The sequence below is a fragment of the Chionomys nivalis genome, chromosome X (genome assembly GCF_950005125.1).
Source record: "Chionomys nivalis chromosome X, mChiNiv1.1, whole genome shotgun sequence".
Taxonomy (NCBI): domain Eukaryota; kingdom Metazoa; phylum Chordata; class Mammalia; order Rodentia; family Cricetidae; genus Chionomys; species Chionomys nivalis.
In genome coordinates, this window is record NC_080112.1 from 2,651,686 (window position 1) to 2,723,325 (window position 71,640).

At 43.0% G+C, this 71,640-nt stretch overlaps 2 protein-coding genes and 1 pseudogene across 5 annotated transcripts; 1 reads left to right on the plus strand and 2 right to left on the minus strand.

Moving 5' to 3' along the window:
* Positions 1–13,218: 13,218 nt before the first annotated feature.
* On the minus strand, positions 13,219–40,031 carry Nsdhl (NAD(P) dependent steroid dehydrogenase-like). 2 transcript variants are annotated; one of them, XM_057760803.1, is made up of 10 exons: positions 39,903–40,031; positions 38,648–38,742; positions 37,176–37,219; positions 35,199–35,299; positions 30,455–30,613; positions 25,653–25,799; positions 21,371–21,499; positions 19,717–19,859; positions 15,539–15,641; positions 13,219–14,704 (listed from the first exon to the last, which is right to left on the minus strand). In XM_057760803.1, the coding sequence occupies exons 4-10, from the start codon at positions 35,253–35,255 to the stop codon at positions 14,372–14,374; spliced, it is 1,071 nt and encodes a 356-aa protein (XP_057616786.1). In that variant the 5' UTR covers positions 35,256–35,299; positions 37,176–37,219; positions 38,648–38,742; positions 39,903–40,031; the 3' UTR covers positions 13,219–14,371. The 2 variants fall into 2 exon arrangements, with proteins under 2 accessions (XP_057616786.1, XP_057616785.1); XM_057760802.1 differs by lacking the exon at positions 38,648–38,742 and having other exon boundaries at positions 39,903–40,023.
* Positions 40,032–40,173: 142 nt separating this feature from the next.
* Cetn2 (centrin 2) lies at positions 40,174–45,326 on the plus strand. Of its 3 annotated transcripts, none has more exons than XM_057759869.1 (5): positions 40,174–40,287; positions 41,835–41,993; positions 42,282–42,410; positions 44,261–44,398; positions 44,742–45,326. In XM_057759869.1, the coding sequence occupies exons 1-5, from the start codon at positions 40,285–40,287 to the stop codon at positions 44,829–44,831; spliced, it is 519 nt and encodes a 172-aa protein (XP_057615852.1). In that variant the 5' UTR covers positions 40,174–40,284; the 3' UTR covers positions 44,832–45,326. The 3 variants fall into 3 exon arrangements, with proteins under 3 accessions (XP_057615852.1, XP_057615851.1, XP_057615853.1); XM_057759868.1 differs by lacking the exon at positions 40,174–40,287 and adding an exon at positions 40,299–40,733; XM_057759870.1 differs by lacking the exon at positions 40,174–40,287 and adding an exon at positions 40,302–40,635.
* Positions 45,327–60,373: 15,047 nt separating this feature from the next.
* Positions 60,374–61,940, minus strand: LOC130867800 (histone-binding protein RBBP4-like; annotated as a pseudogene).
* Positions 61,941–71,640: the final 9,700 nt, after the last annotated feature.

The following is a 71,640-nucleotide window of genomic DNA, read 5'->3' on the forward strand; positions in this document are numbered from 1 at the left end:
GGTAGGCCCCTCCCTCCCTATAAAGTCTAGATTCCACATAAAGGGCAGTAAATGTAGAGTCACATTCATCAATCTTCTATTAGCTCACCCTGTGGTCACTTTGATGTAGGTTTCCTGCAGCAGCAGAAATAATTCCTGTGTGGCTGGTACACACTTTCATCTGCCCTTTCCCTGATCCCACTCCCAGCTTTGAGCAGGGAGGCTTGGAGGTTCAACAGTGAGCTAAAATCCACACAGAAGGACTGGTGTTTGGTGTGCATCACATGGATGAGTATGCTTAACTCAAAAGGCATTGAGCCCAGTGAGAGGACAGCCTGCTTGCACCAGCTGCTCCCATCAATCACCTTTACTTAGGAGTCAGAACTTCCACTTGACACATCTTAGGGAAACTGTGTGATCTTCAGGACTGGCTGGCTGAGTGGCTTGTATGACAACCCAGAGTTGACACCCTGCAATGACATGAGCTGGGGCTCAGAGAGGCCTAATTATGTATGGTTAAAGGCAGCTTGTCTTGGCCCCTTGAGGCTTCGGGTTGACATGGTGTCATGTAGGTAGCATAAGAAAGAGTATGTCAAGATGATCAGAGAAGGACAGAGAGGAACCACAGTTCCATGATAGGCAATTCCCACAAGGAAAGAGTTGGAGAAAAGGTCTCAGATGTCACCTTGATTGAGATTTACCTGGATGCCAAGAATAGACTGTAAATATAAGTTTCTGTCTCACTTAGTCCTACAGCCGTTCAGTCCCAAAGAAACACACAGAGACTTATATTAATTATAAACTGTTTGACCTACTAGCTCAGGCTTATCATGAACTAGCTCTTATGACTTATTAGCCCGTAATTCTCACTTTTGTTTAGCCATGTGGCTTGGTACCTTTTCTCAGCAAAGCATTCTCTCTTGCTTCCTCCACATCTGACTAGTGACTGGGTCTCTGCCTTTCCTCTTCTCGGAATTCTTAGTTTGATTGCCCTGCCTATATTTCCTGCCTGGCTACTGGCCAATCAGCATTTTATTAAACCAACACAAGTGACAAATCTTTACAAGAGCATTCTCCCACAGCAGACCTCCTCTTCCAGGAGGTTGCTCTGCCTAGAGAACAGTGAGCACAAGCCCACAATTGACATCTAATCTGATCTGAATTTCTGTAACCACAAGAGACCAGAGACTTCTGAATCCTGCTTGACATGACATTGTGGGGTCAACAAGGCCACCTCTACAAAGCTGGATCAAGGCAAGTGATTCCAGGGTGCAGAGTTAGTTGATATTCACTTAACACTTTTTATGTCAGGGATAATTTCTTTCCAACCTCAAACCACTGTATGGTGTACACAGATAATTATTTACATTTTACACAAGGTGTTGTGATCCTACAGTTGGCGAGTAGTGGTGCTCCTAATATAAAAAATGAAGCTAATCTTTACTGCAGCCTTAACTATGTGTTAGGAATGGTACTAAGCAGCCCTGTTAGGTGTCTGTCCTGAGAAATCTATCTTTGAGACTTTGGTCCCTTCTTTTTGCTGCTCCATAAGGAGGCTTCTTTTCCTTTGATAAAAATTAAATTATTGGCAGGGTACAGTGGCTCTGTAGTCTCAGCACTTGGAAGGCTGAGGCAGAATTGATCTGAGTGTGAAACCACCCCGCGGGGTGCACAGTGAGTTTGAGGCCACCCAGAGTTACACACTAAGAGCCTGTCTCAAAAATGAACTTAAGAAACAGATGCAAGTGTCTCTATGCTAAAGTAAAAATGTGTGCAAAATGCCACACTTGACAGAAAGCACATGATTGGCTTTTTAGTATGCTATTTCTAGAAAGATCAGGAGGTAACTTGTACATGGAAGCTCTACCCTAAATGTTTGGCTACTTGTAATGGGGGTGAAGGCCTCATCAGACGATGATGTGGGATTCCCCTCTATATGATATGAATATATATTTTTATTATTGGTAAATAAAGAAGCTTCTTTGGCCTATGGCAGGGCAGAATATAGGCAGGCTAGAAGAGATATATAGAGAGAATAGGCAGAGTCAAGGAGATACCTTGTAACTTCCAAAGGAGAAAGATGCCAGAACCTTACCAGTAGGCCACTGCATCATGGTAATACACAGATTAATAGAAATGGCTTAATTTGAGATATAAGAGCTAGCTAGGAATATGACTAAGCCATTAGCCAAGAAGTGTTGTAATTAATATAGTTTCTGTGTGATTATTCAGGTCTGGGCAGTCAGGAAAGGAATGCACAATCTCCAGTTACAAGACTCTAGCAGGGCACAGTCCTTAACTGGCTTTCTTTCTGGGGTCTATGACCTTAGGTACCTGTTGCTGTGTCCCTTACTGAGAGTCCAGGCAGACAGACCCGATGTAGGACATGTGCCTGTGTTTCCTGCTAACTGCTTCCACTGGGGCAGGCAGCACCCTGAACAGTTGGGGTATGGTCGACAGGAGGATACTGAGGCTCAGAGTACTGAGGGCATATAGCTATATAGCTTTGAAGTGGCCAAGCCCAGACAGCAATCCAAGGCATTTGGAGCCCTTGAGAAAAGTGATTGTGCTGGGTTAAATAACTTGCCCCAAGGACACAATTCACTTTTGTAGCAACTGCTCCTGTACCCAGATTAATGTTTGACTGAATAACTGGGCTCTCAACCACTTTGACTCATTCTGACCCACCTAGCCCAAATGTGCAGGTGTTTTCCTCAGTCTAACAACTGATTCTCTGACTCTCCAGATACCAACCGCATGTTCTGTAATGAGATTACCTCTGACATGAGTTACCTAGAGATAGCCCACCTAACACGTCAAATGCCGGTTCATGTCCTAGGTTGCCGCCTGCCCTTCCAGACAACTGGCTACAAAATTCAGAGCTCTTATCATCCCCTTCTGAAGTTTAACAGTTTACTTGAGTGACTCACAGAATTCTGGGAATCACTTTACTTGCTATCACTGTTTATTATAAAGAATGTAACTCAGGAACAGCCCAAAGAAAGAGCTGCACAGGAGGAAAAGTTGATGAGTTTCCATGCACTCTTGGGCAAACTAAGGTTGGTTTTGATGCTGAGTGCTCCCCAGAGGCCCATGTGTTAAAGGCTTGCCCCCTGGGGTGGTACTGCTGGGAGGGAATGACAGTCTGGGTTTTTACGAAAGGTTCTCTGTTATAGTGGGGAGGACCCCTGGCAAGGATGATTTATCAGCCTCTTTCCCTTTTTCTTTTGTATACTAGTGACAAAATGAATGGTTTTGCTTTTCTTTATCACACACTCCCATCATGATGGCTGCTTCACCATAGACCCAAAGCAATAGAGTCAAACATTCATGGTCTGAAATCCCTGAAAACACAATGAAAAAGCAAAGCGTTTCCATGTCTGGGTGCTTTTCCATGGCCACGTTTGTGTGCACTCATCAAGATGAAAACTCATGCATGGCTGAGCTCTCCTTTCCTGTGCTGTGCTTTAATACAGAGTGGAAAACAAGAGAGTACACGGTTTTGAGGTTTGAGTTGTAAAAGTTTTTCTTTCCCTTCATAATATGGAGGACTGGAAGAGAATCCAGCAAGGATGGACTTCCTTTTTTTTTTTTGCTTACGAACAAAGACAGTCTTTGCATCACCAATGATGTTCAGGTCTATCTGTTGGGACACACAAGTGAAGCTTCAGTAGTTGGGGCCAAGAGTGAATCTGCCTGGTACAAAGTGATTCAGGTTGATGCATGGGGCATAAAGGGGAAATGGCCTGGAGTCTGGACATCCTGGGATTGGGCTGTTGCTGCCATCAGGTTAATTAGTGGCAGAGTTAAAGGCAGTACTCTAACCCCAGTTTTCTGTCCATGGCATGCCCACTGTCTGATCGCCAAGGATTATGGCACAGTGGGGAGAGCCCTAGCCCTGGCACACTCCTCAACAGGACCTGTGGGCTTTAATCTAAGTATCCCCTAATTGTGGATTATGGCCCAGACTGCCTCTGGCTTCCAGCAGAGTCCTGCCTCCAGGCTTTGCAAGCAGCTACTTACCCACTTCAAGTAATTCTTGCCTGCTGGGATTCTGAACAGAAACACCTTCTTCTCCTTTTGGTTCTATTAGGCAGGAGCCACACAGGTCCTTGGGGTCTCAGTGCTTGGGCTCACCGTACAGAATAAATTAAAGGACATGTGTTTTTGTAGATGTTTAAACCACTAGTAAAAGCATTTTGATGATGTATGGACAAGTTTAGTACATGTGGTTAACATCCCTGCACTCCCTCCCTATCATCCTCAGTCCTAGAAACCACTTGTGTGCCCATAGCTGGCCATTTTTAAGTCTGGGGAACTGAGCTGAGTGGAGGGCCCTCCCCAGCCATGTTTTGTGGGACAGCTGGGAAGGGCTCAACATGTTACCACAAGACAAGGCTCAGAGCCTAGCAGTCACCAGACTGTGCTTGTGGCTAGATCTGGGCACAGAATGAAGATGATGTCAGTAGAGCTTCACATTATTTCACCCAATTAACTGAGAGTTAATTAGTATTTCCAGGGTGCTGTTTCTTCACTGCCGGAGTGGCATCGAGAGGATCACTCACTTAGAAGACATGTTAACACTTAGACCCCTAAAGACATGTGGGAAAGCTTAGTTTGCCAGGGCTGCTGGAACAAAAAAACCATAGAACTGGGGGCTTAAAAGAAGAGAAGTAGATTCTTTTTCAGTTCTGAAGGCCAGAAGTCTCAAATCAAAGTGTTGGGAGCGCTATCCTCCTTAGTGAACCTCTAAGGATTGTCCTTCTTTGTGTCTTCCAGCCTAAGTAGCCCTAGGTGTTCCGTGGCTTGTGACTACATGACTCCCATCAGTTTCTTTCTCCAAATGGCCATCTTCAGTCCTGTATGTGTCTCTAGTCTCTTCTTCTGAGGATACCATCATATTTGAATTCAGGCTCCTATAATCTTGATTTTATCTACAAAGACTCGTTACTAAAAAGGTCACAATGCAGGGGTTTGGACTTGGACAGGGAACTGAGGTCATGAAATCAGCTTGACAGTGTCTATCTGTCTATTTTCCTGACTCACCTCCTTCCTTCATTTGAACATCCTCCGGTGACATTTGGCATCTTGGGCCCTACTGCTATCACTGGTACTGGGGCTACCCTTTGCAGCCTTGCCCTTGGGGGTCACATCTATGTTGGAAGCCCCTTCAGTTAAAATATGCAGATGGCTGCCAGCTGAAATCCTTTCTAGCTCAGACTCTCAGCTTCCTTTCCCTACATGCTAATCACAATCCCAAATAAGGTACAAAGGGGTATTCCCAAGTCTCTTGAGTCCCATCCTTGCTGGAGGAAGATCCAGACCCAGTAGCAGATGTTCCAGCTCAGAGCCTGAAGCAGTGCTGAACAAACACTTGCACCCTGGGCCCCAGGATTCTCAGAGAGGAGGATCCACCCACATTTCTCAACACCATCTTCTTGGTGACCTCTACACAGGTTTCCACTAACCAGCTCGTGCCAAATGAACCCAGGGAATGATCTGAATAGTTCTGGTAGACAGGGCTGAACATATCTAACAGTTTCCTCAAGGTCCCAGGCCCTAGAGGAAGCCAAGCAGAGGCCCTTGTGGGGCAAAAAGAAGGTAGGCAGTCCTTAGCACTTTCCTCTCTGAGCCAACTTGCCTGGCTGCCCCACCCCAGATTTGGAGCAACTGAACCTGTTAGGACTTGCCTGCACTTTGACCTCTCTTCCAGGTAGAACTTAGCTTCAAAACTGAGCTCCAGCCGGGCGGTGGTGGCGCACGCCTTTAATCCCAGCACTCGGGAGGCAGAGGCAGGTGAATCTCTGTGAGTTCGAGACCAGCCTGGTCTACAAGAGCTAGTTCCAGGACAGGCTCCAAAACCACAGAGAAACCCTGTCTCGAAAAACAAAAACAAACAAAAAAAAATAATAAAATAAAACTGAGCTCCAGTGTATTTCATGCCTCAGCAGGTGGCTTGGTACCCTCTTCTGCTGCTGCTTCTCCATGGTTTTGGGGCTTTAGACTCAAGGCTGCCTGGCCCCACCCACTTGAGCTACCTTTGGAGAATCAAATGCTTGCCTGGTTTTGTTATGCAATGTTCGGAGGACCAGAATACTTCTGCCTTGCAGTCCCACCAGCCAGAGGAGCCCTTTCTAGGTCCCAGTCGTTATGGTACCTTGAATAATATTCCCCCCAATGATGTCCATCTTCTAAGCCTCACAGCTTCCTGTTTCTGTTATATGAGCAACAAAGACTGCAGATGTGATCAAGAATGATAATCCTGGATCACCACGCTGGGCTTAAGAAGGATCATTAAGTGTCTTATCAGAATAAGTGAGAAAGGAATAGCATAGTATAAATAGATTGGAGTAATATGCTTTGAAGACAGAGGAAGGGGCCACGAGTCAACAAAACAGGTGATCACTAGATGCTGAAAACAAAATGGCAAAATGGATTGATACCCGAGGCTCCAGAAGTACTAACCAGTCCTGACAGCAACTTGACTTGAGCCCTCCAAAATAAAATGAGTATCTTACCTATATCCCCAGAACAAGAAAGTCTTTTTTTTTCCCCCCGAGACACGGCTTCTCTGTAGCTTTGGAGCCTGTCCTGGAACTAGCTCTTGTAAACCAGGCTAGCCTCGAATTCACAGAGATCTGCCTGCCTCTGCCTCCCAAGGGCTGGGATTAAAGGCGTGGGTCAATACTGTCTGGCTAAGAAAGTCTTTTTTTAAAATATTGTTTTAAGACACTGAAATGGTGGTAATCTGGTAGAGCAACCACAGGAAATAAATTCAACCAGGGCTCTCATCCCATGCTGATGTGGGATTCCCATCTGTATGCTGTGAATATGTTTTATTACCATTGGTTAATAAAGAAGCTGCTTTGGCCAATGGCAGGGCAGAATAGAGGTAGGTGGGAAAACTAAACTGAATGCTGGGAGAAAGAAGGCAGAATCAGGTAGATGCCATGTAGCTTCTGAAGGAGAAAGAACCTTACCAGTAAGTCACAACCTCATGGTAATATATAGATGAATATAAATGGGATAATTTAAGATGTAAGAGTTAGTTAATAAGAAGCCTGAACTAATAGGCCAGTGTTGTAATTAATATAGTTTCTGTGTGATTATTCGGGTCTGGGTGGCCAAGAAATGAAACGTCATCTCTGATTACACCATGTTGTGTGTCCCAGCATACAGACCCGAACATCAGTGGTGATTCAGAGACTGTCTTTGTTTCATTTGAGAGAACAGGAATTCATTGGGCAAGAGATTATGGTCATTTGCTCATATATATAGGACAAATCACTTATAACTTTACTTATATTATATTGTAACTCAGCAGTGTACAAAAATTCCACAAGCTCACTAACATCTTGTGCTTCTGCACATGTATGTGTGTACATGTATGTGTGTGCACACACGCATACAGGTACACATGTATGTAGGAGTACACATGTATGTCCTCTAGTTTGTACAAGCATATATATGATGTACATTGTATGATTACTCTATTGCTGTCCACCTGTTTTTTGAGAAGGGGGGTCTCTCATTGGTCTGATAGTTAGGATCCTTCTGTCTTTACCTCACCAGTTCTAGAATATTAAGAGTATGTATCCTGACATTCGAACTCACATCTTCATGCTTGTAACACTGTAAGGTGGGTTGTAGGTGGAGCGGCAGGGCTGCGTCCCCGGCACCCGGCTGCCCACATGGCTTTACCCGAAATAATTACACGGAAACTGTATTCTTTTAAACACTGCTTGGCCCATTAGCTCCAGCCTCTTATTGGCTAGCTCTTACATATTGATCTAACCCATTTATAATATTCTGTGTAGCACCACGAGCTGGCTTACCAGGAAAGATCTTAACCTGCGTCTGTCTGGAGTGGGAGAATCATGGAGACTCACTGGCTCGGCTTCTTCCTCCCAGCATTCTGTTCTGTTTACTCCACCCACCTAAGGGTTGGCCTATCAAATGGGCCTAGGCAGTTTCTTTATCAATTAACCAATGAAAGCAACAGATTAGAAAGAAATCACTCCCACATCAGTGGGTCTTCTCTCTCTCTGTTGCTTTCATTGGTTAATTAATAAAGAAAACTGCTTTGCCTGATAGGTCAGGACATAGGTAGGCGGGGCAGACAGAACAGAATTGTGGGAGAAAGAAAGCAGAGTCAGGCAGACGCCATGGCTCTCCTCTCCGAGATGGACACTGGTTAAACTCATGCCGGTAAGCCACAGTCAAGTGGCGATACAGATTATTAAAAATGGGTTAAAAGAATATCTAAGAGTTAGCCAATAAGAGATTAGAACTAATGGGCTAGGCAGTGTTTAAATGAATACAGTGTCCGTTTAATTATTCTGGGGCTAAGCTAGCCATAAGGAAGCCGGGTGGGATGAAAAGCAGGCCTGCTTACCTTATCACCACAGTAACACAAATGCTGAGCTATCACTCTTGTCCACTTAAAAAATACCAGCAGTCCTGATATGTGTAATCTGATGTTGATTAAAACAATGAAGTATTTTTTTTGGTTAAATTCTTTTCATATAATATATTTTCATCATGTTTTCACCTTCCCCCATTCCTCCCAGATCCTTCCAAAGTTCCCTCCCCCACTGACTATATTTTCGAGTGTCTTTTGTCCTATCAGTCTTAATTAAGCAGCAGTTCATACATCTTTATAGTGAAAGGCAGACCATAAATATTTTAGGTTTTGGGGGCCAGAATTAATTCTCTCATTGTAGCAAAAGATGCCTATATAAGTGAATAACTATGGCTGTGTACCAATAAAATGCTATAAAAGCAGTGTCAAGCAATATTTGAGCCCAGGTTCATAGTTGGCCTATCCTTGCCCTTAAGAGGAGGAATACTTAGGCTAACTTTGGCATTTCGTCTCTTTGATGGGAATGTAAATTCCTTGAGGGCAAGGGCTGTATTGTTACTTCTAGTTTCCTTTGACTATAGCTAATGATTTCTCTCCTCCTCTAATGAAGAACAAAGCTGGTGGTGTGTTTCTTAGTACCTGCTACAGAAAGCATCTCAACAGAGTCACTGACATACAGATTGCCTTCACCTTTTTCTTTCCTTTCTATCCCTACAGAAATTTTCAGAACCCAGTGAGCTGATGTGAACCATCTTTCTGAGCATGAGCACGTGAGAGGCAGACCTGGCAAAGAGAAATCTCTACTTTGGCCATTATCATGAGGAACCTTCCATAGTCAATGGCTAAAAAATGTTGAAGAGAGGAGCATACAGGAATGGGAGAGTCTAGTCTCCCATAGTGCTTTTCTTTCTCACAGTTCCCATCTGTGCTTATGTGTTACAGACATGTGCATGCAGGTGCACACTCCTGTGAGTACATGTGTGGAGGCCATGAGGATATCAGGTATCTTCCTTTATTGTGTATCTTCCTCAATAGATTTCTACCTTATTCTCTTGAGAGAACCTGAAGCTCATTGTTTTTTGCTAGGCTAGCAGCCAGCAAGCTCCAGCAATCCTTCTACCTGTTCTCCACCCCAGGCACTAGGATAACAGGTATGTACAGCCCTGCCCAGCTTTGTATGTGGGTGCTGGAGATTTGAATACAGGTCCTGATGCTTGTACAAGCAATTACTTTTATTCACTGAGCCGTGTCCCCAGGCCCTATTTGTTCTTTTTGAACCCTTCAGGTTAGAACATTTCCAACTGAAGCCTGCTATCCTGTTGGCTTAGGAACTCTTAGCTAGATTAGACCGCCTAAATGCGAATGTGAAAGGTGGGGTTTACTGGCTTTGAGAGATCCAAAGCAAGTGGTTCCCTCCTGGTTCTGAGAAGGATCTTTGGGGGCTCCCTCAGGTGGCTAATGCGGGAACTGCTGGCTTTCTTTTTGAAGGTCCTCAAGTCTTAGCACACTTTGTGGCTACGTTCCCTGGAATAAGTAAGGAATAGAAAGCCCCTGGGCTCTGAGGAGTAAGGAAGTCTATATGGGATGGGGGGCAGTTGGGCCAATGGCTATTATATGATTGAGGACATAATTAGATGGACATGCAGGAAGAAATTATGTTGGAGATGGAGTTTGAAAGAATCGGCTGCTGCTTCTCCCACCCCACCGAGAGCAGTATGATGGGCGCAGGAGAATGCTGCTGAGGAACTGCATGCAAGTTGGCATAAGCTGCGCTCCTGGGGATGGAGAGGGGAGTTGGGAGGGAAAGAGGGTCAGTATATGCCTTCACACAGCAAACCTGGAACCTCTGAAGGGCAGGAGGTCACTGCTGTCCTTTGCACGGGTTCCATGACTTCTGTTTTGGAGTCATGGATCCCATAGTGGAATAGTTAGTTCAGAGATTTGCAGACAGGAGTGCCCACTGCTCCTTAGTTTCTGTCTACTGGATCCCTCTCCAAAGCAGGTTTCCCACAGCTGCTGAGCCCCAGTTCCCTGGCCTGTAATTTATTTGGTCTCTGTCTTGTCTGACACGCTGCTGAAAAGACACAGTTGAAGGGCTAAATATGGTGCTCCGAGGCTGCAGACCCCACGCACGTATACTGGGACTGTGGCTCTGCACTGCCCTAGCCTGCCTGGTCATTCCCTTTTGTGGTTGCTGTTGTTCCTCTAGGACGCCAAGTCAGGAAAGATGACCACCTGTGCTTACTGGACACCCACTCTGTGCTGGCAGGGAAAACTAGTTGGCTCTGCCCCTCAAAGAACTTCTGGCCTGGGAAGTAGGAGAAAGTAAAGGTAGGAAATACATGAAATGAGGTAAAGGTCAAGAGCCATGGGCTAAGGAAACATAGAGGAGACAGAGAAAGCTAAGATTCTGGGAAGGAAAGAACTGGTCACTCTAGATCTGTACACAGGGCCTGCAAATACACCGAGAGCAAGGACAAGCGGAGAAAGTGTGGATGGCAGGCCGTGAGTCAGTCAAGGTGCAGCTCTGCTGGAATACAGCACATGCTAGCCTGGTGGGAGACGTGGGAAGAGAGGCTGTGAGAACACAGAACCCTGCTAAAGTACTGCTGGTAGTGAAGCGGAAGCTAGAACTGTTTTAGGTCTGACATGGCAGGTGTAGAGACTGGGCTGGGAGAGGGAGAGATCACTCTGCTGTCACAGCACACCTGACTTGGGTGTAGATGGTCCAGGAAGAACTAGGTCAGCAACCACAGAGGAGGGAAGAAGTGCTGAAATAGGAGCTCATCCCAACAGACATACCGGGAGCGAACTGCTTTCCTTTGGCCCCGTTTCTCCAGAGAGAAAGTATCACACAGACAGGCAGAGGCTAAGCTCCATGCTCTAGGCAGCCACTGGAGGCCATCAGTCATCAGGAGTGGAACAGGAGGGGTAGCCCCTAGGCCTTGGGCCTGTGATGAGAGCAAGTTGTGTCTTGTAGTGGCTGCGGAGAGGCTCTAGCTGCACTCAATGATCTGGGGCAAGCTACTTTAGTGGTTGAAACCATCAGCAGGGCTTGTGGGGACAGTGTCAGGCCCACCCCTAGGCTCAGTTCAGCATGGTCGGGGTGTGGCCTCAGGATGAAATTTCTTGGCAGTTGTACTTCCTCCAAATGGAAACAGGGGGTGAATGGGTCTGAGTGAGGAATGTAGGGAGAGTGATCAGCTGGGAAGTTAGGGTCTGTCTGGAGGACATGCATGCAGATATGTTTGTGCATCAGATGCATACTTGGTGCCTATGGAAGTCAGAGCAGGCACTGGACCCCAGGAACTAGAGCTACAGACAACTTGTGAGTCTCCCTATGGGTACTGGAAACTCAACTGGGTCCTATATAAGCAACACGTGCTCTTTACCACTGGGCCATATTCTTACCCCAATTTTTCCTTTTTGGAATTTGCAAGTTTTCTGTTATATATTAGATGGGTGGCCCTGCTACAATAACCATGCCAGACAGGCAGATGTATGCCTGCTGTACTTACTGCAGGAACTCAGAGCAGCACCCAGTCAGAGTGTGTGGACGGCACAAGTGAACAATAGCCACAGCTTGAGCCTTGACTATCTCCTACAGGATGATGTGCTGAAGGCTTGGACTCCATCTTCTGCTGCAACTGGGAAGTGGTGGATCCATTAACAGGTGTGGCCTACTGGGAGGAAGTTAGGCTTTGAGGCATGAGCTTGAATGGGATAGGGCACCACAGTCCCAAAAGCAACAGAGCCAACCAACCATAGAGTAAGTCCTTTAAAACAGTTCCTGTTTTCAAGTCGTTTTTGTCAGGTATTTGGTCACAGGGACAGAAGGAAGAATGCACTGGACAACTGAGTTTGACAAGGGACATCTTTGGTCCAACAGCTGTTAACATTTTGAGGGAGTTTTAAGGCATTTGGTTTTGTCTGTTAGCTAGGTCTATTAGCTTCTCATCTAGCAGTTCTGACCAATTACTAAGCTTTGTTCCCATCTAAGGTGCATCTTTCCTTTCTGTGCTGAATTCTAATTTCTTTCAAAGTACATCCATTAAATGTTCAGCTCTAACTCATGTGGAGCAGTCAGGAGGATTTTCTTGATCCTTGCCCTCTACTGAGTAAATTGTATGAACCACCACAGGCTGTCCAGACCTACAGAATAAAAGTTATTCCCTGCCTTCCTCTTTAGCCTGACCAATGTCCTACTGCTTCCCAAAGCAGCCTTCCACTTGTGTCCTCTACTGAACTGAAGTTACACCAGTAAGTGCAACATACACTATTATTTCATATATGGTTAAGAAACACAGCACTCTGCTCAAAGTGGTTGGCTATGAGACTGATCTCTTTAGTTTGAAATGCCAATTGGTGGGTCTGCATCAGCGATTATTTCTCCCTCCTTCATGTCCAAACTCAGTGCATCACCTGCTCTGCAGAAACCATGTCACTTCACGTTGTCTTACATAAGTACATAAAATACATCAAATTTTATCATACTTCAGGATATTATGAATGGAACTCCATTACTGTAAGCCTCATGAGCAAACCTGGCATCTTATTCACTTTTATATCTGAATGCCCTGGCTGCTCAGCATGGTCTCTTCCCAGGCAGAGCTAATAAGCCAGCAACACAAACTGTATGGCTTTTATACCTTTATTATAGTTTCCCCCAATTGCCTTCCTACCCTTAAACAGTGATGAAGAAGAACTTAGAATTCTTCAAGAGCCAGGTGGTGGTGGTTTAATTCCAGCACTCAGGAGGAAGAGGCAGGTGAGTTTGAGGCCAACCTCGTCTACAGAGTTGAGTTCCAGGACAGGCTCCAAAGCTACACAGAGAACCTGTCTTGAAAAACCAAAAAACAAACAAACAAAAGTTCTTCAGGAATACATTTTAATGAGTTCAGAGAACAAAAACACACTGTATTAGATGGGCTGTACTCTTTGGAAGATGAATGGCCTGATATGTTCTGTGAGGTGAGCTACAACGATGTCTGTAGGCCATTCTGCAATATCTCATGAAGGAGTTTCTTGTAGTGATATTTCATTTGTATTTTAATAAATAAAGCTTGTCAGAAGGCCAGAAAAACAAAACAGCCAGCTACTGGCTCTTACCTCTACCTCAGTCTGAAATGGAGATCCTGCCTCCAGGAATCTCAGAATGAGACTGTGACTGAGAGCTGTCTCCTCCCCTCTTATAATCCTCTCTAGGGCTGGGATTAAGGACGTGCACCACTAGTGCCCAGTTTCTATTGTAAACTAGTGTGTCTACTGGGATTAAGGGTGTGTGTCACCACTGCGTGGTCTGTAAGGCTGACCAGTGTGGCTGTTTTACTCTCTGACCTTCAGGCAAGTTTTATTTATTAAAATACAAATGAACTATCAGTACAGTTTCTACTCAAACATCCTGGGGATGAAGAAGGCCACTCTCTCCAGCTTATTACCAACCATGTTTTTAGGAGCTGACCAACTAACATAGCACACAATGTACACATCGCACTGACAACTAAAGACTGCCAACAGTTTCTGTGGATAGAGAGATGTTTTATGGTAAAACAAGGCAGCCAGACACTGTACTCATTTTTGAAAGAAACCCTGACATCATGCAAGACAGCAGGGAACCAGGAACGGATTTATTCTTAGGGATTGGGGGCTGGGGTTACAGTCATCAACACTTCTAACTGTTCTACTAGGAACATATGAAATGTATGTCTAAGTCTTACTCTGTGTCAACAATTCTGGTTTTGCTTCAGTTTTTAAGACCTCGATCAAAGTCTTGTGGTTTTCACTTTATGTTGGTATACTCAGGGTTACCTTTCTGATAATGAACACAGAAGAGAGAAGTAGGGGGAGGGAGAGAGAAAGACCAAAACAGTAGATTATGCATCTTCCTGCTTTAGGAAGTCCAATGCTACCCTGGGAAGAGACATCTGCTCTTGTTACCAGCAAGGGGCACAATTAAGAAGAAACTCAATTAAGGATATTGGCTCATCAGAACAGAGAGGAAAAAATTATTGGGGAAGGCTCTGGGGCACATCACTTGTTCTTCCGCAGGTGGTGGAAACTCTGCACAGTCCTTTCCACGGCGTCATCCATGGTGACCAGTGGTCGGTATCCAATGAGCTTTTTGGCTTTCTCACAACTGTAGTAGTGGAATGTGCCAGCCAATGCCACCCGCATTGGTGTAAAAGTCGGCTTGATTTGGATGAGAGGACTGACCACCAGCACCAGCAGAGATAGCAGGAAAGCAAGGTAGTAGGCCACCCAGTAGGGGATGTGGTACTTGGGGGCCTCATAATTGAGGCCTGTCAGAATGCGGGACAGGAACGTCCAGAAAGGAATTGGTTCATCGTTGGTAATGTGAAATGCCTGGTAAAGGAACACGAAATTAGAGAGCCCTGCACGGCTGCTGGGGTGAGCAGGCCACACATGGGTCTCTAAGCTCAACTAGCTGCTGGCTCCACTTGCAACTGTTACTGTGGGAAAGCAGAGGCACACTGTCCTGCCTGTCCTGTCTCTCTGGCAAGGCACCATGAGCGTTATCAGGTCTTACATGCCTAGCTGCTTCAATGTATCACAGTCTGTCTCAGACTCTCAGAATGGGCCCTGTAGAAGGGCAGAGAGTGAAGGTGATAACAAAATCTACAAAGAATCCAGGACTAAAAGTGAAGTTTAGCTTGCACTCAGGAAGTTACAATTGGTAATTATTGCCATGGTAAAACTCAGTTTTACATCTGCATGTAACAAATGGCCAATATTAAATCTTTCAGACATATTGTTTGTTCTAAACCATATGTTACAAGTGGGAAAATAGAAAATGTTCACAGGGGAGAAAAGAGCACTCAGAGATAACAGTGAAAAACGAGGAAGATATTGAGCCTGAGAGATAACAGGCAAGGTGGGGTAACAGAGTAGGCCCTCTCAACTTTGATGATTTCTGAATGACTATATGCAGATCACTTGCTAGGAGTGCAGCAGTGTCAGGTCTGAACAATATAAGTCATGTGTGGGTGGTGAGAGAGGATGGAAATCTGAAATCTGAAACATGAGAAGAAAAGTGACAAGTATCTGCTTAACACAGATGTGACCAGGCTTCGAGTGAACATGGGACTCCCTGGATTTTGGCTTTCCAAAGTAACGATGCCTCACTGATGTACAACTTCCCAGTGGGTCCTAAGGTGCTGGGAGAAGCAAGTGCCTTACCTTCCCACCCAGAGCTACATCTTGGGAGAGGTGCTCGGCTGCCAAGATATGTCCATGAACCACATTCTCCACGAAGGTGAAGTCCACCAGGTTCTCCCCATTTCTGGAGGTAGATAAGAAATATTTCAGCTGTGCCACACAAAGACATTTGAGAGACTAACATACTTCTTTCTTATCAGTGCCTGTCTCTGACACACTTGTGTGATTGCAACAGGTAATGAAATATGACTATGCAGAACGACCTTTGGGGCAGTGAGATATTGAAGGATCAACCAATGAATGGGAGACTGTGGTGTCTTGCATGCCCCAGCATGACCAGTACTAGTGTCTTCTTGACCTTTGATTTCAGGTATAGACCTTGAACATTTTCCAAGGATACACCACGCCAATGGACTTCCAGTTTTCTCTCACTGCCTCTGTAATCCCTCAAAGCCTTAGATCAGAACATCAGTGAGATTTAATAAGTACAGGAAAACAACACACGCGGATAAAGAAGAAAAAAGAAATGTAAAAGGCACCAGGTGCAGTGAGGGGCTCATGCCTTGAATCCCAGTACTTTGGAGAAATCGCCCTTCACAATAGCCACAAATAACAAAATATCTTGGGGGTAACACTAACCAAAGAAGTCAAAGACCTATTTAACAAGAACTTTAAGTCTTTGAAGAAAGAAATTGAAGAAGATACTAGAAAATGGAAAGATCTCCCATGTTCTTGGAGAAGTAGGATCAACATAATAAAAATGGCAATCCTACCAAAAGCAATCTATAGATTCAATGCAATCCCCATCAAAATCCCAACACAATTCTCCACATATCTTGAAAGAACAATAATCAACTTCATATGGAAAAACAAAAAACCCAGGCTATCCAAAACAATCCTGTAAATAAAGGAACTTTCTGAGTCATCACCATCCCTGACTTCAAACTCTACTACAGAGCTACAGTAATGAAAACAGCTTGGTCTTGGAATAAAAACAGAGTGGTTGACCAATAGAATCTAATCGAAGACCCGGATATTAATCCACACACCTATGAACACCTGATTTTTGACAAAAAAGCTAAAATAATGGAAAAAAGAAAGCATCTCCAACAAATGGTGCTGGCATAACTGGATGTCAACACGTGAATGAAATTAGATCCATATCTATCACCATGCACAAAACTATAGTCCAAATGGATTAAAGACCTCAATATGAATCCGACCACACTGAACCTGATAGAAGAGAAAGTGGGAAGTAGCCTTCAGTGCATGGGCACAGGAGACCACTTCCTAAATATAACCCCAGTAGCACAGACACTGAGAGCAAAAATAAATAAATGGAAACTCCTGAAACCGAGAAGCTTCTGTAAAGCAAAGGACATAGTCAATAAGACAAAAAAGGCAGCCTACTGAATGGGAGAAGATCTTCACCAACCGCATATCAGACAAAGGACTGATCTCCAAAATACATAAAGAACTTAAGAAATTAGACATCAAACTACCAAATAATCCAATTAAAAAATAGGGTATAGAACTAAACAGAGAATTATCAACAGAAGAATCTTAAATGGCTAAAAGACACTTCAGGAAATGTTCACCATCCTTAGGCACCAGGGAAATGCAAATCACAACAATGCTGAGATACCATCTTACACCTGTCAGAATGGCTAAGATCAAAACCACCAATGATAGCCTATGCTGGAGAGGATGTGGAGTAAGGGGAACACTCCTCCACTGCTGGTGAGAATGCAAACTTGTATAACCACTTTGGAAATCAGTGTGGCGATTTCTCAGGAAATTGGGAATCAACCTACCACTCTTGAGCATATACCCAGAAGATGTTCAATTATTCTACAAAGACATTTGTTCAACTATGTTCATAGCAGCATTATTTGTAATAGCCAGAACCTGGAAACAACCTAGATGCCTCTCAATGGAAGAATGGATAAAGAAAATACAGCACATTTACACATTAGAGTACTACTCGGCGGCAAAACAAAACAAAACAAAAAAAAAACCAATGACATCTTGAATTTTGCATGCAAAGGGATTGAATTAGAAAACACTATCGTGAGGTAATCCAGACCCAAAAAGATGAATATGGTATGTACTCACTCATAAGTCGATACTAGCTATAAATAAAGGATATAGAGCCTATAGTTCATGATCCTAGAGAAGCTACGTAACAAGGTGAACCCTAAGAAAAACATAGAGATCCACCTGCAAAGTCGAAATAGACAAGATTGCCTAACCAAATTGGGAGTATGGAAACAAGGGGAGAAGAGAGGAAGGAAGGGGAAGAGGAGGAGAGAAGGGAATGGAGGAGGAGAATGTGAGGGAACAGAATGGTTGAGATGGAGGAAGGACAGAGAAGAGAGCAAGGAAAGAGATAGCTTGATTTAGGCATCCAGTATGTGGTTAGCAAGACACTTGGCTCTAGAGAAATTCCCAGAAATCCACAAGGATGAGCACAGCTAAGACCCTAAGTAATAGAGGAAAGGAAATCTTGACTTGTCCTGTAGTCAGACTGATGAATATCTTAAATATCACCATAGAACCTTTATCCATCAACTGATGGAAGCAGAGGCAGAGACCCACATTGCAGCACTGGACTGAGCTCCCAAGGTCCAGTTGAAGAATGGAAGGAGTGAGAATATGAGCAAAGAGGTCAAGACCATGAGGGGTTCACCCACTTAAACAGTCCACCTGAGCTAATGGGAGCTCATCAACTTCAGCTGGACTGGGAAGGAACAAGCATAGGACCAAACTAGTCCCTCTGAATGCGGTTGACAGTTGCATGGCTGCAGCAGACTGAGGGCCACTGGCAGTGGCACCAGGATTTATTCTTACTGCTTGTACTGGCTTTTTGGGAACCCATTCTCTTTGGATGGATACCTTGCTCAGTCTAGATATAGTAGGGAGGGCCTTGGACCTTTCCCAAAGCAATGTGCCTTACTCTCTCTGAGGAGTGGATGGGGGTGGCTTGGGAGGGAGGTAAGTGGAGGGAATGGGAGGAGGGGAGGGAGTGGGAACTTGGATTGGTATATAATGAAAAAAGTTTGTTTTCTTTTTATAAATAAATAAATATTTCAATCTAGGAAAAAAAAAGAACTGTTTCTGAATGTTTGTGTTCCTCAATATTCTTGTTAGAGCCCTGCTCTCATGAATGGGATCAATGCCCTTATAAAAGAGGCTTGAGAGAGCCTATTTGTCCCTTGGGTCACATAAAGATACATAGCAGGTAAGAGGATTAGATGCTTAGCAGACACCAATTTTGCTGATAGCTGATCTTGGACTCCTCTGCTGTGGAACATTTGTTTATGCTATGGAACATTTGTTTAATAATGCAAAGATGTGTTGCATTCTTTTATACTTCATTTGTTTAACTCTGTGAAGCTGTGATTATTTGCCTGTCTAAAACACAGGAACTGAATGGCCAAGAGCAAGACAGCATGAAGGATAGATGGGGCTGGTAGGTAGAGAGAATAAACAGAAGGAGAAAAAGGGAGATCTAGGAGCCAGAGAAGGAGAGGAGGACACCATGGACCAACCATCCAGCTACACAGTCAGCCATGGAGTAAGAGTGAAAGTAGGATATTGAGAAGAAACAGAAAAAGCCCACCAGGCAGTGGTGGCGCACGCCTTTAATCCCAGCACTCGGGAGGCAGAGGCAGGCGGATCTCTGTGAGTTCGAGACCAGCCTGGTCTACAAGAGCTAGTTCCGAGACAGGCTCCAAAAAAAGCTACAGAGAAACCCTATCTCAGAAAAAGAAAGAAAGAAAGAAAGAAAGAAAGAAAGAAAGAAAGAAAGAAAGAAAGAAAGAAAAGAAAAAGCCCAGAGGCAAAGGTAGATAGGATACTTAGTTAAGAAAAGCTAGCTAGAAACAAGTTAAGCTAAGGCCGGGCATTCATAGTCTCTGTGCATGATTATTTGGGAGATGGGTGAAGGGCCCCTCAAAGAGCAAAGAACAAGGAGTCAAAGAGTAAAAATCAACCAACAATACTTTTCAGTTTCCAGATCTGTGAGCTATGAGTTACTCGTTTGTGAAGTTATCTAAACTATAGCTTTTTGTTACTGAAGCCTGAACAGACTCAGACTATTACACGATGCTTCTTGGCACTCTCAATTATTATCTGCGTGTGCTGCACATGTGCTCACAGTCTGAAGGGAACAGAATGACCAATAGAAGCTGCCTTACCCAATCATGAACTTCATTTTGCCCTTTCTAGCCGCATCAATTAGGATGGGGACTAACTGGGGGTCCCTTGGGCCAAAAATGCCGTGAGGACGAATGGCTGTGGTTAAGAAATTCTTCTCAGGGTCGTTGGCATCCAGTACTGCCTGAAAGAAATCAACAGAGAAAGGGGCACTGTAAGACTTCTCCTGGCTAAGATGGTACCTTACTGTATGTGGAGACAGATGAATGACATACTCGGTGTATGTGCAGGCCACTGGGTAGTTGTCTGTCTTGGAACAACATCTCACATTATAATTCTTATCCCATCTATCTCTGAAAAATCAACAGTGAAGGAGAAAACTGGCTAATACCTGCTAGGATGAAATCTGAAAGCTCAGGTCGGGTTCAATGGCCATACACACATGCAGCCAGAAGGTGTATCTTGGCTTCAATTTATGGAAAAGGCCTGAGAGTTTTAGTTAATGAGGTAGACTTGAGCCTCCAGCAAGGCTACTATCAAACCAAAAGAGCTCCTGAATTCAGTGGCGTGTACAAGGCTTCAAACATACTCTTCACCATGTAATGAACAGTCTGCTCAACAACAGACAGATAGCTCGGGAGTTAGCTTGGCCAGCAGAGCACAAGGACACATACATATAAAGATTATAGTCCTAGCCACTTTAAGCTAGTTTTCAATTGAGTATATGGCAATCACAGCTTCCTGACCCCACTCCCCTCAAAGGCTGCTAAGTGTCTGTGGTGCTGAGGGGCATGGCCAAGCCTTCAGACAGCCTCTGACATGGTTATCTCTATGTTTGAAAAGTTGCTAAACAAATCCCAAAGAAGACTTATTATGAAGAGGGTTTTGGGTGATGTTGATCTTGAAAACAAGGTTAAGTTACTGCTGGAGTTTCCTCCAGTTTTTCTGACTTCTAGTTGAGTTCACGCCAGTGACATATTGATGGCTTGAGCTCAGGCTTCCATCTGGAGATCATGAGCCAACTGAGCTGTGGGCTGGAAGCCTAGCACCTTAGGTGACAGTGTACAGGGCCTCTGAGCTAACTAGTATTATCTGGAAGCCCATGGTAGGCTTTGGTCTCCCGTAAGCCTAGCTCCATAGAACAGGAGGGCATAGCCTGGGCATAGGACTTCTTAACTAGGTGAGAACAGGCTCTGTTGTGGTCTCCACGTGACTGTGTCCTGTTCTGAGATGGAAGTGAGCTTCAGTTTCCAAGTACTGGCCTGGAGAGCAAGCCTCAGTGTGTAATGTGCTGGAAAGGCCTAGGAAACAAGTCCACAGCTGCCCAAGTAACTGTAAGGGCCCAGGGCTGTCCCAGCATGTAGTACAGGGTTTCAAGTGTCCGGGCGACCTCAGTGCTCAGCCCACAATTACACCCTCTTTAATCAGTGTATTTTCCTGTCATCTGGTAAAAGTGCCTGTCGTATTAGATATTTCTGGAGGTTAAAGGAAGTAGTCCCCAGAAAATATTGAGAATAGTATTTGGTCACAGTATATCATTCTGTCCTTTTGAATTTAATTCTGCAAATGAATTTACATTTCATGTTGGGTACTTGGGTCTCAAAATACTAACTTTTCCATATTCACAGGCATTTTTTTCTTATGAATGGAGACACTTGAGGTATCTGTTCATTTAATTGGCTTTGAAGTACATACTTTCTCCTGCAAGATCTTGGTCTCTGTGTAGTAGTCAATGGGCTTCATGGCATAAGGGAGGTCCTCAGTTCCATTTTTTATGTCCGTACCCTCAAAGACGACACTAGCACTGCTGGTTAAAATCAGTTTCTGGCAGAGAAACATTTAAAGGAAAACAAAAGTCAGGAAGTTTTGCTATTCCAATTGCCTAAGTGTCATATATGAGCAAGCCCCATCCACAAGGCACTTCCAAGTTACTTGCTGGAGTACATTTTCTTTTTCAGTCTTCTAAGAAAACCTGTGTAGCCATAGGGACTTTAGACACATTATGGTATTACAATTTAAAAGTAATGGATCTCATTTTTCCCATCCTATCATATCTAAGGGAGAAAACAAAACTAACACTATTCATGATAGATCTCTATGGGAGAGCGCCTCCATGGAGGGAAGGATGGACTACCAACCAGTAGGGAAATTTCTGCCTGCAAAATTCCACTGGATACTCTGATACCAGTCTTGCCATGTAAACACAAGTATATGCATATGCACATAACTTAAGGCATGCTTTGCTAGTAGAGACAAGCACCTAGCATGTGTAAGGTTCAATTCACAGCAGCAGTATAAAAGGCAGGCAGGCAGGCAGGCAGGCAGGCAGGCAGGCAATATCTTGAAGGAGGATGCTCTCTTTTGCAGGTCTCCAGATTGCATTGTTCTGGTTAAGAGCAGTTCATCTGATACTGACATCATTGACTCTGTTAGTCATATTTTTTACTGCTTTTATTCTATATCATTCTATAAATCCTAGCTACAGTGGTAAACAAACACCAATTTATAATGTTTTAAAAAAACAAGACACCAAACTAATCTCATTGGTCCAGTGTTTCTCAACCTTCCTAATGCTGTGACCCTTTAATATACAGTTCCTCATGTGGTGACCACAACCATAAAATTATTTCATTGCTACTTCATAACTTTAATTTTGCTACTATTACTAACTGTAATGTAAACATGATATACAGGATATCTAATATGTCATATATGTAAGATATGTCCTATATTAATATATATCATATATTAGATATCCTGTATATCACATTTCTACATCTTTCGGTTATTTGATTCCCAAAGGGGTTGTGGCCCACGTGTTGAGAACTACTGCAATAGTAGATGATAGAAATAAAAAGATACAATACATATCAAGTTGAAACAGGACCAAAACCTCTCCCCGCTGTGTCGAGGCTGAGCAAGGTATCCCTCCATAGTTGACTCCCCATGGGAAGCCTTACCCTTTCTGAGGAGTGGATGGGTGATTGGGTGGTGGTGGGGGTGGTGAGGGAGGGAGAACTGTTGTTGGTATGTAAAATGAAGAAAAAACTTTTAAATAAAAGAAGATACAATACCTACATGGAGTGGGTAAGCCTACAGAAAATATTAAAAGTTCAGCAAACTAGCTGAATTCAAAATCAATATAAGGAAATTAGAAGCTGGAGAGATGGCTTAGTGGTTAAGAGTGTTTAGTCCTCTTGAAGAAAACCCGAGTTGGGTTCTCAGCACCTATATTATACGACGCACAACCACCTGTAACTCCAGTTCGAAGGGGATTTGATGCCTTTGGTTTGGCCTCTGAAAGTTCTGTACACACGTACACACACACACATTCACATTCTCTCTCTCTCTCTTACTCACTCACACAAACACAAATAAATACAAAACAAAACCCCCTAAAACCACTATAAAGCTATCTATTTCTATACCTATCTATGGAAATTTACTATATTCCTAAACATTAACAGTAACTGAAAATGTAGTATAAGTTGGTGATTAACAAATGATGGGGTTCACAGGAATAAGTATAATAAAAGATGTATAAAACCTCTGTGAAGTACAGTACAATTATCACTGAGTGGCATTACAGATTGGGGGATGTTTCATATTCATAAATAGGAACAGTCAATGTTAGAAAGACATCAGATCTTTTTAAAATTACTCAGAACATAAATGCAACTGCAGTAACAATCCTAGGCAGCTTCATCAAGGAACTTGACAAGCTGATTCTACAGTGGAGGGGAAAACTTGAACAAAAGGCTCAGAGTAGCTAAGGGATCTTGGAAGAAGTTGGTCAGATACTGATATGTATGCTAAGGTAGAGCTTATACCCATGAGATCAGACAGAGGTCAGTGCAGTAGACAGAAAACCTGGGAACAAATTCAGGCAGAACAGGATGCTCAAAGGATGATGCAGGCAGGATATATGTGCACAAAGTTTGGATTAAGCCATCAGCATGCTGAACTAATTATTTGGAAAAAAATTGATCTTGATCCTGTTGCATATATCATAGATTCCTGGTTAATTAGATTTAAATATGCAAAGTAACACTTTAAATATTTGAGATAAAACGCATTAAAGACTTTTGGTTTTGGTGTTGGAAATCAGTTTCTCTTCGGCCTTACACACTAAGCTAACTACCCCCTTAGAGGACAAACAAGATATATATATTTCTCAAAATGCATAAAGTTTCAGAAAGACATGTTCAGCATGACATGATATTAGTGCTCCAAAGTTCTACAACATGCTGTTAGTGCATGGAACTAATAGGAATAACAAGTGCAGGTTTAGAACCACTGTCCCACATGGGCGAAGAAGGGGCAGTGGCAATGAGGAAGGGGCATAGGTGGCTTCAGTCATGCTAGTAGTAAGCACTATGCCCACTGTATTGTTCTGTGCCTTCCATTTCACAGCAGCAGGGGCTTCAACAGAACTCCAGCTACATACACATCCTGGAGTGGAGAGTCTGGAACATGGCAGCAGAGGGCCTGCTTTGAATCCCACCTCTTTTATTTACTACCGGAGACTTTGCTTAGCCCCTGGCTACCTAAGGAAAAGAAAAGTAGGTGACAAATGCAGTAGGGCAAAGTTCTTGTCAAGTACAAAGTATAACTGAGTATGACAGTTGGTTCTGATGGGTTTGGAATCACCTAGAAAGTACATGGCTGGGCATGCCTGAGGGGTTTAGCTTATGGAAGGAAATCCACCCTGAATGGATCATGGGCTGAGGACCTGAACAGGAAGTTAATTGAATACTGTCATTCATTTCTCTCTACTTCCTGCTTACAGATGTAATATGATTAGCCAATGGGAATTTTAACTGATGGGAATCCAGAAGAGCTCCCTTCTCACCTACTCATATTGGACCCATTGATTACTGGGAACTGGCCAAAGGTACCCAGGAAGATAACTGGAAGAAGAGCCCCTACTCTCTGTACCCTTTTCTCAGTTTCACAGATCTCTAACAGTGTTGTAAGCTGATACAAGGCCAAAATTTGTATGCTTTTCGGCCTAAGTCAGCATAGGTTTCTATCACATAAAAGCGGTAGTGCCCCCCCTTTAAATAAAAGCAGTTTGATAAACAATGTGATGAGTTGTTTAAAAGGTTCAGCACAAAATTAACTTATGATCCAGGAATCCCACCTCTGGGTAGCTACCCAAAAGAATCAAAAGTGAGGACTGAGGCAGGCATTTGTAGTCTCTGTTCACAGAAGTATAATTCATAGCAGCCCAAAAGCAAAAGCAACACAAACGTCTACTGATGGCTATTTATTCTCTTTCATGTGCATGGAAGTGTGTGTATGTATGGAGGTCAGAGTCGATGGCGGAGTCTTCCTCAGTCTCTCCATCCATAAATGGGGAGTATTAGTCTTGAAAAATGAAGGAAATTCTGACGTACTACAATATAGATAAACCTTACAGACATTGTGATAAGTACAATAAGCATACCACAAAAGGATAAAACCTGTTTGAATGCACTTATAGTAAGAGACAGAGTGGAGAATAGTGGCTGCCAGGAGCCAGGGAGGGGCAGAAGACTGCAGAACTTCTGTCTACTACATGGATAGAGAAGACAGTGATAACAGTTAGATAATGAAGTGAATATAGCTAACATCACTGAATGCATACTTGCAAAAGGGTTACAGTGGTTACAAAGTATATTGAAAACATTACGTTGTTTCAACAGAGAAAACAAGCAACATCAAAATTCCATATCTCTTGAAGCAAAACCGAATAAGCCTTAGCCTATCTGAACACTCAGATGGTCTATCTGTATTGGAAGAGTATAACCTCAACTGGCTGGCCCTTTGTGACATCAACTGGCGCCCAGGGCTTAATTTTTAGTATCCTCTTAACATGAAAGAGGCAACCCTGGATGAGCCCAGGAAGAGGGTTAACTGGAATGACTCCACCTCCCCTCCCTCTGAGAAAGCAAGCCCATGCTCCAGATACTAGTCACCACAGCATTTCCCTTACCTGAACCCCAGCTTCTTTGCAGGTTTCAATGACATTCTTGGTGCCAATGAAATTCACTCTATAAAAGAGTTCCTTGTTGTTACCGGATGGTGGGGGTGACGCACAGTGGAAAACTGTGCTTACACCCTTCAGAGCTGGGTACAGGTCCTAGAAAAGCACACAAGACAAAAGAATCATTACAGCTTAGGGCAAGTCAACAGCCTTCTCACGTTCTCTGTCATCTGTGGCCTGTGGCCTTTTGGATTTTTATAATTCTGTAAGCAACACAGAGACATACGCTTTGTAAAAGACTCAAACTACACAGGAGTATGTGGGATAAAACCATGTTTTCTTTAATTACCTTGTCCAGAATAAAAAGGGAGTATGAGAAGTCAGACACCACAGTGACTGGAAGAGGCATACAGTGACTCAGTTTCACTTACTAGAAGGAACCTCGTAAGACAAACAGGCGGCTGCAGATCTGGGTGTAAACACACTAAACGAACCAGGAAGGCCTTTGATCATATTGTGAAGTAAAGAGGCTCTCCAAGCCTGCTGGAGGCTTCAAAGACTTAAGAACCAACACACAGAGACTCCTACTGGCCAATGAGGAGGCTATTTGCTCAGCAGTTAGAATAAGAGTGGTTAGTGAAAGTGGGGAATAGAAAATAATTGATTAATTCGAGCAAAAAAGATCTGAGGGGCTAAATGAACAGAATGACAAAATGCCACTATTGTGCCAAATCTCCAAATTCATGGTTATCACCAGAAGAAAGAAAAATCACTAGATGCCATAAAATCCTCTGTCACTATACACAAACATAATAGTTCTGGGAAACTATTTGAGAGTAAGGAGTCACCTTCTAGGCATGTATACTTTTGCCCAAATAACTATCAATTGATGAACAGTAGGCACACTCCAACACATAGGATATTCTTTTCAAAATTAAATTTTATATTGTTGTGTGTGTGTGCACGCACACATGTGTGGATACCAGAAGACAATGTAGGATATCTCCCGCCTCCCATTTTGAGACAGGGTCTCACTATGTAATCAGTCTGGCTGGCCTGGAACTTACTATGTAGATCAGGCTGCCCTCAAACTCACGAGATCCGTCTGTCTCCAGTTCTCACATTTTAAAAGACACCTTGTAGTTTCAGTAGGCTGACTAGCCAACAAGCTCCTGAAATTTACCCATCTCCACTTCTCTAATACTTGGCTCATAGGCTTGCATGACCATGCATAGCTTGGGATTGTTTGTGTGCTCGGGAGATTTGAACTCTTGCTTTAATAGCAAGTGCTTTTACTCACTAAGCTATCTCCTTATCTCCTAGATACTCTTAAGTTTGTTACTCCATATTTAAGCCTTCCTAACTATTTTGACAAAATCCTTTATACGTGTTTTTATTTGGGGGTTTAGGGTCCAAATGTGGACCACTCATATGTGAACCTTGAGTCCTTTTCATTTCTGTTAATCTGGAGCAATCCCCTGAGTTTTGCTTTCCTGTAATATTTCACAGGACTAGGGAGGTTAATTTATTGACTTTTGCTCAATTTGCATTTGTTTGTTCATTCACGATTATATTTACTTAACAGTTTTGGCAATTTCCAGATTCCCTTTATGGTTTTTGTCTAACTTGTGCAAGTGGCTAACAGAATTCAGGTAAGCACATTTACTGACTTGCTATACAGGAAGTACAAAGGATACCGGTAAAGAGATGCACAGGATGAGGTATAAATGAGTGGTATGGAGCTTCCCCACCCACCCTGTGCACCAGCCTCCAGTCTCACGACATAAGCAAACTGAAGCATAGAAATAAGGAAAGTGAGCCGGGCGGTGGTGGCGCATGCCTTTAATCCCAGCACTTGGGAGGCAGAGGCAGGCGGATCTCTGTGAGTTCGAGACCAGCCTGGTCTACAAGAGCTAGTTCCAGGACAGGCTCCAAAACCACAGAGAAACCCTGTCTCGAAAAACCAAAAAAAAAAAAAAAAAAAAAAAAAAAAAAAGAAATAAGGAAAGTGAAATGGAAGCCCGGCAAGGTCTGGCAGGTCAGATTCTTCTTGGCTGCTCTGTGTAGCATTCCTTCCTCCTAGATATGGGGATGGATCCCTTCTGACACTGGGTGGGAAAAAGCACATAAGACTCATCTTTAGGAAGATGAATTGTAGTTCCTATAGCCCGCATTAGAGAAGGAACTGTGAACTAGGAAATGTGGATGAATATTTATATCTCTGCTATATCTATTCTTTCTCTCTTCTCTCTCATGTATGTGTATACATGTATAGGGGTTTGTAAACATGATGCACCAGGATGGGGGGACCTGAACCACACCAAGTCTTTAGTTCTATAGAAATAAATGAAATTGGATGTGGTGCCTCATATGTGCAATCCCAGCATTTGGGAGCTGGAAGCGGAAGGATTGGTGCGAATAGGAAGCTAGTATGCTCAACACAGTAATAAGTTCCAAGCTAGCCTAGACTACAAAGCAAGACCCTGTCTCAAAATACACATCCTATCAAAGTCTAAATTTTATAGCAATAGACATAATCAATGTAAAACTATTAAGGTATTTATTGGTTTTGTACTCAGTCTTCGAAATTCAACTTGTATTTTATTTTATTTTATTCAGTGCAGACTTGTCTTAACTGAAGTGCTAGATGGGCATATGTGCCCAGTGTCTGCCTCACTGGACAGTGTACCAGTTCACAGGAAACAGCAGGTGGCAGAGACATGCTGATGCCCTGAAGATGCAATTAGCAACATCCAGACTCTAGGAAATGCTATTCGATGATGAACAAGCTAAGCACCACTAAGTCAACACACATACTACAGCATCTTGGGAACTTAGAAATCAAATAGTCTCAACTGTGTTTAACTCTTTATTTGGAAAAACAAATATAGACGTCTTATGAAGTAGTTAATGAATAACTGACATTAAGGAGCATATTATTATTATTATTATTAATGGTGTCTCTGAGATTGACAATTATGTAATGCTTTCTATAAAAATGAGTTTTATGTTTTAGAGATAAAAACTGAAATGTTTACACATGGACTGATAGATATGCTGAAGATTGGCAGAACCAGGACCTAAATAGAGTGCACTGAAAGGGGTCCTGCAGCACTGGGAGGCTGAGGCAAAAGGATTATTTTTAAATGTTCCCCTGCCATGTTCTTACCTGCATCATGTCCACCTTTCTTCCCTTAGCTCAGAATTCAGAACCCACTGTTGGAGCTTTGCATTACTCCTCTGACCCTTTATCCCATTTGTCTGACAAATGCCTGCTCTGGTCCAGTGCACCTTGTCCCCAGTCCCTGCCTGCACTGGAGATGCTGAGTGTGACTAGAGAATCAGATACAGGTATGGGCAGGCTTTTAGAGTGCTGGGGTTACAACCTGAAGGAGAATTTGCTCAGACAAAAGGACAATATCCTTCAAACTCTTGGTGAAGAAACCCTAAGAACAAAGCAGATTTCTCTAAAAGGCGGGGGTTCTAATCAGGACACTGTGTCAGTTCTCCCCAAGGTTCCTGCCTGTCCCACTAACTTTGCACTTCCCCCCACAACCACATAAACTTCTTCTTTGAATTCAATCTCAGTCGTTCTCTCCTTCTTGCCCTGTGCACAGTCCCTCTCTTACCCACTGGGGACTGTCTCTCTGGAGAACCCTGGATGACATGTGACTTGAAGAGAATGGTGCAGGCAGATGAAAATTATGCAGGACAACAAAGGGGCTATGGAGCCAAAGCTGGTGAGGAATCAGTAAAGACAGTGACAGTAGAAATGGCCACAGTTGCTCCTGCTGCAGTGGTAGAGAGTAGGACCAGGAAGAGGTAAAACAGTACCCAACATGCTGTGTCTGCCATGGAGAGAATGTACTTATTGGGGAGGACAGGTCTGGGCTAGGGAATTACAATGGGAGTAGAGGAGTAGAGCATTAACTGCAAAGGAGAAGAGACAAAACCAGCAAGGCTATCTTCTTAAGCATCCAATTCAACAAGAGTACCAGAAATGCTGATGTGGCCATCATCAGCAAGGAGCTGAAACCATTTTGGAAGTCACTTGTGAAGGAGAAGAAATGATTATGGATGGCTGCCATAAGCAGACCCAACAGCTTTGCTGAGCAACTTTGCTGATGTAGGAGGGTCATCTGTCTATGTGTTACTTTCATTGGTTAATAAAGAGACTGTCTTGGCTTTTTGATAGGGCAGAAAATTAGGTGGGTGGAGTAGACAGAACAGAATGCTGGGAAGAAGGGAAGTGAGGCAGACGCCATGCCTCTCCTCTCCAAGATGGACACAGGTTAAGATCTTTCCTGGTAAGCCACCACCTCGTGGTGCTACACAGATTATTAGCAATGGGTTAATCAAGATGTGAGAATTAGCCAATAAGAGGCTAGAGCTAATGGGCCAAGCAGTGTTTAAAAGAATATAGTTTCTGTGTAATTATTTTGGGTAAAGCTAGCCGGTGGCCAAGAGCTGGGAGGTGGGAAGTGGCCCGCAGCTCTTACTACACTTTGCGAAACCTACAAATATTCAAAAAATCTGGCCACCTATGAACTTTGCAGAACAGAGAAAATGGAACAACTGAAGTGAATGAGCAGGGCTGGGACGAGAGTGGGAAGTGAACAGGTAGAAGATTTCCTTTGGAAGTGAACATGTTCTGGAAGTCAATAATGGTGAATGATTGCTGAAAAAAAAAATATATATATATATATATATATTTTTCAAACTATAGTTTTCTTGGCCTTTGAGCACTTGGTTTTGCCTTTGCGGGGGGGGGGGTCCTACAGGAGATTAGTGAAGCAGAGTGGGTCCCTTACCTGTTGGCTGCAGAGATCGCCTATAAAGAACTGCACCTGGGGGTTATCAAACCCTTGGCGGATATCAAATACATTGACAGCATAGCCTCGTGCCAGCAACTGCTCCACCATGTGCTGCCCCAGGAACCCAGAGCCTCCAATCACCGTGCACTTCTTGGCCTGGGGAAAGAGGGAATGGCGAGAGGACCAGAAGTGTGAAGACTAACATGATAAAGGTCAGACTTACGTGTGAAGACTAACATGATAAAGGTCAGACTTACGTGCTAGGAGCCATTGCAATGGCATATACATCTGTCTGTCTAAAACTGCCTGAGCTCAGGGAAAAGCTTAGTATAGCTGTGTTTGATCAACAGTGTCACCTGTTCTCCTGGGTTTAACAAGGAGGAGAGAGAAAACAAATGACTCTAGGCTAGACTGGTAGATTTGATGACATAATCCACACTTTATATTTAGTGAAAGGGAATTAAAAGTCCTATGATCACACCAGACAATCTAAACAAGCAAAAAGCCAAAGGCTGTGCCTTCTTGTTCCTGATTGGTAATCCCTTGCCAGAAAAAAAAATCTAGCCATTTCAGAGTTTCTAATGAAAGCATTCATTTCCAAACTCATAGGACAGTGATTTTCTCTGCCTCCATGCCCATAAGGAGGGTGGATCTTGTGGCTCTGGGATGACCACTTAACCCCTTCTGGCCTCAGCCCATGTATTAAGTGCTACGCTGCTAGGATCTCCATGTAGAACCAGGGAGCCATTTATCACTCGGACCCAAGGTTTTGCCGTGCCTTCTCAGAACTCAGAGGAACGGATGACTCAGCACTGGGATGTGGTATTTAGATTCCAGCTTCCCCAGTGCATCCAATTTCTTGGCTAAATTCAGACTCTGGGAAGTGGGGTAATGGAAGGATAGTATACCACCTGTAGGTGTATAAGTATTAGAACTCCAGGATGTCAATGCAAATGTTCGCTGGCATCTGCTCAATAATCTGGAGACCTGTATCAGTAACCTTTTCTCACTGCTGTAAGAAAATATCTGTCAGATGCAGCTTAAGGAAAGAAGGATTTATTTTGGCTCATGGTTTAAGGGATACAGGCCCTCATGGTGGTAAGACATGATAGCAGGAGAGGCAGGTGGCCATACTGCATTTCTGGTCAGAAGAGAGGAAGGTACAGACACACACACAGAGAGAGAGAGACAGAGAGACAGAGACACACACACACTGGCGCTTGGCTGACTTTTTCCTATCACCTTTTCACTAAGTCTGGGATTCTAGCACATGGGATGCTGTCAGCAACATTTAGGGCAGGTCTTCCCTCATCAGTTACACATATCTGGAAACAACCTCACAGACATCCTCAGAGGCTTGTCTCCTAGGCATCTACAAATCTAGTTCTGTTGACAATGAAGATTACGGACCACATTACCACTGTCCCTAAGCTGTACCTGGGCTTCCCTAAGATGACAGACCCAATTTTCTTAGCTTGTATGGAGTCAGTCAGTGTTGGCTATGTGAATAGTCAAGATCAAAAAAAAAAAAAACAACTCTGTTCCTTATTATAAAATAAAGCAACCAACCTCCCCTCTTTTAAATAATCTTAAAATGATTTATCTTTATTTTACATGTATGGGTATATACTGCCTGCATGTATGCTTGTGCATTGTATGCAAACAGTGACTGTGAAGGCCACAAGAGGGCGTCAAATCCTCTGAACTGGAGTTATAGGTGGTTGTCAGCCAATATATGGATGCTGGGAAATGAACCTGGATCTGGAAGAGCATCAGTTGCTTTTACCTTCCCTCTTTTTTTTTTTTTTTTTTTTTTTTGATTTTTCGAGACAGGGTTTCTCCGTAGCTTTGGAGCCTGTCCTGGAACTCCCTTTGTAGACCAGGCTGGCCTCGAACTCACAGAGATCCGCCTGCCTCTGCCTCCCGAGTGCTGGGATTAAAGGCGTGCGCCACCACCGCCCGGCTTACCTTCCCTCTTGTACCTTAAACATTGACATAAAAAAGCTATGTGACATACTCAGGACTTGTCAGGGCCAGGTACCATCTGCAGATTTCTCTCTCTTACTGTGGATGTCCATTCTGAAATGGCTCTCATATCTGTAGACATGATCAGCCTCATCACTGCCCATCAACTGCCTCTCTGGCAATCTTTCCCTTCCATCTCTTTCTACCTCAGTTTCACAGGCAAATTGTATGCACTTAGAACCACTCTGATTTTTCTGGCCAGTCCTCAGAGTTCCCTGCTGAGGCTCTCCAGCACTTCTAGGTTCAGAGATTACGTAAGGCTCAGAGTCCAACTGTTTTACAAAAAAATCAATTTAGGGACTGGTGAGATGGCTTAGTGGTTAAGAGGGTTTGCTATGCAAAGATACGGTAAGTTCAAATCCCCAGCACCAATGTGAAAAGTCAGGCATGGCTGTACATGCCTGCAACCCCAGATTTAAGGGACAGGTGGATTCGGAGAACTTGCTGACCAGCCATATTAGGCAAAACAACAACCTTCTAGTTTACAGAGTACAGTAGTTTGAGTAAGAATGTCCCCCATAATCTTGGCATTTGAATATCTTGTTCCCAGTTGGTGATGCTATGTGGTTAGACTTATGAAATATGGCCTTGCTGAAAATGTCACGAGGGGTGGGTTTTAAAGTTTCAGTCTCCTGTCATTCCCAGAACTCTCTGTTGGCTTCATGCTTACAGTTCAAAATGTGAGTGTTCAGTTTGCTGCTCCAGCCACCATGTCTGCCTACTGCCATGGTGGTGATGGACCCTTCTCTCGCTGGAATCATACACCCAAATAAACCCTTTATTCGATGAGTTGCCTATGTCATGGCATTTTATCACAGCAATAAAAAAATAATACTGTCTAAAACAAATAGGCGGAGAGCAATAAAGATACCCCGTGTCAGCAGGGCAGTGGTGGCGCATGCCTTTAATCCCAGCACTAGGGAGGCAGAGGCAGGCGGATCTCTGTGTGATGTGTGATTCCCCTCTGTATGCTGTGAATACCATTGGTTAATAAAGAAACTGGCTTGGCCTGATACGGTAGAGCAGAGTTAGGCAGGGAAAACTAAACTGAGTGCTAGGAGAGAGAAGGCAGAGTCAAGGGAGAAACCATGGAGCTGCCACTGGAGACAGACACTCTGGAATTTTGCTGGAAGGCCACGACCTTGTGGTGATGCACAGATGAATGGAAATGAGTTAAATTAAGATGTAAAAGCTAGCCAATAAGAAGTTAAAGCTAGCTGGGCAGTGGTGGCGCACACCTTTAATCCTAGCACTCGGGAAGCAGAGGCAGGTGGATCTCTTGAGTTCGAGGCCAACCTAGTCTACAGAGTGAGTTCCAGGACAGGCTCTAAAGATACAGAGAAACCCTGTCATGGAAAAAAGAAAAAGTTAAAGCTAATAGGCCAAGCAGTGATTTAATTAATATAGTTTCTGTGTGATTTTTTTTCAGGAGTCTGGGTGGCCAGGAAACAAACAAGCTACTTCCTTACAACATCTGTGCATGAACCACACAAGTATAGGCATGTATGTATATATATATATTATATATATATATATACACACACACACACACATACACTCTCTCTCTCTCAACAAACCCTCATAATTTTGTATTTGTTTACGTATTTAAGCATTTATTTATTTGTTGAAACGGGGTCTCTCTAAGTATCCCCGGCTGTCCTGGAATTTCCTATGTAGACCAGGCTGGTCTTGAACCTACAGAGATCTATCTGCTTCTGCCTCCCAAATCCTGGGATTAAAAGTATATGTCATCATGCCTAGCTCTCATTTCCAGATTTTATATGTGATTAACCAGTAAATCTATTTGTGAACAGGATGACATAGATTCCCTCCTTATACTGATATATTACACTGATATTATTCCTGGAACAACTGAGCCAACAGCTAGTCAATAGATTTTTATAGTGACGGAAATCAAACTTGCCTCTGTTCAGAGATGTCAAACATGCAAAGGTAAATGTCTTTAATCCTATGTCTAAGGCTATGTGAGGAGGCCATGTGAAATAATCAATAACTTTTTGTGACCATAGCAGACAAAAAAAAGAGAATAAGTACTGATAAAAATGAACTTTCAGATGGGAAACAAGTACTGAGAACGGACCAAATGGATAAATAAGCCTCTTGGAGATGATAGTGTTAGGAATAGGAGAGGAATGGACTTGGGGGGGTGTATAGCTCAGTGATGGAGCATATCTGTTAGGCTATGTTTCATTTCTAGCACCACAAAATAATTTAATTCAACTGTAATATAATCTCAAGAGCATGGCTGGGGCCCCTGGGTTTTCTCCAATATTTTTGGTTTTACTTTTTCTTCAACAGGATAATGTATGTTTTTTTTCATAGCAGTCCTACCTAGAATAAACATATAAGACAAAAGTATTCTTCCTTAGTAGCTTATATTTAGACATTTATTTCTTTGAAAGTCACTCCATGGGAAAAAAGAGCTCATTCCAAAGCATTAAAGAAGGTTCAAGAACCAGGAGGTGGTTGAGTACACCTTTAGTCCCAGCACTTGGGAGGCAGAGGCAGATGGATCTCTGGGAGTTCAAGGACAGTCTGGTCTAAATGAAGGAAATAAAAAAAAAAAGAAAAGAAAAGAAGGAAAGAAGTGTGATGTTTATCAGGAGTGAAGTACATCACTATAAGCTTGAAGACCTGGCCTATGTAAAGAATCACCACCACAGCCTGGCCTCCCCTACTTTTTTAAAGTACTTACTTTGGAAATGTCTTTTGTCGAACATGTCTCTTTTGATTCACCAACTGCTTGTTCCATTATGGCTCAAACTATAGTCTTGTTTGCAAAATCAACTCTTCTTCCTAAAGACATAATTAGAGAAAGACATTAATAGTAAGTGAAGCAAAGCATCTCCAGCTATTATCACGAGTGTTCATAAATAGCTGAGCCATAGCTATACCCACTGGCCAAAGTACCCTGTGCTAGAGTCTGCTCTCTGGGGTATGGTAGGCCCTGAAATTTACAGAGCACTGGATTAAAGGCAGGACAGGAAAGCAGATAAATATGACTCCTTCACTACTCAAACCAAAAATCTTTGGGCTGTGGTTGGAGAATGGTGGTGACCAAGCATTTCACAATGGTAGACAGGAGTAACCAAATACGATGATGCTACCAAACAGAAAAGTGTGGCCCAGGTGAAGGCCTCATCATATACTCCCCTCTTCTTTCACCCACAATATCAACTTGCAAACACAAGGTATTTGCTGATGCAATATGTGTAAATGGCAAAATGTACCAGAAATAAGAGTCTATCCATGAAAGAAGATGCAGAGAATGCCAATGGGGAAAGAAATGTCAGGCAGTCAGCACTGACTGGGTCTTGTGATGGCTCCAATCCAATTTCCACACTTTCAAACGGTGGGTGCCATCATATTTCCCCAGAGGACTTGATTTTAGGACTGTACTGATTTTGTGGGCATATCAAAGACCCAAATATCCTTGAAATGGATTATTACAACACTCAATGTTTGATGGGTCATTTACAGAGAGGTTTTACAAACTCATAATGGAAGTTATTAGTTGTCATTATTAATTTTGTCAAACTGACAGGATTTAGAACCCTCTCTAGGAAGACTTCTGGCCTGCCTGTGAGGACATTTCCAGAGAAGTTGAGCTGAGGTACGAAGACCTACACTGAATGTGGGTGGCACTATCCGTGGACTGGGATCCTGGACTAAATGAAAATGTGAAAGCAACGGAGATGTGGCTCAGTGGTCAAGAGTACCAGATGCTCTTGTGGAAGAACTGTGCTTGGTTCCCAGCACCCACATGGTGGCTTACAACTGTCCTTAGCGCTAGTGCCTTGGGATCTGACACCTTATTCTGTCCTCTGTTAGCACTAGGTATACATGTGGTACACACACACACACACACACACACACACACACACACACACAATGCTTATACACATAAAATAAAATTTAAAAATCTTAATTCTTTTTAATTTAAAAAAGTAAGAAAGTGAGTTGAGCATCAGCATCTGTTCCTCTCTGCTTCCTGACTGCAGATACAATATGACCTGCCAGCCACATTACACTCCTGACATCATGATGACTGCCTCACCATGATGGACTGTATTCTTTTTTTTTTTTTTTTTTAATTTTTCGAGACAGGGTTTCTCCGTAGCTTTTTGGTTCCTGTCCTGGAACTAGCTCTTGTAGACCAGGCTGGCCTCGAACTCACAGAGACCCGCCTGCCTCTGCCTCCCGAGTGCTGGGAGATGAACTGTATTCTTATACCATACTAAACCTCTGCCTTCCATAGGTTGCTTTTCCCCAGGTATTTTCTCACAGCAACAAGAAAAGTAACTAATGCATCAGTTCAGTATATTTCAGAACTTGCCTTCTCCTGGGTCTCTGTGCATACATCTAATGACGATGGATAGCCAACCTGTAGCTCTGTGCTTACCCCATCCCTCTCTTTATTGCACACTTAATCGGGACCTGACATCTACACACCTCAAACAGACATGGCTCATATGGCTCTACATAGGTAAGACAGAAGCTGCTTGAGTTGCAAGATCAGGGCACAAATTGATCAGTGGAGTTAGTGGGCACCCAAGCCTCAGACATAATTAGGCCTCATCATCACTCCCCCCAGGTTTAGCACCCTGTACAGGACCAGGTGTGATGATGCAATGGGAAGACAAGGACTCCCGCAATGTTAACACTTACTCACCCAATGGATACGTTATCTTGAGAAAATACTGCAAAGCAGAGGTCCTGTAAAAAAAAAAAAAAAAAAAAAGTAAGGCCTCTCCCTACAGAATTCATGGCACAGGGTGAAAGAGCTTAGGAGGGTATTTGTTTCCAGAGGTCTCAGGTGAGCTATCCAACTGGACTCTGTCTTTTCACAGCCACATGTTCCTCACTTCCTCATGTTGCTTGATTACTTTTCGGTCACAGAAGGCACCCAGCTTTAAATTTGCAACGGGCCACCCAGCAGTCCCTCACCACATCCAAGCCGAGCTTCTACTGCTCCTTTCTGGGCCAAGGTGAGTTCTTCCTTATCCTTCAAGGCCGGTCTCAACTGCTCCCCGTGAGCCCTGCTTCTACTTCCTCACCATCTGTTTTCAATGCGCTCCTCCTGGGTTCAAGCAACATCTGTTAAATTACCTGTTGCTGTTGTTTTCGGGGCTGCATCTGGGAAATAGTCGTCTTTCCTGCCTACCTCAGATTGCTATGGGGCTCAAAGTAGCCCACAGGACCGAGTGCCACTGTTAGGTAGAAACCAGTGAAGACACAGTTCATGCCTTCAAAGAAATCATCAACTTGTGCGGAAAACAAAAAGCTTCAAAGAATGACAAAGCTGTGTTTGGGTCTTAAGGAGGACAAGCGGATAGAACCAACGTAGGCTGCTTGGTCACATGAAGTAACCTGACAGAAGAAAAGAGAGACTGTTCACCTTTTAGCAGTCAGGAAGCAAGAGAGGTAAGAACCCCACAATCCACTTCCAGGCCATGACCCTAATGCCCTAACAGTTTCCCAGCAGATCCCATTTTTTTTTGTTTGTTTTTCGAGACAGGGTTTCTCTGTGGTTGTGGAGCCTGTCCTGGAACTAGCTCTTGTAGACCAGGCTGGTCTCGAACTCACAGAGATCCGCCTGCCTCTGCCTCCCAAGTGCTGGGATTAAAGGCGTGCGCCACCACCGCCCGGCCAGATCCCATTTTGTATAGGTTCCACTACCTTCCAATAGCACCATGGGTGGGGACCAAGTCCTCAATACAGGGACTTTTGAGGAATATTTAAGAATCGCTTTTTGCAAAGAGTATGGAGAGATACGAAGTCAAGAAGGTCAGCAGGGGTAAAACTGCAGGAGGCTTCGGTGGGCTTTATTCTTTAAACTGAAGTTTATAAGCAGGGTACTGACCTGACCAGAGCTGGTCACAGCAAATTAACCTGGTGGAGCATGTGTGTATGTTGGTAGAGGGGTATATAGGTAAATTATGGGAAATTAAGAAACTACTTACCAACTTGCTGATACACTAAGTTTCACTGAATACCTAACACATATTCCTCCCTGCTCCAGGTACTGGAGTGCCAGCAGTGATCAAAAATGTTCAATTTACAGTGGCTTATGAGGTGACAAGAGCTACCATAAAAAATAGAGCAAGATGAGGGGCTCGTATACAAAATGAGTAAGTCGCTTACTTTAATGAGAAGGTGACAAGGGCCGAAGAACTGGAGTGGGGAGGAGAGATGCAGGGCCAGGTGAAGCGAAAGTTCAGGGTAGGAGGCGCACGGCTCTGGAAGTAGACAGTGATACGATTGAAATATATTGCCAAGCCGGGCACAAAGGAGCACGCCTTTAATCCCAGCACTCAGGAGGCAGAGGCAGGCGGATCTCTGGGAGTTTGGCCAGCTTGGTCCACAGAGCGAGTTCCAGGACAGCCAGAGCTACATATACACATATGTGACAAAAATTCCCAAAGAATTACTTAAATATCATATGTTTTAAAAAGTTCATGACACTGCGTATGGTCAATGAAGGAGAGTGTATCGGCCACAAAACCAGCACTGGGTATGATGGGAGGAGTTGCATGCCAGGCTTCGCATGCTTTGGTGAGAACTCCAGTTCGTACTGCTAAGGAAGGGCTAAGGTTATGGGAGGAAAAAAGAACACCTGAAGGACAGACCTGAGAGAACCCAGGGGCTGGACATGGGGGATTGCTACTGGAGGGAACAGAGGAGGCAAATATGACACAAAATTTCTGAATCTGGATCATGGCACCAAGGAAACAGGGCAAAGGGCCTACATTACTACTACAGAGAAAGTTTCTGGCCTTTCTCAGTTTGAGAGACCGATGCCATGTTCTCAATGTCCCCAAACATTCTATGCCTTGAGGGGAAGCAGCTGTGCCAGCTGAGGCACACTGCTGTAGCCAACGCTGTATCTCCATTAGTCCCAGCATAGTTCCAGGGAACTCCACCCCCTTGCACACATTCCTCTTTATTCCCTACGCACGCCAACATTTCCAAAATTCCTGCAACTTTGCTTTCAAGAGAGTCTCATTCAGCAATGCTCCTTCCCATGTGGCTTGAATGTCTGCACGGCTATCGGGGCACATTTTGATAACTTTTCTAGAGCCACGAAGTCCCCAGATCATCATCCTGAGAGCTAAAGTGGTTTTTGTAGAGCTAAATTCACAGAGCCTCGCCCAGATTCAGTTTCTGAGCCCCAGCCCCGTGCACCGATGACACAACGCTCGGCATGCCCACTCCCCTTTCTAGGCCTCAGCTGCCCCATTCAGTCATCGCTCCAACCCGTTATTCCAAATCTTTCCTGGCCCCTCTGAAGCTGAATCCCCAACTCAGGTTTTAGAACGTCCCACCCATCCTTCCGCACTTCCGCCCAGCTCTGTCGCCCACACGCAGTGGCCTCCAAGGACAAGGCCACAACTCTTACCCGGTTTAAACACTCTTGCGGTCGACTTCAGCTTGCTAGCAACCTGCAACCAGCGGACTTCAACCCAATACCAGTCACCCTTTTCTAGGGAGAGGTATGAGCCCACGATCAGCCGAGCTTCCTTCACCCTGTTGATTGGCTGCGTTCGGCTCCGGCGCAGCCAATTGATGCTCGCAGCGTGATTTTGCCCAATGAGACCAGTCCTTGTCGCCGCTGCACTGCCCTTTAACCTTGGGGCGGGCTTTGCCAGGTTAGCGCCGCCCGCTTTGTTGGCAAACCAATGGACAGCGGGCCGCGCGCGCGCGCGGAGCAGTGGGAAAGGCGCAGAGGCTGCTAGTACGCCGTTGCCTTAACAACCGGTTGCGGAGGCGTCCATTCGGTGATGGTAAGTGCTGGACGTTCGATGGACCCTGCGTGGCGCCCCCTGAGCCCTTCCTAGGCCTCTTTGCGGCCCTGAGCCTTTCCTGCAGGGTTGACGCACTAGTTCTTTCTTGGAGCTCTGTGCCGGAAGGGTGGGAGAGAAGAAAGTACAGCCGCCTGCAGCTAGCCTGCCTGCGCTTAGCCATTGCTCCCTCCCCGCCTCCAGCCACCTTCAGCTTTCCCTTACCTGCCTCCCGGCCTCCGCTGGTTTTCCATTCTGTTGCAAGGAACACTCAGGCTTCCCGCAGACTCTGACCTCAGTCAGACTCAGGCCTCCCGGCCCCTGCTATCTGGCTAAAGTTTATGCCTGGTGGTAAGACGTTTACTATGTCTGATGGTTACAAACGTATTGAGGCTTCCAGGAGATGCTTTGAGCTTCGCAGACAAGGCACGCAAGTGCCAAAAGGATTGGTTCGTATCACTTTGTACTGGCATAATATTTATCTCAGTAACTTTACGTTTGGCCAGATTTAGGCATAATTAATCAGAGGAGCACAGTTCGTGGGAACTAGCCCCACAAGTAGATGTTTAACTACATTTCTAGGATTGAGATCTCCGGATTCAGGGATAGTTGATATCTGTTAGATATCCAAATTGGTTTCTCAGCTAGTTCTCTTTCACGAAGAAGAATAAGGGATTTCCTGGCTTCTAAAATCAATAGTTTAAAAAAGAGTCGGAGGTTCATGGAAAGTTTAATTGTTCTTTCCAGCAAACTTTGTTCTCTCTCGATTTATTAGGCAGATCTTTAGGATAGGTTGGTACAAACTGTTGTTCCATTCATTACTGCTATCTGAGTTAGCAGTGGAATTAAAACACGGAGGGACCGTTTTCATCTTTGGTAATGAAAACTGAAGCCACACCATGTTGTGACAGTGTATTCATTATAAAATGATACGCGTGTTCCTGACGAACAGGTATGGTCTCACGTTTGCTGTTTATTAGCTTTGGAAAAGAAGGAGAAAATTCAAGCATGTTAAACCTTTAGGTAAAACAGTACATTCATTCAAAGAGTTTTTTAATGTTGCTTCTTTATATTTGAAAATTTTTGATTTAAGAAATGTTGTGGTAGAAGACAATCATATTTAATTAGAGTATTGCTGATTTTCTATTTTTACAATGCGGTGGCAAAAACTAAAATATATTTATTAAAACAGTTTTAAATTGAGAGAGTTTTTTCACAGAGGATTATTTTTTTAGAGTTGGAGTTAATTTTAGTTCAGTTTTTACACTTGTTTGTGTGGGGGAAAGGGGAGCATGGCTTAGCTTGAGCATGGATGGAAGCCAGATAACAACTTGGAAGAGTTGTTTCGTTCCCACCATGTGGGTCCTGGGTTCCCACTTAGGTTGTCTAGCTTGACTGCAAGACATCTCACCAGCTTGTGAAAGTTTGTATAATGTCATCCGTACATTACTCAGAATGGAACAGAAGTGGGAAAGATGTATGTCTAGACCTGTCATAAATAAAATATGGACTTGTAATACAGTGCTTCTGTGTTTGTATAATGTTTGAAGGCCTCTAATTTTAAGAAGACAAACATGGCATCCAGTAGTCAGAGAAAAAGAATGAGCCCTAAGCCTGAACTGACTGAAGAACAGAAACAGGAAATCCGGGAAGCTTTTGATCTCTTTGATGCTGATGGAACTGGAACTATAGATGTCAAGGAACTAAAGGCAAGCTGCACAAATACTTGCTTTGCCATCTTCTCTTTCCCTGTTGCTTGTCTTTTATTTGTCACCTTTCTCCCTTCTCCTTATAAAAAGTAATGGAAAAAGGTACCCTGTGTATATTTTACCTGAAACAGTGATCTAATTGATAAAGTTGATTGCAAATATAAATAAAACCAGCATTACAGTGTTACCTAATTATTTTTCATCATTTTAGCAGGTGCAAGGTTAGTATCTTCAACAGTCAGTTTTGCTTCTACATCATTTGTTTAGATTGTACTCTTTTCATTGTAGGTTGCAATGAGGGCCCTGGGCTTTGAACCCAAGAAAGAAGAAATCAAGAAGATGATAAGTGAAATTGATAAGGAAGGGACAGGAAAAATGAACTTTAGTGACTTTTTGACAGTGATGACTCAGAAAATGGTAAGTTAGTTGAGATAATGCACATATTTTCCATCCATAATGGTAGATATATAGGATTCTAGGTATAAATAGAATATTCAATAAAATCTATACCATTCACATGGTTGAGGATTGTGTTTTTAATTAATTAACTAATTTTACATATCAACCATAGTTTCTCCTCCCTCTTCTCTTTCTGTTCCCTCCCCGACCTCCCCCATCCTCTCCTCTGTGTCCATTCAGAAGTGGAAGGATTGTATTTTTAATTAGAGGATCCCTAAGTTTCATTTGGCTTTCTTTATGGTCACAGCATTACAGAAATCATTTTACCCTGTCTCATATGATAATCACGAGCAGTAAAATCTGTTAACAGAGATTTTCAAATGCTTCTCATTTTTATTTTTTATTTTAATGGTATTAAAAATTAAATTAGCATATAATAAATCAGGTATTATGGCATTTTCAGACAAATGCTTCTCAATTTGACAATTCAGTATATACAATTAGAGGCACAAGAATTTTGAGCTTTAGAAATGATAGGCTGTTTTGGTACTTCTAAGGTTGCTTTCATCCATCCCTAGTTTCTCAGATCCTTTAGCAGTTCAAAGATTTGAGAACACATGAACATGTCACCGGAACCGACCAGCTTTACTCTTTCAATGGCCTCCTGGCTTGTTGGTGTGTCATGATCACCTTCTCTTAGTATACCTGGAGAAAGGTAACCCCTTTCAGGTTCCTCAAAGTGTTTCTCAGGGCACAGGCCATACCTCTTTAATTAATCTAAGAGTTGTGTTGCTTTGAAATCACCATACCTACATCGTGTGTGTGTGTGTGTGCGTGTGTGTGTGTGTATGTGTGTGTGTATGTGTACTGATTTAAGAATTCAGGAAGCTTGTTATTCTGCAACCATCTAGCAAGTCAAATTCACACTCAAGATTAGCTCCTAGATTGCTCTTCCTAGGAATTTTCTCCAGTTGTAACTCCTGGCAAGAACCTTCCTGAAATATTCGAGGTTTGAATGCTTTTGGAAATTTTACTCTCTTTCTGTTGGAGCACTCGGGGCCTTAGTAATTCTTTAAAGTCCATTGTGCAAAATGCCTCTCTCTTCCTCTGCCTTCTCAGTGTATCTCTGTCTTCTGTTAGTATAAGCAGTGTATTTTCTTTAAATTATAACCCTACTCACTGCTTCTGGATTTTACAAATGAATCTAGAATATCCTTGGTTTGTACAGTGTTTTAGATACAATTACATTTCCTTTGTAACCCTTGAGTTTGTGTTAAGTTTACTGATTTTCTCTTCCTTTTCTACAATGGGTCATCCTTGTTTTTCTGTGACTGAGGACATGTATTACAGTGGCTATTACCAAGCCCATGTGATGATGTGGAATGGGCCAGGGAATTAGTCTACAACTCCCCCCTTGGCTTTAGAACTGGGGAAAGTTGTGAACAAGACAAAGCACAAGAGGGGCAATCAGTATCAATCCCTAGTAATACCCAGCACTGGGTATTGGAAAGATGAGCCCCAGCTCACTTCAGAAGCCCTAGTCTTCTACCTGTGAAAACTGTCCAGCTGCACCATGAGTCTGTCCTCTCTAAATGATTCATTGACCCCTCAAACCAGTCCTTATGCACATTTAGCAGGACTTCTTGGATTTTCAACCGAGCTGGCATCTTTTCCTACTGGATTCCGAGCTGATTATGAAATAGATGATGGGCTAGAAAGTAGACAGGGAGTACATTCTACCGTGACCAGAGAGCCTGGCTTCCTGGCTCCTAACATGACTCAAGTCAGGTTATTGGAGACAAAAGGATGACCAAGAAGTGGCAGGGCTGCAGGATATGAGTAACTATGTGTTTTATGTTCTACTAAAGTCTGAGAAAGACACCAAAGAAGAAATCTTGAAAGCTTTCAAGCTCTTCGATGATGATGAGACTGGGAAAATATCATTCAAAAATCTGAAACGTGTGGCCAAGGAGTTAGGCGAGAACTTGACTGATGAGGAGCTGCAGGTGAGTAATGCCTTGGTCTCTCTGGAGCCCGCTGGCTTTCCCAGGTTCTATTTTCTCTACAACTTGGAAGGGAAGCTAGTATCCTTTATGCTTCTGTTGATAATTTAATGCCCATGGACCCTGCTTCTGGAATACACATGTGCAGTTGAACGTACTCTTTTGGGTTTCAGACTAGGGTAAATTTCTAGCTCCTTTTCAAGAGATGCATTTGACTGTGTGTGGCACACTCCCATTAGGTGGACCATAGTCATCTTTCCTCACAGCATTATTTGAAATTTCTTATCTAATCACTTTTCAGTTTAGTTTGTGACTTGTTCTAAGATGAACCCTTACTGCCATACAGGAAATGATTGATGAAGCTGATCGAGATGGAGATGGCGAGGTCAATGAGCAAGAGTTCCTGCGCATCATGAAGAAGACCAGTCTCTATTAAGATCAGTGCTTCTTTTTCTACTGCAAGCATATGTGACTAGATTTAGTGCCTGCCATTTTGTGAAATATGGCTTTTGAGAACCCCCCTCCCCCAACCTCTGGGGTAACTAGCCGTGACCTTGAATCTATTTTTGACTTTTGGAAGTTTCTTTGATATTAAGTTCTTTGTACCTTTACCTGCTGATTGATTCAACAGGGCAACACAAGAGCACACAGTGGGGCAAAGGGTCTGAGAGTGAGTGCAGCCACCCCGCCTTCCATTACTTCACACTGCTCATGCATTCCACACAGCTGCACACATACAGTGGCTGCTTAGATGTCCATGTACCCATGTCACCGTAAGCAGTGGTTGTTCTAAAACTGTTCTAGTTTTTAGTAGACACCAGAGTGTAGTTTTTCCTTTCATAAAACCTAATGAATGCTTGCTGTGGCATTTGGATGTGTGTCAATGTATTTGTTTTGTTTTAAAAATAAAACCTTTCTTAATTTAAGCTCTCATTCTTTAAAGGATGAATATTTTTATCTTTAACTGTAAGTTCATCATGTAAACAATTGTGTTGAGGGCAGCCTGGTAGATATATAAAATTGGCCATCAGCCCATGTACAAAAAAGGAAATATTTCTTTGCTACTTTTCTGCCATGAATGGTTTCTTGCTTTCAAAAATTGTGAGTTTTTATAACTGGTAGAATTTCCAATTGACCTAAGCTTAAACAATGCTCTACAAGTAGTTCTGGCAAACTCTAAAGCTTATAGAGTCTTTGGGTAATTTGTGCTTGGACAAAATAGAGAGAGATAGACAGTAGATAAGGTTCAGGCAATCTTGTGAGTTTGTTTGCTTATAGCATTTCATAGAATCTTGGGGTTGGGTTGAGAAGGAAAGGAGTATTATCCAGGTACCCTCTAAGCCCTACACAGAATTGCCTATGAGGTGAAGCTCAAGTATATGACATTAAAGTCAACTCATGTTCCTTCCCCATGAGAGTGGGGAACAAGATGAGTTAAAAGGAAATGGAAAATGAACAATGACTGAATTATTGATCCTCACATGAGAAGAGAATGGGTTTTTAAACTTGTGTGGGCATTCTAGTCCTCTGAGAAATATGTGTGTGTTTTCTAAATATCCATATATATGTATTCCATATATATTCATTTTATATATATATATATATATATATATATATATATATATATATATATACATACATACATACATACATATACAAAACTAAAAATAACAAGAGTCAGGCAGGTAATCATGCTTGTAATCCCAGTACATAGATGGTTTCCATGAGTTCAAGGCATGCTGGGGCTACACAATGAATTTGAGGTCATTCTGGGTCACAAAGTCTGACCCTGTCTCAAAGAAGCAAAACAAAACAACAGCAGCAAAGCTCCACACAACTAGATCAGTTTGAATCAGATCATCAATGGATATATATATATATATATATATATATATATATATATGCATTCAAAAAATCTTTAGATTTATTTATGTGTTTGAGTATTTTGCCAGCATGTATGTCTGTATGCTATGTGTATGCCTGGTGCCTGCAACATCAGAAGAGGGCATAAGATCCTCTGTAACTGGAGTTAGGGACAGTTGTGAGCCACCATATAGGTTCTGTCCCCTCTCTCTGCTCTCTCTCTGTCTCTGTCTCTCTCTCTCTCTCTGTGTGTGTGTGTTTAATAATAAAGGGAAGGAGACAAAGAACCAAGAGTAACCTCAGACTTAGGTAATAACATGAGTTCTCTTACTGGATGAACAATTGGGACAAGCTGCCTCTCTTGGTGCCTCAGATTCCTGTTTGTACAATGGGGAGAATGATTGAACTGAGAATTTCTGGGGGTCAACTGAAAAATTCTCAACAGGACCTACTTTCTGGTGTTCGAGAATAATCTCATCCCTTTGTGGTGGTGTGTGGTTTGGAGCAGCTCCATGAAACTTATGATCATTGTCCCCAAAGTCAGTTGACAACATTTTTTAGGAGGATGTGGCTTTTATCTTTTGATTATTGTTTTCTAATAAGAGGTGTATGACCTGATAAAAGACAAAGGGTTGGAAAGACTGGCCCTTCCTCCCATTTTACTATGAAGTATAGCCCTACAAAATCAATTTATGTTTAATGAGCAAGTAAAAGTTCTTTATATTTAGTGGAAGCACAGTTATATTTTAAAATGGATCTACTTTGTGAAATAGTGGAATCAAGCTAATTACCCTGAAAACATTTCTTCCTGCTTAATGTTCCCAACTATGAAATCAAATCTCTTTAGAATCTCTTGATGAAGGTGTTAGGGCAGCTAGTTGCATATCATCTCTAGTTACATAAGCAAATAGAAGGAAGTCACCATGTCCTGCAGTGCAGCCATTATGTGATTCTCGGTGCAGGAAACAGGGTGAGTCATCCAAAGAGGGAGGTGGAGCTGAGCCAAGCAGCTGTGTGAAGGACAGGAGCCACGTGAGTTCAGTTCATGTGGTGCCAGGCAAGGGACACTGTAGGAATTGGGTATGTATGGTAAGCAGGGAACTGAGTGTGGCAAAAAGATAGATGGAATGGGCCCTAGAGACAACTGAGGGTGGTTCCTGCATGATTGTACACTCAGGAGGTGAGGGAAAGACACAGTCATTCATGTTGGTAGATGTGTAGCTTGTCTGTTCATAGAAGCAGTGGAAGTAAGGGGAAGAATGGATCAGAGATATATTAGAAAATAGGAAGGGGTCAGATAGTGGAGGAACCAAGGTGAGTTCAGTTCATGAGGACCGAACACATGTATGGAGGTGGTAGGAAGAAAGGGAAAATGGAGCAGAGAAATTTGGGCTGTATTGAAGACAGTAGTAATGAATTGGTGTGAGCTTTATTTATTTATTTATTAAAGATTTCTGCCTCCTCCCCGCCACCGCCTCCCATTTCCCTCCCCCTCCCCCAATCAAGTCCCCCTCCCTCATCAGCCCGAAGAGCAGTCAGGGTTCCCTGCCCTTTGGGAAGTCCAAGGACCTCCCACCTCCTTCCAGGTCTAGTAAGGTGAGCATCCAAACTGCCCAGGCTCCCACAAAGCCAGTACGTGCAGTAGGATCAAAACCCAGTGCCATTGTTCTTTTTTTTTTTTTGTTTTTTTTTTGTTTTTTTCGAGACGGTTTTTCTGTGGTTTTGGAGTCTGTCCTGGAACTAGCTCTTGTAGACCAGGCTGGTCTCGAACTCACAGAGATCTGCCTGCCTCTGCCTCCCAAGTGCTGGGATTAAAGGCGTGCGCCACCACCGCCCGGCTGGTGCCATTGTTCTTGACTTCTCAGCAGTCCTCATTGTCTGCTATGTTCAGCGAGTCCGGTTTTATCCCATGCTTTTTTAGACCCAGTCCAGCTGGCCTTGGTGAGTTCCCGAAAGATCATCCCCGTTGTCTCAGTATGTAGGTGCACCTCTCGCAGTCCTGAGTTCCTTGCTCGTGTTCTCTCTCCTTCTCCTGATTTGGACCTTGGGATTTCAGTCCGGTGCTCCAATGTGGGTCTCTGTCTCTGTCTCCTTTCATCGCCTGATGAAGGTTAATATCCAGGAGGATGACTATATGTTTTTCTTTGGGTTCACCTTCTTATTTAACTTCTCTAGGATCACGAATTATAGGCTCAATGTCCTTTATTTATGGCTAGAAACCAATTATGAGTGAGTACATCCCATGTTCCTCTTTTTGGGTCTGGCTTACCTCACTCAGGATAGTGTTTTCTATTTCCGTCCATTTGCATGCAAAATTCAAGAAGTCATTGTTTTTTACTGCTGAGTAGTACTCTAATATGTATATATTCCATACTTTCTTCATCCATTCTTCCATTGAAGGGCATCTAGGTTGTTTCCAGGTTGTGGCTATTACAAACAATGCTGCTATGAACATAGTTGAGCATATACTTTTGTTGTATGATAGGGCATCTCTTGGGTATATTCCCGAGAGTGGTGTTGCTGGGTCCAGGGGTAGGTTGATCCCGAATTTCCTGAGAGCTTTATTCAGTGCTGTCTCGAGTGTAGTGGGAATTGGGAATTGGGAAGGAGCAGAGATGAGCTTTGGAAAGAGGAGCGGAGAAGAGGTCCATTCATATTGGGTTAGTGGGCCTCCTGAATAATGTAAGGCATAGTAAGTGCTCATGAAAGAACAGTTCAGTGAATGAATCTTTTTTTCCTCTTTCTAACTTGTTAGAAAAGCTGGATTCTGAAGACACGCTGGCACTGAGTTCAGAATCTATCTGAGAAAGCTGTTAAAGACAAGAGGTAGTTGAATTACAGTCCTTGCAAGACATGGAAACCACATGGGCAGGACCCTGGAGGAGGAGGGCTCCGTGTAGACTGGCTTCTCTAGATATCATGAAGCGCCTTTACCCTCTACCGGATCCTACATTGTTTGGGGACTATTGTGCTTCAGTCCCATATGGACACTTTCTGCCTTTTCTCCTTCCTCCTGCTACAGTTTCTTTGCTGCCTAGAATAATGAGAGATAACATGTTATTTACCGTGTTCCTTGGTAAACTTCCTCTTTGGGAAGCCTAGTAGTTAGACCATGTGTTTAGAACCAGGCCACATAACTACCAGCTCCTGGGCATCTCCACTACTGTGTGGTGTTTTACTTCTTTGGCTTTTTGAGGGGCCCACCACCCAGCTCGCAAATAAATCATACACAGAGGCTTATTCTTAGTTATGTATGCCTGACCTTGTTTCTTGACAGCTTTTCTTAACTTAAATTTTCCAGACTACCTTTTGCCTCTGGGCTTTTATCTTTCTCTATTTCTGTACACCTTTCTTTACTTCTTTCTCCATGGCTTGCTGTGTAGCTAGGTGGCTGACCCCTGGAGTCCTCTCCTTTTCATCCTGTTCTCTTGCTCCTTCTCTTCCTCATTTCGCCTTCTATCTATACTGTGCCTGCTAGCACCGCCTATCCTTGCTCCTGCCTCACTATTGGCTGTTCAGCGCTTTATTAGACCATCAGGTGTTTTAGACAAAGAATCACAGCTTCACGGAGTTAAACAAATGCAGAATAAACAAAAGCAACACACCTTAAAATAATATTCGCCAGCACTCCACCATCTACTTGAAAGAACTTCTCTGAGGTTTAATGGCTTCTGGGAGCGCTGACCTTGCAGACACTGGTAAGTGCAAGAATCTCTGGCTCTCCTTCAGTTCTTCTCTTGAGCCTGCTCCTGCTTTAACCACACTGCAGATCGGAACTGCTCAACTTGGTTTCATTTTTGTAAGGCTTTCAGATAGTAAAATTTTGGCAGCAGGATCAAAGGAAGTAATAGGATCAAAACCACAGCTGAATAGCAGTTGTGACTTAGTTACTAGCTCACAGAGAACATGCAGTTTTCAGCCCACTAGAAACAGAGGCATCCATTAGTTTGAATTGCTTGCTGCTCTTATGGCATTTGCTCATGAAGCCAAGACTACCTCCCCTGGCCCAGTCTAGGACATGCCCTTTCTGAGCCTTCCACTGTGATTGGCAGCTTACAATAAGTTGCTGCCTCTTCCACGTTGATTCTCATCACCTGTTTTGTTTGCTGTTCGATTCCTATGCTGGACTTTACTAGAGTATTTTGCACCTTCCACTATAGCCAAAGTAATCTGCCTGCACTGATTGTGGTTAGAAAGCCGCCAATCTAGTGTGCCATCCAATCTAGTGTGCCATCCAATCTAGTGTGCCATTCTGGAACATATTCTCTCTCTCTCTCTCTCTCTCTCTCTCTCTCTCTCTCTCTCTCTCTCTCTCTCTCTCTCTCTCTCTCTCTCTCTCTCTGTGTGTGTGTGTGTGTGTATATACACCCCCACCTGAAGGTGTCTGTGATTACAGAGACCAGTAAAGGGCTTCAGATCTCCTGGAAGTGAAGTTATAAAGCCATCGTGAACCATCCAGCATGAGTGCAGGGATTCAAACTTGTGACCTCCACAAGGATTCATACTCAGGATTCTCCTCAAGAGAAGCAAATGCTCTTAATTACTGAGCCATCTCTCCAGCCCTGCCTAAACTCTTAGGAGAGCTCTGGCCTCATGGCTAAGAATATCCCTGTCAGCCTTTGAGGAATCTAGAAGGAAGCCTCCTCTATGTTTTGCCACTGAGGGGTCTTCTGTCTTCCCCTTAACCACTGTTTTCTTTGCTCTGACTATCTAGGCTGCCACCAAGGCTTACTCTATAGAAGTCATTTTGAGCTACCCCTCCATTTTGATTTCTTTTCTTAAAAATATTTAATGTGTGTATATACTTTGCCTCCATGCATGTATGTACACCATGTGAATACTTGGAACCTTCAGAAGATGTAGAAACTCCTGATACTGGAGTTAAGAAATGTTGTGAGCTGCCATGTGGGTTCTGGGGACCAAACCTGGGTCCTCTGTGAAAAACAGTAAGTGCTTTTAACTCTTGAGCCGTTTCTCCAGCCTCCATCTTTTAATTTTCTTTTAAAAATTTAAATTACATTTATTTATGTGGGTGTATATTCCATAGCACTCTCCACTGGCCTGTTTTCCTGTTTCCCTAAATTCAGATTCTTAGTTCTTAATGAAGTGTGTTCAGAGGACAATCAGCATGAGTGGGTTATCTCCTACCATGTGGACCCCAGGGATTGAATTCAGTTCATCAGGCTTGGTGACAAGCATCTATACCACTGAGCCACCTCTTCTTCCTCTCTCCCCTTTTAATTCCTGAAGCTACCTCTCAATCCAAATAGAGATTGTAATGCCATTCAGCTACCTGGTCTCTTGATTTTGTCTTTCAGAGAGAGACCTTGTTCTTGTGTTATCTTGCTCTGCAAAGGAGTGTAACCTTTAGTTTTGGTCCCATCTGCTTCAAATTGCAACTTTTCTACTCAGCAGCTGTGGTCTTAGAGGGCTAGGCGCTACGATATCTTTAGTCTTGCTTTGCATGTCTAGAAAATGGGTGTGCTGTGGGAACAAAGGGAGATGCCAAAGCCAGGCTCCTACAAAGCATATTTTGCCAAAAAAACTGGTGGCAGCAGTGCGTGTAGGCCTCATATTCAGCCATCCGCAGATCAGTGCAGTCCTTTCTGCCATTGAGGGACTCTCCACTGGCCTGTTTCCCATTTCTCTGAATTCAGATTCTCAGTCCTTAATAAGCATCTATGTCAGCTTGTTTCTGTATACATATTCATGTCTCTGCCATTGCCCTGGTTAAAATATTATCCCCATCTTTCTTCCAAACCTATATCTTTCATTTCATTTTGTGAAGTTCTCCTCTCCTTCCAGAAAAGCTCTTTTTGGGGGTGGGGGTGGGGGATTTTCCAGCTGAAATTAATGCAAGACAGCACTCTTGCAAATATGTTCTTGCCACTAGATGGAGTATCAGGATAGAGGCCCTGAGGCAGTGGCATTTGGAGTTCAGCATTGGTTTTAGCTGGAGCTCCTTGATGCCCAACCATCGTGGAACATGATGGAGAGGATGCCAGGAGAGACGGGGTGGAATCCTGGTGGGGCTGGGGACACCGCAAAAGACTAGCAGGCATGGGTTTTGTTGAAATGGTAGTTTATTTGAGCGGGTACCCTATAAAGTCTAATTAAAAGAATACAATGACAGGTTTGCAATCAGAATTGTTTACCTGCTACATGGCTTATTGAGAGTCCCCAGCTACACTGAACACCCCTCCAGGGAGGGCACAGATGTGTCTTTGAGTTCTTCACAGTCATTCTCTGTGTCTGTTGCAATGTTCCAGCTGTAGTCAGACTTATTTACTGCCTGTGGGTCATAAAGCAAAGAATTACTGAGTCATTAAAAATTTCTAGCCTTCCATGACTGTTTTTCTCCAATTATTCTTTATTACAGGCTGAGTTGTGCTTCCCTCAGTGTTAATGTTGTAACTCCTGGTACCTCGGAATGCAACCTCATTGAGATCTTTTATGTTGGTAGTCAAGATGAGGTCGTGAGGGTGGGCCCATATCCAGCGTTAATGATTCACTTATAGAAAGGGGACATTGGGACACGCAGGGAAATGAAAGTGTAGAATAGGATCCTCTGAATAAAATAGCTGCCACCTTCATCTGATCCCCTGTATTTAACTTGCAAGAACCCATCATGATCAGGCTTATGGACTATCGATGTCCCCTTATAGAAGGGGTGGGCATCTGAGAGCTACTGGACCCACACTTGAGACTCCAGCAGCTCTCTTTGATCTATGTGTATGATTCTGCCCTAATTCCATGCAGCTTCAGTATCTGGGGAAGCGCTAGAGTATAATAGCCTGTGGAGGGTTAACAGCGAGGCTCTATACAGCTATAAAGAAGCCATCATCCATGCTGGGTGAAGACTTTCCAGAGCCTCTGCATTGGGGTCACCCACAGTCCTGCCAATAGCACTTCACCCAGTGCTTTTTTGTTCTCCACATTGAACTTTGGTGGAATTGTATTTTGATTTGTCTTTGGGACCTCATAAGGAGGGGTAGATATTGTTTATGCCTTCCTAGGGAAAAATTTTTGCAACATGTAAGAGACCCAGAGAGAAGGATGGTTGGAATGCCCATGGAGAGAGACTAGATCCCTTTCTTCCGTCATAGCCTTAGAAGAAACCAGCCCTATTAACAATTCAAATATTGAGTTCCTGTGAAAACAAAAACAAAACTTATTTCTTTTGCTGAAACCTCTGAATTGATGGTATTTTGTTGCGAGACTGCTAGCAAAACACATTATCTTTCTCTTACTGAAGTGCTTCTGGAACTGCTCTGCCAGAAGTGTATATAATACCTGCCACCAAGGAAACAAAACTTGAACCTGGAAACTTTTCTCGAGAACTCTTTGCCCTATGGATGCTGCCACTGGCCTCTTCTGGAGAGATCCATGAGTCTTGCCTTTTACTCAATGTGTAGTCTGAGCATATATATAGGCAGTATGGGTAGGTCATGTCCTTTTGAGATGAGATAGTTGATGTGGGAAAATACTGATCAACCCTCATACAAATAAATTCGAAAGGTAGATCAGCAATCACAAAAATCCTGGGAAAGATGAAAGCCAGGGCATGTTAGCAGAGCTTCAGTGAGGCCTTGGTATTGGGCTTGCTGTTTTGAACTGCAATAAGCAGTTAAAGAGAAATGCTTTCTGAAGGAACCTAGCTAAGCTGGCTGTGGCGATGCTGTAATACCAGCACTAGAGAGGCTGAGGCAGGAGGATCACAGGTCCAAGCTAGCTTTGGCTGCAGAGCACTTTGAGGCCATCCTGAGCTATATAAAACCCTTTCTCATTAAACAAAACCCAATCAGTCCTTCTACAAGAAAGAATGCAGATACCTGTTAGAGCAGATAAACAGTCTTGTGAGAGACATTGTTAGGGGTATCAGTGAAATGTTGAGCTTTTGTGCCTGGTTCCACTGCTGTTGCTTTGACCCGCAGCAAGTTACCCAAGGACTCAGGACCTCATTCGTTTCATCTGTCTACAAGGAGTATGTTAATATAACCCACTGCAGTATTAGCTGTAAGGGCAGGAGAGATGGTTTAGTGGTTAAGAGCACTGGCTGCTCATCCAGAGGTCCTGAGTTCAATTCCCAGCAACCACATGGTGGCTCACAACCATCTATAATGAGATCTGATGCCCTCTTCTGGCCTGCAGGTGTACATGCAGAGCATGCATACATTAAAATATAAACAAATAAAAAATAATCTTTAAAAAAGAAGAGCAGTTGTGAGAATTATAATTAAGACAATACACTTAAAGGGCTTAGAAAGGCCCTGCACATGACAGTAATTTAATAAATATTGTCCAATTAACACAACAAAAGTTTGCAGTTTTCACTACGGAATTCAGGAATTGCATCATGGACCCCATTGTTGCAATTAAGAGGTTGACCTGGCTAGTTTTATGTCAACTTGACACAAGCTAAAGTCCTCAGAGAAGGGAACCTTAACTGAGAGAATGCCTCCATAAAATCTGGCTGTAGGGTGTTGTCTTAATTAGTGATCAGTGCGGGAGGACCCAGCCCATGGTGGGTGGTGCTACCCCTGGGCTGGTGGTCCTGGGTTCTTTAAGAAAGCAGGTTGAGCAAGCCAAGGGAAGCAAGCCAGTAAGCAGCACCCCTCCATGGCCTCTGCATCAGCTCCTGCCTTCAGGATCCTGCCCTGTGTGCATTCCTGTCCTGACTTCCTTCAGTGATGGACAGCAATGTAAAAGTGTAAGCTGAAGAAACCCTTTCCTCCCCCACTTTTCTTGGTCATGGTGTCTCATCACAGCAGTAGTAACCCTAACTAAGAGGGTTATACCTTTAGAACGGGCTTCTAATCCAGGTTACAAAGACGTCGGGATTCCATGAATTATTCTGAGGAAGTTCCTAATCTTCTAACATTACATGCTCAGTTTGTGGGCACATACAGGTGTACTGTTTGTGTCAGATTTGTTCAAAGACTTCCAGTAGTCCAAAATCAGAATTAGAATTAGGCACAGCATGAAATATGTAAACCTACAGCACTATGCTACAGTGGCATGTGTCCATTTGTATCTGTGTATGTTTGTATATATGTATGTATATGTATACATGTGCATGAGTGTGTATACATGTATGTGTAGGAGTGTGCAGAAGACATCAGGTTTTGATATTCTTCACCCACAAAGGAATTTTGAGTCTCACAGGTTTCCTAGCCTGCCTTTGCTTCCCCACAATGCAATCTAGCCCCGATTCCATGTCATGTCTGAGGACCCAGGATGACTGTTTTCTGACTGCTCTGGACCCTGGGGACCACCATGCCTTTGTCTTTGTCCTGGTCTACTTAGAGCCTTTGTGACCCAACAGTCTCATTCTTTGCATGACTTTTCTGCTATTTTCCTTCCCTCTTCTCTGACATTTTTGGCCTGAAGATTAATCTTGTTGAAGGAAAGTTGCCAACCAGAGGATTTCTTTTCCTCTGAGAAATTGCTGTTTCCTTCCCTCACACTGACTAAAAGGTATTTTACTGATCTATCTTCAGCATTTTTGAAAGCTTCAATTCATTCTCAGCTTTAGTCTTCCCCAAATTAATTATTGATTAGGATCCATATCATTGAATGCACGAATGTGTATTTCTTCCCATAGATATCTTCTCTTCTTTTACAATTTGATTAATTCATCTTTTCATTCACTCAGCAGACTCCGTACTTTTTAACCCAGGCCTGTAGTGAAAAAAACAAAACTTCATGGTATTTGTATTCTAGTGAAGGAGACAGAAAACCAGCTCAAGAAAAATAAAAGAGGAAACAAAGATAAAAATGAATGAAGAAAGGATGACCAGGAAAGGAAGACCTAGCCAAGGAGATGACATTTGAGCAAAAGCCTAAAATCTTACATAGACTTGTGGAAAAGGTGTCCAGTCTGAGAGGACAGCAAGTACAAAGGTCCTGAGACAGCAGTAGTTTTGGCACAGTGGGGAACTCTGAATAATCCCATGTGGTTGCATCTGAAGACAGTAGGGGATGGGGTCAGAGCTAGTAGGCTCTGTAGGTAGAGGTGATGCTCTTTGGGTGATGGAGGGTAGTCTTGTGGCTCTAAGCAGTATAGTCAGATGCTAGACATTGGTAATTCATTCTTTTTCTTTCTAGTTTGACTTACATATTTTGCCCATTTAATGTTTCTCATTTGGAATTATTGATTTGTGTGCATGTGAAGTATATGCATGTGTGCACATGTGTTTGTGTGGATGTGCTTGCCAACGTGGGTGTGTATGGAAGCTAGAGATTGTTGTTGGAATGTCTTTGTTAACTGCTTTCCAACTTAACTAAATTTTTTTTCTCACTGAGTCTGGAGCTCACAATTTTGAATAGAAAAGCTAGCCAGAGAGTTCCAGGGTTTTGACTGTCTCTGCCCCCCAATACTAGGGTTACAGGTAGTATCACTATGCTTGCTTTTTTCTGAGAAGACAGGGTTCCTCTGCCTCCTGAGTACTGGGGTTAAAGGTATGCACTACCATACCTGGGGATTTGAACTCAGGTTCTCATGGTCGCTCAGCAAGCACTTTATCCAGTGAACCGTCTCCAAAGTCCCTTATTTAGAACTTTTTTATTGCTTACAACAGGAACATTCACTTTTTCTTGCATTTAGATTTGAACTGTGACATAGGCTGTTCTTGGATTTTGAGTCTGAAACTACATATCAACTCTCCTGGGCCTTCAGCTGATTCAACCGGTAGGATTTGAGACTTTCCAGTTTCCACGAGGACTAATATATATGCATATTTTATAATACATAATGTGCATACATATATATGTAGCATAAAATATATGCTATGTAAATATATTTGTAAATTATTCCTGTTTACCCTGAGATGCTATTTCTGGAGAACCTTGACTAACACAGCCAGCAGAGGGCGATCTTTTATTAAGCTAGGCTTGCTTTCTATGTTTACATGGTTGGAGAGTTTTCTTTAAAATGGAAAATAATTTTTTAATTAATTTTTTTACATATAATATATTTTGATCATTCTCTTTCCCCTCACACAACTCCTTCTAGATACTGCTTACATAGCCACTCAGCATCATGTTCTCTCTTTCTTAAAAAAACAATATAAAACAAATAAGACAAAAATTACCTAATTATAGCAAAGCATAAAATACATGAAAAACACGGAGTCCATTTTGTGTTGGCCAAGTACTCCTGGATATGGAGCATGCCCTGGAGTGTGATTGATATACTCAAGTGTAGTGATAGTTCATTTGTATTTTAATAAATAAAGCTTGGCTGAAAATCAAAGAGTAAAGCAGCCACACTGTCATTTTACAGCCTAGGCAGTGGTGACACACACCTGTAATCCCAGTACTCATACCAGTTGCCCTAGAAACCAGATGGTAGTGGTGCACGCCTTTAATCCCAGAACTAGGGAAGATTATAAGACGGGAGGAGATAGCTCTCAGACACAGTCTCATTCTGAGATTCCTGGAGGCAGGATCTGTTGAAAGGAGCGGTGGGTCGCTTCCCACCACCTTGGCTCCTGGCTAGCTTTACCCGAAATAATTACACGGAAACTGTATTCTTTTAAACACTGCTTGGCCCATTAGCTCTAGCCTCATACTGGCTAATTCTCACATCTTGATTAACCCATTTCTAATAATCTGTGTAGCACCACGAGGTGGTGGCTTACCAGGAAAGATCTTAACCTGTGTCCATCTCAGAGAGGAGAGCTATGGTGACTGATTCACTTCCCTTCTTCCCAGCATTCTGTTCTGTCTACTTCGCCTACCTAATTTTCTGTCCTATCAAAGGGCCAAGGCAGTTTCTTTATTAACCAATGAAATCGACACAAAACAGAAGACTCTCCCATATCAAGGATCACCATTTCAGACTGAGACAGAGGTAAGAGCCTGTAGCTGGCTGCTTTGCTTTTCTGACCTTCAGGTTGAACCCCAATATCTGTCTCTGGGTTTTTATTAATCGTGCTACACTCAAGTGTCAGTCCATTGAATAAAACTGATTTTTCCTCTCTCTGCTTGGTCAGGGGTGGAAATTTGTGCCTACTTCTCCTTTTCCATGCTGGGATTCTGTCTGGCTTGAATTGGTGCAGGCCATGTGCATGTCAAGTCTCTGTGAGTTCGTATGTGCACCAGCCCTAGCTGTGTCAGGACAATGCTGTTTCCTTGGAGTCGTTCACCACCTCAGGCTCTTGCAATCTTCTGTCTCCTCTTCCTCAGAGATCCCTGAACCTTGAGTGGAGAGGGGTGTGAGACACCTCATTTAGAGCTGAGTGCTCCAAAGTCGCCCATGCTCTGCGTAATGTCTAGCTGTAAATCTCTGTGTTAAATAGCATCTATGGAAGGGTGAAGTTTCTTAGATGAGGGTTGAGCAATTAACTTATCTTTTGGTATAGCAATATATCATTATCAATTAGTTTATTGCTATGTTGCTTTAGCACAATATTAGTATTGGGTTTTCCCTTAGGCCCATGACCGATGTAGTCTCAGGAGAACAATCTTTTTAATTCTTGTTTTTTTTTTTATTTGATGATGAAGGCAACACCCAAGAAAGAGAGTAACATTGACATAATGTGAGAACGACATGAGGTCAGTCTAGAGCTGCAGTGAGTGAGGCATTCATTGTGTGCTGCCCGAGATATAGCAAACTGAAGCTTCTAAAAACAACATTCTCCAACACAGCTTCCCTTCCCGAGATTCAAAGGCCATCTTACAACTAGTGGGATAAGTTTTAGATCAAAACTTCAGAAGTCCAATGTCTTTAATACCAATAAAATGGTTAAAATACAGACAGAAACCAACAAGACTGACAATGGACAAGTGTGTATTATGCATGATCTGGCTCTTATATATGTAGACCAAGGTCTAAAAGGACCCCTGCTTTTAACCATTGTTTTCCTCTGCATGGCAGGGGGTGAAGCTTAGGGGTAGCCATAGTTGATTTTTTTACCTTCTCTTTTTGTTTTTCTTGTTTTCTTCTGACATTAAATTTCTTTCTTTCTCTTTTTGGTGGATGCTTTTTCTTTCCAGTTTCCATAAGTCTAACAAACTGGTTCTGATATAACTACAGACTAATGATTAAATATGCAGACTTGTGAGCAGCTTCTTAATTCCACTTCATTTTTATTGAGGGAACATTCTGTGCTTCACACTTTTCATTCTTAGAGGGCAACACAAATCTATTTCGTATAATTGTTAAGATAGGGCAAAGAGCAAATATATGTAAACCTTTCCATCAAAGACTAACACAACAAGCACTTAACTAGTCATACCTAAAGACATAAATATATTCATACACACATATAATATATATGAACATGTGAATGCCCACAGAGACCAGAGGAGGTGTCAAATCCCCTGCCTGGAGCTGAAGTTATTGGTGGTTGTGAACCATTAGATGTGAGTGCTGGGAACCAAACTCAGATTGCCTACAAGAACAGCAAGTGCTTTTAAACATTGAGCCATCATCTCTCTAGTCCCAGATGGATATAATTTTTTCTTTATAGAAAAGCACTTTCTTCCATTCTAAGCACTCACACAGTTATCATGGAGAGTAGTAACAGTCCTGATGGTGAGACAGGTCAACCAAAATGGAGACGGCTTCCAACTATGGTGGTCAAGGACTAACTCCTAAAAAAGCAACTCTTAAGGATTAATTTAATTTTAAAAACAAATACAAACTAGCAATTCACTCTTTCTCAACTTGACAGTTCACCAGTGGTCTGACTGTCAGTTAAAAACATACATCTCACAACTTGGTGGTCCCAAGTTCAAAAAACAAAAACAAAAAAACCGCACAACAAAAGCCAAGTGAAGTAGGTATCTGAGCCAAGAGTATAAATATTGCAAGATGTCATTTTTATTCCTGAATAAAATTTATTCATTTATAAATTTATAAATTTTTCCTCAGGAATTTTCCAGTAACAAACCCAGGTCCAAAGTAGCTTCAGAAATGGGGCATATTATGTATGATTATTTTTCTTCTTAAGCTATATCCCAAAATTTTCATGTTCTCAAGAAAGTGACTAGAGTGGATAAGGAATAAGTGAAGTAGGTATTCAAGCCAGGAGTATAAATATTGCAAGATGTCATCTTACAATATTTATAGAAAAATAATCACACATAACTCCCATTTCTGGAGCCACCCCAGACCTGGGTTTGTCACTAGAAAACTCCTGAAGAAAAATTTAAATATAAGTCTGTGGCTTTGTTGAATTAAGCCCCCCAGTTAAAGATTTAGAAAACACCCATGGTTTGGGCTAATAGTTTTGTTGGTGGCACCTATTGTAGCCGGATAGCTGAACAAAGTCTGTGTCTCAAACCAGTGTTAAATCCATCTCAGGGTTCAGAAGAAAACAAGGGGAGTCTAAATCACAAGTGCAGACATGTCTAGGATCCTTGTCCTTCCGGATCCACACTTCCTTCAGGGTCTTCATCATTGTAAATGTTCTCTGCCATCTGCCACACTTGCATGATATTGTCTTCTGATACAGAACAAATCACCCAAGGTTCATTGGGATTCCAGGAGAAATCAGATATCTTGGCAGTATGACCACCATGAATAAACAGCAACTCTGGTGGGCCATCTTCTGCATCTTCTGGTGACTGTTCTTCTCCAATTTTACTTAAATCCCACACATTCAACCTACGATCAGTACCGCCAAAATAGTCTCATTGTGAGGTGACCACTGAACTTGGAATATTTCATCCTTATGTGATTCAAAGGAATGCAACTTGAGTTTCAGATTTCTCAGATCCCACAAGGCAACAGTCTTGTCAGCTGATCCTGTGGCAAGAATGAACTCACTGTAAGGATTGAAAGACAGGCAGTTCACTTCAGCAGTGTGAGCATCGACTGAGTGGCTTGGCTTGGGAGTACTGTTTGAACGAGTATCTCAAATCATAAGTTTCTGGTCATCAGCAACTGACCCAAACAGAGACTCATGGAGCAGATATCAGGAAACGTCCTCTACTACTGCTGTATGCCCCGTGAAGATGGTCTTTGCATCCACCACTTTTCCTTCCTTTGGAACTGCACTGATGTCCCACAGGCAGATGGTATGGTCATCTGAAGCACTGAGTAAGTGCCCGCTGAGATTTGGATTCCAAGAAAGACCATAACCTTCTTTCTGATGTCCACGGAGATGCAAATCTGGGTTGCACTCTCCAGAAGGGTCTGGTTTAGAAGGATGCTTTGTGTAGTCAAAAACAAGCACATCACTGGATGGAGTCTTTGTTGCAATGATGCAAGGGTTCTGGGGCATGTACCGAGCCCTGTTTACTTCTCCTTCATGGTTGATCTTGATTTCTATTTCAATTTTCCCACTGACAGAGCCAAACCCTCCAAATTCTCCTTTCTCACTGTCATAGTGTGAAGCATCAAACTGAGCATCATCATTAGGGAGCTGGACACTGGCTATCACCAGGTGGTTTTGTTCATCCAATGTGTGTGTTCCCAGGACAAGTCGATGAATGCTGAAATCTTTCCCCTCAGGCCTGGTAACATCTGGAAGCCACTGGGCAGTTAAACTGGGCCACTCCAGGGCATGGGTCATCACCAAATCATAAAGAAAAGGGGTGTTTTTCTTCCATATTTTGTACTCCTCGTTGATCACACGTTCTTCCACCGCGTCGTCAAAGGCAGCTTCCTTGTCAGCCATGGCGGTAGGAGAGCCGGGAGGGGCTGGGGGGGGGATCCTGGGGTCGTGCGTTGCAGGAGAGACGGGGAGGCGACGAGCCGGATATAATTTTTAAAAAGGAAATAGCTGTTGTTATTGTGAAATAGTTGAAACTGTAACTCATTGCTTGTGGAAATGTAAAATGACATGGTGGTGCCTCTCTGACAGGTATACTTCCAAGTGTATAGCCAAAATAATCAAGAGCAGGTTTTCAAAGAGATTTGGACATACATGTTCCTAACACATTACTCACACTAAAGTTTCAAGCACTTCAAGCATCTGTTGATGGATGAGTAAATAGCATATAGTCTTATCTATCCATACAATGGAGTATTATTCATCTATAGAAGGCTATGTAGCCACTGAAGGAGACAGACTTCCAGGAACCTTATCGGCAAACCACAAACCTCATGTTAAAATATAAAATAATAGAAATGGGCTAATTTAAAATGTAACAGTTAATTAATGAGAATCTTGAGCTAATAGGCTGAGCAGTGTTTTAATTAATATAGTTTCTGTGTGATTATTTTGGATCTGGACAGCCAGAAAACAGGTGAACAGCCTCCCACTACAGAATGATACCCCATGTTGGACACCAGATGTAGATGGATGCTATAAAGTAGTCCCACATTGGTTCAGAATTGAGTATGATAAATGGTTCTTTATTTAGGATAGACTCACAGATCACAGTTCTCTGTATGAGTGGGGAACAGGAATTACATCCAGCAGCTGAGAGAGAGGGCCTACAAGCTTTACAGCTGCATTTATAGTATAAGAGACCATGCCCAGATAGGCTGGTATCTTAAAGGCTATCTTAAGTGGCTAAAGGAGTTCCCACCTCAGAAAGTAATGAGAGATTACCAGTGACTATGGGAAAGGGAAGTGAATTACTATTTAATGGGTATTAAGTTTTTGTTGGAAATGACAATGTTTTGGGTAAATACACTGGTGATGATTACATGATATTGTGAATATATTTAGTGCCAATTAATTTTATACTCAATAATTAAAATGATAGATATTCCAGAATATCATTCCAAAATACAAATAAAAAATATTCTTAGCATAAGTGATATTAGGCTATTAGATCTAGTTGTAGCCCTTGACAAAGTGGGGAGAAGTGGGCTCTGAGAGCTAAGGAGAGGCAACACCCAATTTTGTGGATGGTATGCTTAGGTGAAAGAGCAAACACTGTGGAAGTTCTAGTAGCTTTGATATGCTACGAAAACATGTGGATCCTCTGTCGTTCAGTTATGGAAAACAGCACAAGAACTGAATTTATCTTGCTTTTTTTCTGAAACTTTGGTGCTAACACAGTATCTGGTATGCTGTGAGTACTAGATACATATTTGTTGGATGATTAAATGAATAAATAAATTAATATCTGTAACTTCCTAATCTACTTAAATAATTCTGTAGCCTATCATTTTGGGCACTTTTGTCAATTACTTGATGTACATTTAGAAGCATGAGCCTGGATTTTAAATATTTGCTTGTAATTAGCATGACGACAGTATATTAGTTGGGCTAGGCTAATTTCTGTATCTCAGGGAGCTGATTCAATAAAGGATTATTTTGTAGCTGTGCTGTGTCCCAAAGCTAATGGAGGAGGGTTGGGATGCAGGTTGAGATTTCTTTTCCATGGAAACTATCAGGGACCCAACTTTCTCTTGTTTGGTAGTTCCAATGGCTCATAGGTAGCCAGAGATCTTCCTTTTTGTACCTGGCAGGCAAGTGAGAGGAGCCAGACCCAAAAGTGTCATACAGCCTCTTCTTGTCTGTATCACATTGGATGGTATATGGCCACATGATTACCCAAAGGAATCTTAATGAGATTCCGGGAAATGTGGTGTGGCTACATGGAGAGGAAAGAAAGGGCGTGGCGTCTGGTGAACACACTGTATGTGTGTATGTAATGTGAAATGAGGAAACTGTAGATGTTATGAAGTACTCCTAGGGAAGCTGTGTGGTGGGAATGCTAAGAGAAGTGTCATGAGTCAAACGTCCCACAGCCTCAGTGTTTAAGAAATAGGAAAAGAAACAGCAGAGACGGGAGGTTAAAGATAGACAAAGTGACCGAAGGAAAGCCAAGTAGAAGGCCACAAGGCTGAGAGGACACTGTGTGAAGGCTGGGATTTTCTCTTTAGATTTAGTAGCATAGAGCATATATATCTATATATCTCTGTATGTCTGTATATAAGAGAATATTTTTGAGAGTTTGACTGTAAAATGATGGAAGGACATAGTGGCCAGGCAAGGTGATACTCAGAATGGGAGTAGAAAAAAATGGGAGAGACTTGTGAATGTTTGAATATTACAGGGAAAGAAGCATTGTACATAATGACTGATATAGGCCCAGGGACAAGTAAACAGACTGTTTGTCAAACAATCCCTAATTTTCTTCTGTGGGCATCCCAGGAGAATCTTCTCACATTGATACCTCATTGGAGTAATCTCTCTGGCTACCGATGCTTGAAGCTAGTGAAAGACAATTCATTGGCCCTGCAAGTGTGCTGATACAGGAACTTAGGCTCATCAAACCTGCCCTCTGTACTTCAGTTTTCTCCTTTCTAAAATGGCACTTTTACAAGTTATACATATTTTTAAAATTGATCTACTTATTTTATATTCTGGTCGCAGCCTCTCCCCTCATCATCCTCCCCTCCAAGTCTCTCTCCTCCATTCCCCCTTCCATCCCCAACCCCCTCCTCTTCTGTCCCTCCTCTTCCATTTCCATCCCGGAAAGGGCGGGTCTCTTATGAGTATCAACAAGATGTGGCATATCAAGTTATAGTAAGACTAAGCACCTCCCCATGTCTTAAGGCTAGGCAGTATGAGGAGTAGGGTCACAAAAGCCAGAAAAAGAGTCAGAGATGGCCCCTGCTCCCACTGTTAGGAGTTCCCAAAGAGGACCAAGCTACACAGCTGTCACATATATGCAGAGGGCCTAGGTCAGTTCCATGCAGCCTCCCTGGTTGTCCCTTGAGTCTTGACGAGCCCTTATGAGCCCAGGTTAGTTGTTGTAATAAGAGCGGCAGGGCTGCGTCCCCAGCACCCAGCCGCCCACATGGCGAGCTTATGCCCCGCCACGGCTAGCTTTATACCCGAAATAATTACACGGAAACTGTATTCTTTTAAACACTGCCTGGCCCATTAGTTCCAGCCTCTTATTGGCTAGCTCTTACATATTGATCTAACCCATTTCTAATATTCTGTGTAGCACCACGAGCTGGCTTACCAGGGAAGATCTTAACCTGCATCTGTCTGGAGTGGGACAATCATGGCGACTCACTGACTTGGCTTCTTTCTCCCAGCATTCTGTTCTGTTTACTCCACCCACCTAAGGGTTGGCCTATCAAATGGGCCTAGGCAGTTTCTTTATTAATTAACCAATGAAAGCAACAGATTAATACAAGACCCACCTCCATCACAGCCTCCCTGGTTGTCCCTTGAGTCTTGGCGAGCCCTTATGAGCCCAGGTTAGTTGATTGTGTGAGCCTTCCCATGGTGTCCTTGACCCCTTTGGCTCCTACATTCCTTTCTCCTCCTCTTCTGCAGGATTTCTGAACTTCACCTAATATTTGGCTGTGGATCTCTGCCTCCATCAGTTGCTGGATGATGCATTTCTGATGACAACTGGATCAGGTACCAATCTGGTCACAGGAGAGGACCAGTTCAGGCCACTTATCCACTATTGCTAGGAATCTAAGCTGGGGTCCTTTCTATAGACCCCTGGGAGATTCCTCTATCCCAGGCTTCCACCCAACCCTAAAATGCCCCCCAGTACTCTTCCCTTAGTCCACTCACGACATTTCTTCTATTTCCCCTTCCCAGGGAGTTATGGGTGTCCCCCATGAACTCTCTTTGTTACTTAGTCTCTCTGGGTCTGTGGATTGCAACACAGTTACCCTTTATTCTACAGCTAATCTCCACTTAGGAGTGAGTGCACACCCTGTGTGTCTTATCGGTCCGGGTTACCTGACTAAGGATTTTCAATAGTTCCATCCATTTGCTTTCAATTTTCCTAGTGTCCTTGTTTTTAATGAGTAATGGAGTTATATATAATTTGTGAGACTGACTGCAAATCAAAAATATCAGTCCCCCATTTTTAGGAAGTTCCTACTATAGTAGATTTTCATATGGCTTTAAAAAATGTGTTTAGTGTTACTTATCCCTCTTCTTAAAAAAATTAGATGTTGGGGAGATGGTTCAGTGGGTAAAGTGCTTGCTGTACAAGCATGAGGTTCTGAGTTTGGGTCCTCGGAACTCACATAAAAATCTGGGTATGGCAGTGTGTACCTACAATTCCAGCACTGGATGGGGGAAGTAGAGACAGTTGGATTTCTCAGAGCTCGTTGGTCAGCTAACAATGATAATTGGTGGGCTCCAGGTTCAATGTGAGATCCTGATTCAAAATATAATGTGGGAAGTGATAAGAAAGACACTTGATTTTGATCTCTGGTCTCTACACACTTGCACACACATGAACATGTATTTTTGTCGCAAGAACACAGACACAAAAACAACCAAAACAAAATTATTAAGTATTTCAAGTCTGTTGTGGCAGTTTGATCTATTTTTCCAATGCCTTTTGGAGCAGGAAGCCCTAGGACATGGTCTTGCCTGCATATGTGACCCTTTCAAAGAGGGGTAGCACACTCTCTTGCTCTGTCTCTTGGGTGGTCAGAGCCAGAGCAAGGAGCTGTTGATCCTCATCTCCCCTGGGCAGAATGATAGGGCACAGCAGCTAGATCGCTGCAGTGTCTAACCTGTTCTGTATCAGTAAGGGTTTATTCCCATTTTATACCTAAATTCTTGAAACCTTTTAACCCAGATTCTTGTGGGTACACATTACACAAATCAGTGACAGCTGAGTCTTAAAACCAAGTGTGCAGAGGTCACGTGTGACTGCCTAGACGACACAACCATGAAACCAGCCTAGGTTCTAGTTAGCTCCTTTCTCTTGAAATTGGACAGGTGGATACTGTATGATTTGTGTTTGCTGGAAAACTGAGTTGATTCCCAAAATTCAGTGTCTTCTACTTCTAGGCATCTGTTGGGCACATTTAGACTTTTCTGATTAGTCTTCACCTCAGCCCCTACTGATTAGTCTTCCCTCACCCAGTGTGTATTCCCCCTCCCCTCTCAGTTGGCTTGGCCTTGGGTTCTCTTAAATATGCAGAATCAAGGGTAAATGTCAGTCTCCAGGGGCTCAGGCTCATAGTTGAGCTCACATTTATGCCCTAGAACTACAGCACTTTTGTTCTTTGGTAGCCTGGGAGATCCCCCGTGTTCCCTAGCAACAAGGCCCATTGGAGCTGTTGCTAGGGAAACCCTGGGATTTCCATAGTTACTGAGAGCTCATGTAGCATCTCTTTTCCTATAGCTGAACATATCTGTTGTCAGCAGAAGAGGGGGGAGGGAATTGATTTGCTGCTACCAAAGGGGGCAGGGCTGGGTTCACTTCATCTTGACTCCCATAGAGGTGCAAACAGGTGAGCAGGACCAGGGCCACACTGCAAGGTTTATAAATTAGTAGTGTTACCCTCATCACATAGAAACATCCAAACAATGAGTTATCAATTTGGAGTGATATGGTCTGCTGGGTCCCAGCACAGAATCACCAAATGTGAGTGCATTGTATCAACTTACCTGTATTCCCTTTCACACTGAGCAGGCACCAAACCTTCTCTTTCCTGTCTAGGGAAAGACAAAAACATTTATGAGTGCATGGAATAAAATATGTACATTTTGAAAGGAAATTGATATTTAAATATTTTATTTTAAAAGTTATTAATTTTACATACTAGCCCCAATTCCCCCTCCCTTTCCTTCTCCCACCCCCACCTCCCTTCATCCCACCACTAATCCACTCCTCAGAGGAGATAAGACTTCCCTTGGGGAGTCAGCAAAGTCTGGTATACTAAGTTGAGGCAGGATCAAGCCCTTCCCCCACTGTATCAAGGCTGAGCAAGGTATCCTGTCATAGGGAGCAGGTACCAAAAAGCCAGTTTATGTACCCAGGATAAGTCCTGGTCCCACTGCCCTTCCCACCACAACAGATCAAGCCACACAACTGTCACCTACATTTAGAGGGCTTAGTTAGGTCCCATGCAGCTTCTCCAACTATCAGTCCAGAATCTGTGCGCTCCCACTAGCTTAGGTCAGCTGTCTATGTAGTTTTCCCAATAATGATCTTGACTGCCCTTGCTCGTATGATCCCTCCTCCATGTCTTCAACTGAACTCCAGAAGTTCAGCCCAGTGCCTGGCTGTGGACCACTGCATCTGCTTCCATCAGTTACTAGATGTAGGTTCTATGATGACAATTAGGGTAGTTACTAATCTGATTATAGGAGGCCAATTCTGGCACCCTCTCCACTATTGCTAGAGGAGTCTTAGCTGGGGTCACCCTTGTGGATTCCCGGGATTTTCCCTAACACACCAGGTTTTTTCCTAACCCTATAATGGGCTATCAAGACATCTCTTTGTGCTCTCTCTCTCTCTCTCTCTCTCTCTCTCTCTCTCTCTCTCTCTCTCTCTCTCTCTCTTCTCTCTCTGTCCCTCCCCCAACTCAGTCATCTTGAACCCTCATTTTCCCATCCCCCATCTCTTCCCTTCTACTCCTTTTCCCAGTTTACCCAGAAAGAAGATCTTAACTATTTCCCCTTCCTGGGGTCTTCCATGTATGTTCCTCTTAGGGTCCTCCTTGTAACCTCGCTTCTCTGGGGTTGTGGACTGTAGCCTGCTTATCCTTTGCTTTATGTCTAATATCCACTTATGAGTGAGTACATACTGTGTTTGTCTTTCTGAGTCTGGGTTACCTCACTCAGGTTGGTTTTTCCTAGGTTCGTCCATTTGGCTGCAAATTTCAAGCTGTCATTGTTTCTTTTATTTTTATCTATCTATCTATCTATCTATCTATCTATCTATCTATCTATCTATCTATTTATTTATTTATTTATTCTTTTTTGATTAATATTTCCACCTGCTCCCCGTTTCCCATTTCCCTCCCCTCCTCCCTAATATTGCCCCCTCCCCCCACTCCCCTCCCCCTATCCCCACTCCTCTTCTCCACCCCCCACACCATTCCCCCTCCCTCTCGATACTGAAGAGCAGTCCAAATTCTCTGCCCTGCGGGAAGACGAAGGTCTTCTATCTATGTCCAGGAAGGTGAGCGTCTAAACAGGCTAAGCTCCCACAAAGCCAGTTCATGTATTAGGATCGAAACCTAGTGCCATTGTCCTTGGCTTCTCATCAGCCTTCATTGTCCGCCATGCTCAGAGAGTCCAGTTTCAACCCATGCTTATTCAGTCCCAGACGAGCTGGCCTTGGTGGGCTCCCAATAAATCAGTTCCATTGTCACAGTGGGTGGGTGCATCCCTCGTGGTCCTGATTTCCTTGCTCTCCCTCCTTCTGCTCCTCATTTGGACCTTAAGAGCTCAGACCATTGCTCCAAATTGACTCTCTGTCTCTACCTCGATCCATCGCCAGATGAAGGTTCTAAGGTGATATGTAAGATATTCATCACTATAGGATAGGGTCATTTCAGGTTCCCTCTCCTCAGTTGCCCAAGGTACCAGCTGGGGACATCTCCCTGGACACCTGCGAACCCCTCTAGAGTCAAGTCTCTTGCCAACCCTAAGATGGCTCCCTTAGTTAGGATATATACTTCGCTGCTCCCGTATCCACCCTTCCTATATCCCAACCATCCCAATCCCTCAAACTCCTCCCATCCTCCCCTTCTCATGTTTCTCACTCCATTTCCCCTTTGCCCCATGCCACCTCCCCCGCAAGTTCCCAGTTTTTGCCCTGCAATCTTGTCTACTTCCCCTATCCAGGCAGATGACTATACGATTTTCTTTGGGTTCACTTTCTTATTTAGCTTCTCTAGGATCACAAATTATATGCTCAATGTCCTTTAATTTTGGCTAGAAACCGATTATGAGTGAGTACATCCCATGTTCCTCTTTTTGGGTCTGGGATACCTCACTCAGGATATTGTTTTCTATTTCCATCCATTTGCACGCAAAATTCGAGAAGTCATTGTTTTTTACCGCTGAGTAGTACTCTAATATGTATATATTCCACACTTTCTTCATCCATTCCTCAATTGAAGGGCATCTAGGTTGTTTCCAGGTTTTGGCTATTACAAACAATGCTGCTATGAACATAGTTGAACAGATACTTTTGTCATTTGATGGGGCATCTCTTGGGTATATTCCCAATAGTGGTATTACTGGATCTTGGGGTAGGTTGATCCCAAATTTCCTGAGAAATCGCCACACTGATTTCCAAAGTGGTTGCACAAGTTTGCATTCCCACCAGCAATGAATGTGTGTGCCCCTTTCTCCACAACCTCTCCAGCAAAGGCTATCATTGGTGTTTTTGATTTTAGCCATTCTGACAGGTGTAAGATGGTATCTCAAAGTTGTTTTAATTTGCATTTCCCTTATCGCTAAGGAGGTTGAGCATGACCATTTTTAAACCACAGAGTAATACTCCATTCTGTAAATGGACCACATTTTCTTTATCTGTTCTTTGGTTGAGGAGTATCTAGGTTGTTTCCCGGTTCAGGATATTAAAATAATTCTACTATAAACATAGTTGAACAAATGTCCTTGTGGTATGATTGAGCATCCTTTGGGTATATGCCCAGGAGAGGTAATGCTGTGTCTTGAGGTAGATTGGTTCTCAATTTTCTGAGACACCAACATACTGATTTACAAAGTGGCTGTGCAAGTTTGCATTCTCACCAGCAATGGATGAGTGCTCCTCTTACTCCACATCCTCTCCAGCACAGGTTATCATTGGTGTTTTTGATTTTAGCCATTCTGACAGGTGTAAGATGGTGTCTCAGAGTTGTTTTGATTTTCATTTCCCTGATGGCTAAGGATATTGAGCAATTCCTTAAATGTCTTGGCCATTTGAGATTCTTCTGTTGAGAAGTCTCTGTTTAGGTCTGTACCCCATTTTTAAATTGGATTGCTTGTTCTTTTGATATCAAGTTTCTTGAGTTCTTTGTACATTTTGGAGATCAGCCCTCTGTCAGATGTGGGGTTGGTGAAGATCTTTTTCAGTACTGTAGGCTGCCTTTTTGTCTTATTGACTGTGTCCTTTGCTTTACAGAAGCTTCTCAGTTTTAGGAGGTCCCATTTGTTTATTGTTGCTCTCAGTGTCTGTGCTACTGGGGTTATATTTAGGAAGTGGTCTCCTGTGCCCATGCATTCAAGGCTACTGTTGAAATCAAATTTTAATTGAAATAGAACTTCCAAAATATTTTTCTTACAGCATGAATTTGTCATAAAGCATATGTGCCTCTTTGTTAATGCATCAAATAATAAAATAGAGTGGCAGGTCTAATTACTGTAATTTCGAAGTGCTGACAAGTTTAAAGAATATTTGGAGAGAGTTGCTGCTGTGATCTGAGCATACCAAGGATTTCTCTTGGTGACAGAGCCATGGTTATTATTATCTTGTAACAGGCTGTTTGCACCCTTTATCTGTGAAGCTAAACTTCAGTTAGAGGTTGGTAAAAGCAAAAAGTACTCTTCCAAACTTGATTCTATAGAGTCTTGAGTTTTATGGAGATTGTGAATTTTGGGCTTGAGTGCAGAATCATGTGTGGATGAGTCAGTTCATGCCCATGGTCTGCAAGAAGGGAGGGTCTTGTTGCTCCATTCCTGTTACTTCTTTCAAGTGTTGAGTTATTTAAACAAATAATGCTGTAAACGACT

Coding starts and splice junctions, on each gene's coding strand:
- Nsdhl (XM_057760803.1), bottom strand. CDS start 35,255: ATGGAACAAGCAGTTGGTGAATCAAAAGAGACATGTTCGACAAAAGAC. Junction 15,642..19,716: donor AAAATGAAGTTCATGATTGG/GTAAGGCAGCTT, acceptor ATCTACCTCCAG/AAATGGGGAGAACCTGGTGG. Junction 14,705..15,538: donor ATGTAGCTCTGGGTGGGAAG/GTAAGGCACTTG, acceptor TTCCTTTACCAG/GCATTTCACATTACCAACGA.
- Cetn2 (XM_057759868.1), top strand. CDS start 40,626: ATGCCTGGTGGTAAGACGTTTACTATGTCTGATGGTTACAAACGTATT. Junction 40,734..41,834: donor CGCAAGTGCCAAAAGGATTG/GTTCGTATCACT, acceptor TAATGTTTGAAG/GCCTCTAATTTTAAGAAGAC. Junction 44,399..44,741: donor TGACTGATGAGGAGCTGCAG/GTGAGTAATGCC, acceptor ACTGCCATACAG/GAAATGATTGATGAAGCTGA.